The sequence below is a fragment of the Chenopodium quinoa genome, unplaced genomic scaffold (assembly GCF_001683475.1).
Source record: "Chenopodium quinoa cultivar QQ74 unplaced genomic scaffold, ASM168347v1, whole genome shotgun sequence".
Taxonomy (NCBI): domain Eukaryota; kingdom Viridiplantae; phylum Streptophyta; class Magnoliopsida; order Caryophyllales; family Amaranthaceae; genus Chenopodium; species Chenopodium quinoa.
The window spans coordinates 1,842,309-1,914,397 of NW_018745003.1; the positions used below are offsets into that span (position 1 = coordinate 1,842,309).

The 72,089-nt window shown below is 34.3% G+C and overlaps 5 protein-coding genes across 6 annotated transcripts in view; 4 read left to right on the top strand and 1 right to left on the bottom strand.

The window, feature by feature from the left end:
* LOC110707816 (leucine-rich repeat extensin-like protein 3) overlaps positions 1–93 on the top strand; it is a 3,103-nt gene extending 3,010 nt beyond the window's left edge. The window contains exon 1 of the mRNA XM_021885863.1: positions 1–93. This exon is cut by the window's left edge and continues 3,010 nt beyond it. The gene's annotated coding sequence lies outside the window, so the exon portion shown is untranslated.
* Positions 94–23,254: 23,161 nt separating this feature from the next.
* Positions 23,255–29,022, top strand: LOC110707817 (probable serine incorporator). Of its 2 annotated transcripts, none has more exons than XM_021885864.1 (13): positions 23,255–23,788; positions 24,736–25,085; positions 25,579–25,652; positions 25,762–25,921; positions 26,012–26,036; positions 26,129–26,218; positions 26,467–26,638; positions 26,735–26,808; positions 26,905–26,974; positions 27,087–27,158; positions 27,246–27,382; positions 27,859–27,932; positions 28,048–29,022. In XM_021885864.1, the coding sequence occupies exons 2-13, from the start codon at positions 24,827–24,829 to the stop codon at positions 28,104–28,106; spliced, it is 1,266 nt and encodes a 421-aa protein (XP_021741556.1). In that variant the 5' UTR covers positions 23,255–23,788; positions 24,736–24,826; the 3' UTR covers positions 28,107–29,022. The 2 variants fall into 2 exon arrangements, with proteins under 2 accessions (XP_021741556.1, XP_021741557.1); XM_021885865.1 differs by lacking the exon at positions 23,255–23,788 and adding an exon at positions 24,473–24,635.
* Positions 29,023–29,625: 603 nt separating this feature from the next.
* LOC110707818 (probable ADP-ribosylation factor GTPase-activating protein AGD14) lies at positions 29,626–38,936 on the bottom strand. The gene is made up of 14 exons (XM_021885867.1): positions 38,726–38,936; positions 38,379–38,492; positions 36,020–36,081; positions 35,791–35,878; positions 35,656–35,717; positions 34,536–34,632; positions 33,852–34,295; positions 33,076–33,705; positions 32,897–32,998; positions 32,702–32,815; positions 32,487–32,594; positions 30,740–30,926; positions 30,530–30,575; positions 29,626–30,282 (listed from the first exon to the last, which is right to left on the bottom strand). The coding sequence occupies exons 2-14, from the start codon at positions 38,472–38,474 to the stop codon at positions 30,177–30,179; spliced, it is 2,142 nt and encodes a 713-aa protein (XP_021741559.1). The 5' UTR covers positions 38,475–38,492; positions 38,726–38,936; the 3' UTR covers positions 29,626–30,176.
* A 10,277-nt stretch (positions 38,937–49,213) lies between these two features.
* On the top strand, positions 49,214–51,711 carry LOC110707819 (heavy metal-associated isoprenylated plant protein 35-like). Its single transcript, XM_021885868.1, has 3 exons — positions 49,214–50,414; positions 50,628–50,703; positions 51,455–51,711. Exons 1-3 carry the CDS (start codon positions 50,208–50,210, stop codon positions 51,580–51,582), a joined length of 411 nt encoding a protein of 136 aa, XP_021741560.1. The 5' UTR covers positions 49,214–50,207; the 3' UTR covers positions 51,583–51,711.
* A 9,953-nt stretch (positions 51,712–61,664) lies between these two features.
* LOC110707820 lies at positions 61,665–65,152 on the top strand. The gene is made up of 2 exons (XM_021885869.1): positions 61,665–62,192; positions 64,913–65,152. The coding sequence occupies exon 1, from the start codon at positions 61,702–61,704 to the stop codon at positions 62,176–62,178; it is 477 nt and encodes a 158-aa protein (XP_021741561.1). The 5' UTR covers positions 61,665–61,701; the 3' UTR covers positions 62,179–62,192; positions 64,913–65,152.
* The last annotated feature ends 6,937 nt before the right edge of the window (positions 65,153–72,089 follow it).

Below are 72,089 nucleotides of genomic sequence, written 5' to 3' on the forward strand. Positions count from 1 at the left end.
TTTAATTTCATTTTGATTCTCCATTTATAGTATAATTTTGGAACAATTTTTACTTTGTATCCATTTTTCAGAATTCATATCACTTTTGTCTCTCTTTTCTTTCATTTGTTAATTTGTGTTCTTCATATTTCTTGCAGTTTGTATAGTTCTTCTAAAATTGGATTATTTATGAAACGCGTATATATGTGATTGCTATGAAAGTATGAATACAGAAGCGATTTCGATATGGTTATTCATAAATGCATGATATTCTGCAGAATTTTGCAACTTTAGTTTATTGTTATAGTGCTACATTGTCAACCAGAAATTGAGCACAAAATTGGGTGCTCCATTTTTAGTCCAAGAACTAAAGTCTACATCAAATTTCCAAGATTGGGAATCCACATGGGGGTTGGTTATTTGGTGATCCAATTCTTTTCACAACTTGGATCAATCTATTTTGTTCTAGGATTAGGACATTTGAGTACATTACATACTCTGCTAGTTGTTTACAGCTCTTCGTGTTCGCGACTATAATTAGTGTATTTTTATTCAATTCATTCTCTCGAGTGAATGCGAAATGCGATATGATTTAGGTGAATGATTAAGGGGGAGTAACATAAAGGGTGTTAGTATAGAATTGTGATCTGGTGACCGAGGCGAGCGAGGGAAGAGAAATATAAGTAAGAAATGAAATACTAAATCTTGTAAACATATACAAGTACTAGTAGTTCTGTATTAGAGTCAGAGGTTTTTAGGTTAATTAATTAGATTAGTGTCACGAGATCCCACCATTATTTGTTCAAATTTCAAACTTGTAGTGAGTAGATAGTTGGCCTTAACACTCCTTGCTTCAACTATACACTTTAAACACCTCCTTGAATTTCGGGAAATTATGACCCCTAGAAAAGATACAGAGAACTATGGTGCACATTTTTAAAAGAAATCTTGGCATTTTTAATCTTTTTTTCAAAGGGTTAATTATTCTTTAAATCTTCTTTTTAAAATGGTTTATCTCTAAAAAGAAGTTACGCGTAGATATTACAATTATGAGTTGGGTTTGAAATTATTTACGAATTGAAACTTATTTTTACTTTTATGAGTAATTAACTTCTTATACTTTGCCAATAAGAATGCTATTGCTTTTGATTAATGTCAATACAAAGGGTTAATACTCTCCTAATTTTTATTAAACTGAAATTATTTTTACTTGTTTTTTTAGACAATTTTTTAACTTGATGTTACGAGTAGCTTCTTATACTTTGCCGATAAGAATACAAATGTTCTATAAAAAGTCCTCTAATTTTTTTCTTTTTTTTTTTTTTTTTGGTAAATAAAAAGTCCTTTAATTACTCAATGCCTTTGAGTTTTAATGAAAGTATGAATCTTGTTTTTATATGTGAAGATGTATTGATTATTAAAGTAGGAAATGAAATAACGTGAAAGAGTTCACAAGTGGAGTTGTAAAAAGTCATTGCTTTCATGTTTTGTTGTGCTCTTTAGGAGAGCATTATAAGGGATGGCTAGGTAGTGAAGGAGAAAAGCACAGTACAAAGAAATATAATAAAGCAAATGGTTTTCAACAATTTACCGACAAATGGGGATGGGAATTTGAGAACTTAATTTTTTTTTTTTTTTTTTTTTTTTTTGGTAGGCTGATTGACGTCTTCTATTTAACACTTGTCATCAATCAGTTATAGAATAACAAACTAGCTAAAATGTCCTTTAAAAATACACAAATTAAATTTTTAGGTAAAATAGTTGTACTACGTATATTATTCAATTCCCTAAATTTCGTGTGAAAAGCACTAAAAAAATTCGTTTTTATTTCGCAAATTTTAACTGACATAATGTTAGCAATGGTGATCTAATAATCATCACAACCTACTCACATTTAAAACAAAAACTGATGGTAAATTTTAATCAGACCTTAATCCTAACAGTTTTTAATTAATTAAAAGGTATCACTAACCACACCAAACCATAAATCCCTTATAATTGAGTAGCATCATAATAGACAATTCTAAGTATAGCATATAATGGTTAACAATATCCTAAAAAGTTACTTATAGCAACCGCACCAATTATCAAGAGAGAGAGAGTCTACTTCACAAGTCTAAAGAAGGTTCCATTCCAAAATCATATGACAATTGAAGAAGTAGTCTCTTAACCTTATAAAGTGTAACTCGCTTTTCTTTTCTCAATATGGAACACTTATATGTGTTGTTTGGGAAGTTTATAATTCAACAAGTTAATTACCTCTTATTTTTACTAAAACGATTAATCATACATTATACATATGTACCAATACAACAATAACAAGTTCTATGATTAAAATTTGAGAGTGTTAGTTAATATGGGAGTCTAACTAGCTAAGACACAGAATAAACATTGAAAAAAAAAAGGCCGTTAAAAATGGAGCGGGCAAACGACGCACCACCTTATCTCTCGTGCAACTGATGATCTCTTTGAATAAGTCACTGCTGTCCCCCCACTAATTAAGGGGCAGTTGGATTTGCCATTCACTATTTCTACTTCTACTATTTTGCATGTGACCTCTAAGTTAATTACTCCTTCAAATGTCTTTTTCTTTGCTACAAAATATTGAAGTATAAAGGTATAATAAACCATGATTATATCAAATTACGTTACATGGCTATGCAACCCTATCACAAGACAACCTCGGATTAATAAGAGAATTATTAAAAATTGAACCAAATAAAAATTAATTTTTAAATTGTTTAATTAGTTAACATATAACTGATTGCGATACGTATAATACACAACGGTTGTCACAAATATTATTTGCATTTCATTTTCCTAAATCTTTCTTACAAAGTTTTTGTAAAGTTGCGCTAATGGTTCTAAGCCGGCATTGGGCAGAAAATTTTGCCAAAAAAAACACAAAGAAAAAAACGTATTATTATCTGAATTAATTCTTTTTTGAAAGAAACACATTAGATAACTGAAACCACATGCATTTTTAATTTGCAGGTGTCGCTTTTTCACATAAAAGAATGATAAGATAATAGGCTTTTATTTTATTTTCCAAATGAGATTGAACATGACTTTGTTATCATTTCTAATCATTTGTCTATATTTGATGTTAACGATCTCCGATGTGAACCTTCCTTTGCTGCACAGGATGATACGATAGTCATCTTATAAGTTGGTAGAAAAAAATTCACAAAGTTTTATATGTGGTTGACCACATTGTCTGATTGAGGTTAATCGGTTAGAAATTATTTAGTAAAAAATTACTCGGTCGATTAGGGGTTACTTTGTCAAGGTTTACTCAATTGGTAAGGAGTTAATACTCGGTCGATAAAGATTTACTCGGTCAGGGGTTACTTGGTCATGGGTTACCCGATCAGTATTTTAATGTGTATCAGCTGACCACACAGAAAACGCGCTGATATCTCCGAAATATCCAAAACCCTACGAGTACGTATTTGCATATTTTTCCCACTTTCCACCTCTTAAATAAATAAATAAATAAATAAATAAATAAATCTTCCTTAGAGTTGACCGATATACCAATTGAATGTGAAGAACCGTACAATGAGTTTAAAGACGAAATGAAAGTTGACCGATATGAAGTAGCACATAATGTCCATGATGCAATTCAGTTGTTCTTGTACTTACTCAAGGTTAAATGCAACCTCTTTCAGTAAACGAATCCTAAGAGTTAATAAAAATATTCAATGATGATGGTTATGCTCACAAATAATTGATTCAAAAAAAAAAAAAAGGTACAACTTTTATTTTGCGTTATTACTCTATCTCGATTATCAACAAATCTTCATGTGATTTGCTAACTGATCAAACGTTGGTTAATTGTGAGTATTATATTTCACAAGTCCACGGTGAAAAATGAAGCAATAAATTTGTATGTAATTCAAAATGGCTACTTAATAATCGGTTTGAAGGTTAAAGCCGTTAAATAACATCACTTGTTATTTGATCTCTGATAATGGGGTCTTGTTATAATCTTAGGTTTCTCTCTATCTTCAAGATGTTATAAAATAAATGAAAACAATACAACATGTCATGTCTAATGAGAAAATAAGTTTATAATCGAATTTATGCTTACTTTACAATTAGAGCGAGTTTCCTCGGCTCACCATTAAATAGACCCCACACCATATACGGAAAAATTAACTCTATGATGTATTCGTTTGGATTAAGCTTATTGTTTTTGAGTTTTCTTTTCAAAATAGCTAATTTTTCATTATTAGTAGCCTCCCTCGAACATTTTCGCATAAACAAAAAAAATCCATCTGTCTAGTGAAGAAAAAACTAAACGAAAGAAAGGGGCCCTAAAAACATAGCTTACCACATGGGTTGTTAGATTATTTCTCCTTAAATTTTAATATCATAGAGTATATATGATGATGTTTGTATAATCATACAGTATATTGAATGATGCATATATTTATATATACAATATAGTTTATTTTTCGTATATTATAATTTGACTATTTTTTGTTCCAACGCATTCACATAAAAATTTATTACTACTACTGTATATCATTGATTCTGTGTATTCATGTAACGTAGCTACTTTCATACATTAAATTTGTAGGCTCATCTTACAGCCTGTGAGTGTGAGTTAGTTCGAATAATTTAATGCTCTCTTTTTGTAATTGGTGATGCTCATGCTATTGACGTCAACTTATGTTTGGTCATGTACTAACCACTTTATTCATCACTTTGCATTTACAATTTTCCATTTACTATTCATATTTTAGCTTAGAACCGTATCTATCTTTATCTATTTAACCCTATACCATACATCTACTACTGGTAATAATTGTTATGCTTTGAATTTGTTTTTTTGGGCATCATGCACCAAGGTGGTTTTTAGTCTCTGAAGAAGTAAATTAAAGCACCTGTGAATAATAAGTAAAGCATATGTGAGAACGTTACTTAGTTTACTACTTTGTATCGAATTTGTATGAACTTTTAATTTGAAAAGATATTTACCGTAGTCCTTATATGTTTCTTATTACGGAGTATAATGCGCGCATAATGAATAAATAATTGTGCGACAATATTAAAAAGGGTAGTGTTGTGCGACAGCGGAAGCAAAGGTCGTAAACAAACAAGAAAACAATAAAGAAATTCAATGCAAACAATAAGAACAACACCAAGAATTTACGTGGTTCACTATCGATGTGATAGCTACGTCCACGGGCACCGAGATCGAATGATTTCACTATAAACTGGCAAAGATTACAAAGATTACAATGAAGAACTTAATCACTCAAAGTATTCTCTCTCTTGTGTTTCTCTCTCCGTTACCCTAATAATGATAATAGGAAGTTTATATAGTAGTGATTCCTAATTAAGATATACTTAGGTTACAATATCACAATATGATAAATATTAAATTCGTAATCGCTGAAAAAACCCAGATCGCCCGGTCGGGCGAAGGCCCGCCCGATCGGGCGCGAGAACACGTCTTTTCCAACAACCGAAGTACTCCAAAAAACCCCTTCCGCCCGGTCAGACCGGGCAATGTCCGCCCGGTCGGGCGAAGGCTCGCCCGGTCGGGCGAAAGCTCGCCCGATCGGGCGCGCGAGAGCAGCTTCTTCAACGAATTTGCCAGGCACCTCTTCTTCTTCCGCCCGGTCAGACCGGGCAATGTCCGCCCGATCGGGCGGACAAAGCTACGAAGTACGAGTCACCTAATATACTTATCAACAATCTCCACCTTGACGAGAACTCGTAGTCAGCAAACGACCCCATCAAGACATAGTGAAAAAAACATCTCAAGCCAAACCCGATGCAGGACTCATGCATAAGCCATACATCCCGATAAGTCTTCAACCAAGACCCATCACATACTCGTCTCCAAGTATAACAACTCATAATGCTCCACCTGCATCACAAGCCCCGGGCAAGCTCCACCTTAATGCCAACACACCTACACCAGGAGCTCCCCAACTTCGCCCCTCAGGGCCTACTACATCACGTAGTAATCAATATTTAGCAAGTCTAAGCAATGTTTAAACTTGCTAAACGGAACAGGCTTAGTGAAGAAATCAGCCGGGTTGTCAGCAGTCCCAATCTTCTTCACCTTAATCCTCTTGTCAGTACGTAAGAAATGATACCTGACATCAATGTGCTTCGTCCGATCATGGTGTACTTGATCTTTAGCTAAGCAAATCGCACTTAGACTATCACAATACACTGTAGCAAAATCCTGTGCAATACCCAGTTCACCTACTAGGCCTTTGAGCCAAATAGACTCCTTAGCTGCAGAAGTTAGAGCCATATACTCAGCTTCAGTAGTTGACAACGTAACTGATGACTGCAATGTAGACTTCCAACTAACCACAGAACCACCCAAAGTGAACACATAACCAGTCACAGACCTCCTGGTATCCACATCAGCTGCATAATCAGAATCACTGTACCCAGTGACCAAGCATTCCTTACCATTCCCGTACACAAGACCAATATCAGCTGTCCCTCTCAGGTAGCGAAAAATCCTTTTCACCCCTTGCCAGTGTTCCCTCCCAGGTCGAGCCATAAACCTGCTTACAACACTAACAGCATGCGCAATATCCGGCCTAGTACAGACCATAGCATACATCAAACAACCAACCGCGTTTGCATATGGAACTCTAGACATATAAGACAACTCCTCCTCTGATTGAGGTGACATAGACAAAGACAACTTACAACTAACAGTAGTTGGCGTACTTATAGGCTTCGATTTTTCCATCCCAAAACGAGACAGAATCTTTTCAATGTAGCTTTTCTGAGTCAAGAAAAGCTTACCTCTAGCCCGATCCCTGTAGATCTCCATACCCAAAATCTTCCTAGCTGCACCCAAGTCTTTCATGTCAAACTCCGAGTTAAGCATCTCCTTTAATCTAGCAATATCAGATTTATTCTTTGTGGCAACCAACATGTCATCAACATATAACAAAAGATAAATCATGGAACCATTATCCAGCTTACTATGATACACACAGCAATCATATGAATTCCTGTCAAAACCTTGTGAAACCATAAAAGAATCAAACCTTTTGTACCACTGTCGGGGGGATTGCTTAAGTCCATACAATGACTTTAGCAATCTGCAGGCATAGTGTTCCTTTCCAGGAGCTTCGAATCCTTCGGGCTGCTTCATCAGAATCTCCTCCTCCAAATCGCCATGAAGGAAGGCCGTTTTAACATCCAACTGCTCCAGCTCAAGATCAAAATGTGCTACAATTGACAATAACACACGGATAGAAGTATGTCGAACCACAGGTGAGAATATCTCAACAAAGTCAACCCCTTCTACCTGACTGAACCCCTTAGCAACTAGCCTAGCCTTAAAACGTATTTGCTCAGTTTCCGACAACCCTTCTTTCTTCTTGTAAATCCATTTACAACCCACAAGCTTCCTCCCTTCCGGTACCTTTACCAGTTCCCACACTCTGTTCTTGTAAAGAGACTGCATCTCTTCACCCATTGCGGCAAGCCATTGCGCAGACTCACTACAACTAATTGCTTGTTTATATGTGGCAGGTTCAAATGACTCTACATCATCAGCTACACTCAATGCATAACCTGTCATCGCATCAACACAGCAATTTCTTCCCTCCATCTCTTCAATCAATCTAACAGGCTTCTTGATAACTCGTTTAGGCATCTCAAGAATGGTGTCAGGTTGACTAGATGACCCCTGATTAGATTGCTCCACCTCATCCCCAGAGTTAGAATGAGTAGGAGTAATCTCAGGTTCAGGAGTACCCGGCACTGGAACATCAGCATCATCATCAATATATTGTACCCGAGGTATATCAGCAATGGTAGACTGATGTACCTCAAGTACCCCATCTGTCTGTAATAAATTGTCTCCTTCCCTTCTCAAATCTGAAATCTCTGCATTTTTAATTGAATACATGGTGTTTTCATCGAAAGTAACATCCCTACTAAGAATGACCCGACCCTCCGAAGGTGAAAAAATTCTAAACCCCTTCACACCATCCCCGTACCCAACAAAACACCCCTTCTTGGCTCGTGGATCCAGCTTACCCTCAATAACATGATAATAAGCAACACAACCAAAAATCTTCAAATTCGAAAAATTAGGCAACTTACCACTCCAGATCTCAAACGGAATTTTGGAATCAATTCCAGAATGAGGACCCCTATTAATGACATAACAAGCTGTTAACACAGCTTCACTCCAGTACCTCCTCCCAAGCCCTGCATTAGAGAGCATGCATCGAACTCTCTCTAGCAGTGTCTGATTAACCCGTTCTGCTACACCGTTCTGCTGTGGTGTCTTCCTGACAGTATGATGCCGACCTATACCCTCATCTGCACAGAACTGATTAAACTTGTCTTTGCAAAACTCTAGCCCATTGTCCGTTCGTAGCTTCTTGATCTTCCTTCCTTGTCGATTTTCCACCAAAGCTTTCCATTGCTTGAAAACTTTGAAGGCCTCATCCTTTGACTTAAGCAACCTAAGCCATGTGTATCGGGACTTGTCATCAACAAATGACACAAAATAGTGGTAACCTCCCATACCTTCAACTCTAGATGGACCCCAGCAATCTGAATGGATGTAATCGAGCACTGCATCAGTAATGTGAGCACCCTTGCTGAACTTTGACCTGTGTTTCTTACCAAACACACAATGCTCACAAAATTCAAGGTTGGCAACCTTGACCCCGGATAGAAGACCCCTCTTGGACAATAGCTGCATCCCCTTCTCCCCCATATGACCAAGCCTCATGTGCCAAATCTTAGTCATCTCCTGGTGAGATACAGATGCGCAAACCGCAGAACTAGGCAGTGTAACACCCTCAAAAACATAGAGGGTGTTCCTTTTGATACCCTTAAGTACCAACTCAGAACCTCTGAAAATACACAACTCCCCATCTGAAAACACACCATTGTACCCCAAGTCATCCAGGGTACCCAATGAAATCAGATTCTTTCCTAAAGCAGGAACATGCCGTACATTAGTCAAAGTTAACCTCCGCCCATCAACAGTCCTCAACCTCATGGAACCAATACCTGTGACCTTACATGGAGCATTGTTACCGACTATAACCATACCCCCATTGCGAGGTTCATATGTATCAAACCAATCTCGACGTGGACACATATGGAACGAACACCCCGAATCTAGAACCCAGTTATCAGATAAATCATCAGACCTAGCAGAACTGACTAATGCTAAATCTTCCTCTGAATTATAGCTCTCATTCGGTTTCTCTTCAACTACAGCAGCCTGGGACTTGTTTTTCCTCACCGGACAATTATTCCTAAAGTGACCCGGTTCTTTACAGTAATAACATGTTTTAGTAGTAGTTTTACTAGATCCATCCTTGCCGTTTCCAGCACCCGACCCAGCATTGTTCCCCTTGTTAAACCCCTTATTCTTTTTAGACTTTCCGGACTTAACAAACAACCCACTACCATTATCCCCATTATCACTCGTAGCTTTCATTCTGAGTTCCCTAGTATGAAGTGCTGCCTTCACTTCTTCTAAGGTTATAGAATCCTTACCAACAACAAAAGACTCTACAAAATTCTCAAAGCTAGACGGTAGAGATACAAGTAAAATCAACGCAGCATCCTCATCATCAATTTTAACATCTAAATTACGTAAATCAAGCAAAATAGAGTTAAGTTTTTCTAGATGTTCCCGTAAGGAAGTACCTGACTGCATCCGGAGGCTAAACAACCGCTGTTTCAGTAATAATTTGTTGGTCAACGACTTAGTCATATACAATGACTCCAGCTTCAGCCACAATCCAGCCGCCGTTTCCTGATCAGCAACCTCCGTGATGATTTGATCATCAAGACTAAGTAATATGGTAGAGTGTGCCTTCTCTTCCATAACTTCTAACTGCGAGTCAGTCGGTCCGTCTCCTGACTCCGAAGTAGTACTCTTTGGAGCCAACGGACGCCATATCTGCTGTTGTTTTAACAGAGCCTTCATCTTAATTTGCCATAGCCCGAAACTATTTTTCCCGGTAAACTTCTCAATTCTTATTGTTGAATCTCCTGCCATTGTTATCTTCAAGAAACTCTCCAAGGATTGAACCTGAGCTCTTGATACCAATTGTTGTGCGACAGCGGAAGCAAAGGTCGTAAACAAACAAGAAAACAATAAAGAAATTCAATGCAAACAATAAGAACAACACCAAGAATTTACGTGGTTCACTATCGATGTGATAGCTACGTCCACGGGCACCGAGATCGAATGATTTCACTATAAACTGGCAAAGATTACAAAGATTACAATGAAGAACTTAATCACTCAAAGTATTCTCTCTCTTGTGTTTCTCTCTCCGTTACCCTAATAATGATAATAGGAAGTTTATATAGTAGTGATTCCTAATTAAGATATACTTAGGTTACAATATCACAATATGATAAATATTAAATTCGTAATCGCTGAAAAAACCCAGATCGCCCGGTCGGGCGAAGGCCCGCCCGATCGGGCGCGAGAACACGTCTTTTCCAACAACCGAAGTACTCCAAAAAACCCCTTCCGCCCGGTCAGACCGGGCAATGTCCGCCCGGTCGGGCGAAGGCTCGCCCGGTCGGGCGAAAGCTCGCCCGATCGGGCGCGCGAGAGCAGCTTCTTCAACGAATTTGCCAGGCACCTCTTCTTCTTCCGCCCGGTCAGACCGGGCAATGTCCGCCCGATCGGGCGGACAAAGCTACGAAGTACGAGTCACCTAATATACTTATCAACAGGTAGTGTACTATCTCTTTCTTGTAATAGATCAAATTGGAGATGTTTATGAGATCATAACCATCGTTTTTATGGTTAGTGAAATCTTGCGATGACTACAATCATGAATTTGAGCTTCATAATTATTCCATAATGGTCAAGGGTAGCCGAGGATGTAACACGGCTATAAAGGTAGGAAAATGATATAGATAACCTTATAAGAGCTTGTCATATATAAGAAACTAATAAAACTAGAAATTAACTAATATGTAACATTTACTACATCGATTTAAGCGTGATCATATATCATATAGCCCTAAACTATTACTGTACTTTGCAGAGATTACGTATATCATTACCCTAAGAAAATATTTCGTATAGCGCTATAGAATAACCTAATCAATATTCTTTATTTAGAAGATTAAAGAGCCATGAACTCGATGCATCAAATTAAGGAGTCCCACTAGTCGCATAGTCCCTACATGCATTTTTTACATATAGGAGGGCAAAAGTGGGAAAGAGCTGAGCTTTAATATTTAGAATGGTACTTTTTATCGTTACAGTGGTACATTTTTTGTACTATTATGCATGTATATTGTACTATTATGTCTTAGACTCTTAGTAGTACTATTATATCTCACAGTGGTATAATATTTTGATGTACTACTTACGTACTTATTTATACTATTAGCATAATATTTTTACCACTACAACATTATTTAATGGTACTATTTACCTATTAAATGGTACTTTATACTCCCACTATAACTTCAACTTTATTACTACATTGCCATCCTATATATACAATGTTTGCATATAGGAGCTGTGCAACATACCTTCTCCCAAATTAAGCATAAATATTTCTATAAGGTCAACTCATCCCATTGAGTACCACATCATTCTTCAATTTTGTTGCTAGAATTATGAAGACAATGTTGTCAACCGTAGAGTGTGCTTCTAGAAATGTGCAACTTATTTAGTAGCTAGACTAGTTCCATACTCCCATACCAAGGCTAGACGTTTAAATGCTTATCTACAAAGACTATATATATCATTTCCTAAAAAAATTACTTTGTATAGCTCTATAGAATAAGTTAATGAATATTCTTTAGAAGATTAAAGAGCCATGAACTCGAGGCATCAAATTAAGCATAAATATTTCTATAACGTCAACTTATCCCATTGAGTATAATTACCACATCATTCTTCATTTTTTTGTTGCTTGAATTATGAAGACAACGTTGTCAACCGTAGAGTGTGCTTCTAGAAATGCGCAACAACTTATTTAGTAGCTAGACTAGTTCCATACTTCCATACCAAGGCTAGAGTCATAGTTTCCACTTTCCTAAAATAGTCTATTGGTCTACTCTATACGACTAGACCCACCATATCTACCAAGTTGTTACGTATAGTATTATTGGTCCACATTCAAGTTTTAGCATAACTTAAAATATTATGTTATCAACCACCCATCCATATTTTTCGATCAAATCATATGAATTTTGCAAACTCCCAAACAACTACCTAAGTTAGCTAGCTTAGCTCACATGGACGACGAAAATTACCTAGAATTTAGCTCATTAATCTCCTAATTAGGGTGTTAAATAATGCTAATTAAACTGTTTGGACTTGTAGGAATGTCAATGGCCGGTTGTGAAAATTAGAGGCTAATGCATACATGCATTATACGTTATTGCATGCATAATTGCTACATAAGTACATGGAAATAGATTAATAATAGTAGCATCTATAATGTGAACAAAAATATATTAATTAATTGTCTAATTGAGTCCGAATAAATTTTATTAGTAATCAAGTATGCATGGGTTGGTTACTATAGTAGTTTAGACTTTAGAGGGATCACAAGTCAAAGAAGACTATTAGAGGACTTGAATTAAGGGGTGGATTGAAGCGAATATTCCAATGTCATTAAGTGATTGGTATTTTTGAGTTTTTGGATTTTCCCATTCAAAGAGAGTGACAAGCTAGAATTTTCGATGGTTAACTGGAATAAATTAATTTGTATATAAACTTTTAGAAAATTAGTGTTCATTCCTATGGTAATGCTAGTTCACCCTTTATCTATATTTTTCATGTCATCCATTTTTAATGACAGTGATATTGGGCGGAAATGGACATATATGGAGAAAAATACAAGTTTAATTTGGACATGAGATTGCATTGGTGTGATTTGCAGATGCTAGGATGTATTCTTCTTGTCAAATTACACTTATATATTATTGATTATTAAATGGAACGTATAGATGTAAAGGTTTTCAACTTTCCAATACCTTCCCCTCTTCAATGTAATTAAATTGAATTATATTCCATTTCCTCTACCACTATAAGAAAAACCTTATTTAACGCCTTTTTTTAGACCATCACTGTCCAAACAGTAACAATAATTAATAATAGAGGGAGTATTACTTACAGTAGCTTAATCATATTATTTTGATAGCAATTAGAAAGTAGATTTCAGAAAAGAAAGATTTATACATACACACGTCCTTCAAAACTTGTCTCAATTCTCTTAAAGGTATATATATGTATAGGGAAAAAAAATTAATTTTGTTAAAGTGAGAAATTGTTAATAATGGTCCTACATATAGAAGGCAATTCCGATAATGCTCCTCCAATGTTTAGTCAACTCTAAGGTGAGTTTCTAAGGTGTGATAAATTAGTGAAAGTTACCTAAATAAATGAAATGACTACCTATTTAATAAGGGTAATAATGTACTATACTATAGTGGATTCAAGGTCGTGACTGCACTATTGTATCCTATCTTAAAGTTTATATAATTTGAGCATCTTGCAATATTATTGGTTGGTAAAAGGTGAGATTAGCAAAATTTGCATTGCTTTGTTAAGTTGGATTAGTATTAATAATACGTAAAAGGTGCGGAGGTAAGGGCTTAATTTGCGGAGTCCACATGGCCCACCTTTTACTACTCCTTTTGGTCATCCTCAATTTTGTATTCGCCATTTCCGTGTATGCCTTAATTATTTTGCATGTAACGGTGTATGTGAAATGTGTACTATACGGGATTATAATGTGTGTATGCTTCTTTATTTTTATTTTTTTTTTCCTTCTTCTTTTTTGCTAAATTTATTTGAATTGAATTTATTAGGTGGTAGTCTGATTGAACCTAATTTCACTTTTACACCTTATTGAACTTAATTAATCATTATAACGATGATGATAATGCATTAATGCATCTTAATGTCATTTACCAATCACCTTGTTTTCACTTAATTTAAGTCTGATATGTTTAGAGAAGTCCAAATAAGATAAGTTTAGGAAAAATAAATTATGATAAGAGTTCGTTCACTTCATCATATTTTTGCTGAATTGAAATTATTTTTATTGAACTGAAAGTATTTTTGCTGAACTTAAATTATTTTTTACTGAACTTAAATTATTTTTACCGATTCTCATTTATATTTCTTTTTAAAAGTTACTAATTTTTATTGAACTAAAATTTATTTTTACTAAACTGAACTTATTTTTACTGAACTGAAATTATTTTTACTGAATATTATTATTTTAAGGTGAAGTGAATAGGACCTTATATATTCAAGCTCAAATTGTAGCTAAGAATGTGTTCTATTCACCTGATTAACACTTATCTAAACTTATCTTAATTATCTTATTTAAACTTAATTATTAGACCTTATTAAAACTTATTTTAGTTGTAATTTGAATTTGAATAAGTTAAAATCAAGTGAATATATTGCTAGAACATACTAAATTATCCAAAAGGGCCAAAGCTGCATGAATACTAACTTTATATTCTAGTATAAAAAATAATGTCTATATAAGTACTACTAATATAATTTTATATTGATCTAAACCTACCCTAGAAGAGGATAAAGTATTGCAGATTAAAATACACCACATATGAATTTTATACTTGTATTTGTTTGATTGTAATAGATATAATAGATTAAAATCATAAACATTCTATCTTAACACTTGAAGTATCTGAATTTATTGCAACTTCTAAAATCTTATTTATATGAAGTATGAATGATATAACCATATCATAAAATTCACACACGTATTGCTTAAAATATACTCCAAGTCTATGATTTATCGCAACTTCTTTGGAAAACAGCATAATTTGTTTAACATTCAGAGATTCATGACTCATTTGTTCGTTTACCTCTTGAACGGCCTTTAAAATTTGTCAAGAGGATGTGATGGCATTTCGGATCATATAATTGGCAAATTAAATTTTCACTATAGACACACGAGATTGTTACATATAAAAGCCTCTACGGCACATTTTCACTTGATTACATATAGTCTTAAACTATTAAAATATACAGTATGACAAATTCAATAACTGAATAACATATTAGTGATAATGTGATATTACTAAAAACCATAAAAATGTATGACACCAGTAAATTTTCTGTGTCTACAATTACACCAATCTATCCCTTCTTATATATTACTTCCTTTGTTCCACAAATATTGCAACAAGGATGAAATTACGCATCTCAAAGCACATTTTATATGCTAAATATCTATAATTATATAACAGTAAAAATTATAAAAAGTTGGTATTGTGAAAGTATTTTACGAGACGAATCTAACAAGAACCCACATGACTATATTTTACTTAACGTGTAAATCATAATATGTGGTCAAACAAGCGTGATGAACAATATAAAATTCCAGTTGTTGCAATATTACTAGAACGGAGAAAGTAGTAAAAAAATCTAATAAAAGTCGTGTATGTAAGTAGTATACAAAGTTGTTTGAAAAAAAAACAACAAAAAAAGTAGTATACAAAGTCAAAGTGAATTACAACTAATAAGAGTTGGACAAAGCTCAAGGGTCCGTTTGAATCTGCTACATTTTAGGCTTTTAGCAGCCTTGCTTTGGGCTGAAAATCAACGAAGCTAGAACAAATTTGCATAATGGGCCATAGATAATGAGCTGCTCTTTCTTCTATTCAGCCCAGATTTAAAAGAATGGCCTATTAAAAAGCAATTTATGACCCAAATTTTAAAAGCAGTTTTTGTTTGGGCCCAAAGATCTTTGTAAGTTCATTTTTCATGTTCTCCATTTTTGCAATATATGTTCCGATATTTCAATACTTACTTTTTTTTTTCTTCCTAATAAGAGTATTTTAATTTAACGTTCGAAGGATCTTCTTTAGGATTCATAGGATCGTGTTATTATATAAGAGCCAAGGTTTAGTGCATTTATTTAGATTTGTGTATTAGGAATTTAATACTCATTGGTCCATCGAGCAAAACTCTCCAAGATCTGCCGCCATTGGGTACATGTCAACCTCTTAGGCCGACCACCTACCTTAGACATAGGCTCAACCTAGTTACATAATTCATAAACCACCTTACCTTGATAAAATGTAACCTAATGGAAGCTGGTCGAACCCGTATAAGGTCCCTCTTCCTGGTTCTATAAGAGAGAATTAGTCCAATTGGACTAAACGTATTAAAAATTCACATGACTCGTGGAACTGAAAATCACTATATAATGAATAGCTAATCAAATATTTATAACTTAATGCCTTCATTAGATGTCTAATGGCAAGCAGATGACCATAAATAATAATACCTCAGTTTCTCAATACACGCAACAAACTCTATATAACATTTTACTACTACTAAATACTAATGTTAAAGCAATTTTTTCCATACAAGGAAATAACCTACCCCAACCCAAATAAGTAGGGAAGTTTGCATCTAGAGAAAACGAAGTTGGTGATGTTGCCCTAGCAATAAAATTTCATCCCAATAATATAGTACTCCTATATGCTTTTCATATGATTGTTGGATATGCTTTAATAATAGCTCCTAATAGTGCTTGTTATGGCCAACTTATCGTCACCAACAAATTTCCAAGTAGCCTACATTAGAATCACAATAGCTATTTGCCATGTATTATTTTTCCTTTTCCTATCTTAACCCCTTTTTTCGATCAAGATAATGAATAGCTACCGAACGCATTTTTTTCTCAAATAACGAAGTTGACTTGATCTTGATGCCCTTTTTAGTCCATAGCACATAAAGTCATGATGCATGCAAGATTAATCTCAACCAGTAGAATAACATATATACGTTTCATGTGTGCTAGCTAGGACTAGAGTAATACCACAATGGATTCGTATAAATACACGACTTTTCCTAGTCCCGAAACAATAATCTGTTGTAATAATTATAACCCATTTGTGAATTGAGAGTACTTTTTCGCATTAATTAAAAATAAAGAGGAAGCTAGGATGACAATATTATAAGTTTAATGGACTACTTCTTTGATAACAAATTATCTTAGCTAGAATGATAAATACATGTTGGTCTAGCTTGTAGAGACGTTCTGGCATGCAATGTGTTTAATTTAGCGCACCAAAGATTTATCATTACTGTTAAACGCGCCGATTTAACTCGATTTTCAAGAAGGGTGTAAAGTAGCTTAAAGCTTAGAACATAATCTAACAAAAATCAGTAACATAAATATTCATGTGTCTGTTTTCAGACACATACAAAACAAGATTATGTTACAGTAAATATATAATATATCGGGGAAATTACGTAATATTTTACTTTTTGTGTATTGTTATACGTATATATACTATGTACTTTACGATCAATCATTAAAAAACATGCACGTTAATTATTTAGGACTAGTAATAAAAAGGCAAATAGAATATATACGTCATTAGCAACTAGTTGCTGAATAGTAAACATCTATCTTCAATCCTCATCTATCCTTTCTTTAATTTAGTGCAAGGGAAACTATGCCGTTTAAGCTTTTCTTGTACACAATTATTGACTCAGCAAGTTACAATAAAAGAGATAGAGATACTTAGATACACGTATAATTTTTATGTTAATTTGTTTTGCGATTTTAGCTAGGAAGCTTAATTAATATCCTAAATTTCTAATTAACATAAGTAGGTTTGCCTCGCCACGCAAGAGTTTGTAAGCTTGTATAAATTAAATGTGCTTATGATATGATCAATAATAAGCTAAGCTTTACATAGCCACCTTAAACTACTTAATAATCTCGATTAATGTCATTAGTATGGCTTCGCCCTTAATTTCAATTAATTTTATAATAATGAATGAAAGTGAAGGTCAAGTTTTCTATATTGTGATTAATAATGATGTATTATCATAAACAATTCTTTAATTTAGAAGTTTTGATAACAAATAATGCTCCTTGGAACCCTTAATAATGATAACTCCATGATCTAGCTTAGCTAGTGGCCACCTGTACTATATCCATTTTGAGCAATATAATTAGGGTTTTTACTACTCTTAAGTATAACGTCTTAGTGATGAGTTGATGATGTAAATCATTTAACTTAGAAGTTAGAACACATTATAATTCCAAGTTATGGTATAACGTGTAACATTTCATCGAGGCTAGGAGAAAGAAGTTATCCATCTTTGTTTCCAATTATTCTAAATTAGTGAATAATTTTAGTTGTTGCTAGAATATGATGCTAGCTTGATATTTCATTTGTTCAATAATATCTTCCAATCCACAGTTTTGACCGTTATTTAAAAATATTTTAAATTTTGTCATAGAAATATTCATATTACTATTTTACCCCAACTTAATTAGCTCACTTTGTAGGGCTACTTTTTCTATAATGAACACTCGACCCACCTCTCTCAAAAAATAATTACATCCACATCCATTCCATAATAATGTTCTCGTTTAGAATCTTTTTGTGAGACAAATTTGATCAAAATAGAAATATCATTGTGGAACGAAGAGAGTAGTGTACTACGAGTACATAATAAGTTGTAATGTAATTTTTTCTAAAAAGTCTTTAGGAATAAGGGAAATTTTCTTATTTGCTGACAATTGATGCATGGGTACTGAAACTTAGCTATATAATCGAGTTGATTAACGTTAATATTGTATGGTTAATTGTTGAGCCCATAAGCAAACCTACACATGAGTGAAAGTGTTGTCCCACATTGTAAGAGTATGAAAGTGTTAGGAAATGTATCCCACATTGAATAAACAAGAAAGTTGTGTCCACTTTATAAGGTTAAGGGGCTACTCCCCTCATTGCCATATGGTTTTGAGGTGGAACCTCCTTAGACTTGTATAATGGACACTTGTAACGGGTGTAGCCCAGACCCATTTATCATTAATCTTCTTAAATTATACGCAGAATATGCTCTTTATAAATTTAGAATATATATACATAACATATTGTAATATACTTCGTATGTCGATCAACAAGATAGTTGCAATCTTAAGCTAGCTACGAGCTGCAACAACTAATTAGAGTCGACCTATATACGGGCTAAATATGGTCCTACCTTATGAACCATCTAGTGTGTACTTGTAACAAAAACCCTGAAGAACATTAATTAGCCTTTATCTATCTATATGCCAAAAAAACATGCACAGAAAGTCAAGCAAGCAGTATCCATCTATTTGGCATTGCATGCGTAGGTTATGGGCAATCATAAATTGCGTCTGATCTTTTGCAATGATAGCTTAGGTCGGAGTGTTTATAGCATAATTAGTATATGTATCACCTAATAATCATCTAATTTTGCAACACGTTATAAATTGGTGGTTTGACATTTATAAAGTTTACTTACTATTTTAGAAACAAATCATTATGTATGGCTCCTTGAAGAGAATGTGGAGTTAGTTGGTATCTTATTGAATGGAAAAAAAAAGGTCCTTTTGGAGAAATGGGATAGAACTTATATTAGCTTCTTCATGAGAATAAACATGGTATGATTGCTCCATGAAACCATGATTATGTAATGTTGTACTTATTTTGTATATATATATACTCGATTTGTCTAGCTTATACTAGCTCAATCGAGTTAACTGTTACAACACAACGAACAATAATATACTTGATCTTTCTATTCTATATTAACTGTCGCTTTAAGTTTTGAGATCAAATATCGAATATCAATTTCTCTATTGATAGAATCAATAATGATCAATGTGAATATATATTCAACGAAAATGTTAAGTGCATTTTCATGTAACGAGAGAATTACCGATTAATGTCAGATAGACTAGAGTAAAAGGGTCAAAGGGATAATAGATTTAGTTTGGAATTGAGGGAGTAAAAGATTTCCATGGTTGTAATTTGATTACTACGGAGTACTATACAATACTGCTAGCTGAACCTTAATAAAGTCAAAAGTTCTTGAAATCTTCGAAGCTTTGATCAGAAAGAAAAGAGACAAGCTTGCGACAAGCAACATCATCAGATATATCAATATATGGTAGATATGTGAAAACTATAAATTTCTTAAAATATACCCGATTTAATATACTACATGCAATGAATGTTAGAATTTAATTACAAATTTACGATAATAAGAAGTCTCTTTCAACCACTAGACCTAATACTGCTTGATACGGATTTATTCATATTATATGATAGCTAGATTTATCTAGTAAGTACTCTCGTGCACTAGTAATACGTTTACATTTCTAGCATTTCTTATATAATCGAATAGATATATTTATTTTTCTTTTTTCGCAAAAGATTAATAAATCGATGAAAAAATTGTTAAAAATAGCTCTTATTATACAACAACTAAACAAATTCCTTAAAAAGAGAGAAGAAAGAACTTTAATGATTATGAGTGAGTCCAACTAAATGACATCTCATCATTAACATCGTTAATAGGTGAACAATCAAGCGGAAAAAGTGGTAAAATAAAGATGCAAATCCCTGAACCAATTAATTAATTATATTTTGATCAATCTTTGATTAGTTTATTAAAGCAACGACATCTTGTCCTTTGTTTCTTCATTACTTTGGACCTAATTGTCCACTTACTTTACACTCGAACATGTTTATTTGTAATACTGTACTTATTCTACTTTTGTGTAACCATTTTAAGAGTATTATCTATGTCTCTCTTTATTATTTATCGATGGGGTCTTATTGATGGAGCGCCTTTATATATTAGTATAAGTTGTATAACTGTATATAAAATGATATTTAAAGCAAAAATAGTTTCTAAAAGAATTGAATAAAGAAGCATAATGATAATTAATTAGTACGGAGTATGTAATTATATGAAGTATTCTATATCATACGTACCGTAATGGTGCATGTCACCATGTATATTCAATACAAGTTTTATGTACCCGTATAATAAAAGAATATTGTGTAACTATATATAAGATATGATCGAGTATTTCTTAATAAGTTCAGATAAGATAAAAAGCAGGTGAATATAGAACACACCCTAACTTTAAATTTTGTGTTCGTAATTAAGACAATAATATACTTTCCTCCACGAAAACATTTAATTAATCCTATATGAAAATAACACAATCTAATGTTTTGCATGATTTAAGAAATTATGTACAGTACTACATTGAAAAATATCCCCTAAAATATTAAGTTTTAAAAAATGAAAACAAATTATACACACATGCAATCTGGATTTGGGATCCATAAAATCATGAATTATTGTGATTTTGAAAGCTTGTCATCAATAATACACCATATCATTATAATGTGTGTCTTTCAATTAATTGAATTATTGAAAGTTCAGCATCCTCGTCGGACTTACAGTGAAGTCATATGCCTTAGTGCTTTATCATTAAATACAGTTCAATTTCCAGGCAAATGCCAAATTTAGTACATCTTACAACTATAGTATAATTTTTAGAGGAGGTATTAGCACCATGCATTTGAATGGAGTAATAATTATTTATTCCTAGCTAAGGCATCAACCAAGTTATTGGTGCTAGCGAATTTAATTAAATTTTTTATGATACAGTTAGGTAAAATTGCTAACACCATTAGATTTTAAATTTTACATTCTTATGCACGGATTTGCATTAAGTCCATGCATCGTTGTTGGGTTAAGATATAGTGATATACCATATATATACCCAACATTAGGGTAAGAGTGCGTCGTATATATGGATCTGTTTATACTCTTTTTTGACATAATGTACATATACACAGAATTATAAGTACCAAGTACGGAGTAGTTATTTGTATAGAGCTAAAAGAATATACTTCGTATATATCCGTTCTCTTCTCCTTCTCAAGGGTTCAACATGCATCTAGAATTCCAGATCTGTATTAATTTTGTTAATGCACTTAGCTAGTGAGGGAACAAGAAAGAACACGTTGACTAATTAATTTGTTTAATCTAATTAGGCGGTTTCGTTTCTTTCACATAATCCTATCATTATGTCTGTAATCACCTTACATTTAATTGAATAGCAAGTTACTTTCTAGACATACATGGATACAAAGTAGTGAGAACAACATTCATTATTTTTATTAAGTGCTTAGTGCATCTACTCACAAACTATAAAATTCACAAAATTCTAAGGTTTTAGATATGTTTTTTTAAGCTTACTACTGTAGAATAATCTTAAGAGAAAAAAGGGTGGAATGTCGATGTAACACCCTAAATCAAACCCCTAAATTCTAGCTCATTAGTAGTTAAAGTGTATTCTTCTCAAAGTCCAGATGATATAAGCTTACATAATACTTTGTATAAGTTCAAGTAATAAACATATTAGATAAGTTAAACAACGTTGAAAAGACACACGAGCGATTAGGAAGAAAAAAATCTCCAATTTCTTGGAAGAAAATTTTTATGTTTTCACGTCATTGCTAGTGATCATACATATAGTTTCTATTACTTTGCCTAAATGCATTGCAAACTTATACAATATACATGGATGTTTTCAAATAGGAAAATATATACTAATTATAAATGAATTATAAAATATATTTTAGAATAAACAATTATATTTATAAGTGCATTGATACTTATTTCGTAAAATCTCATTATATTCCATATTTATCTCAATATAAGTGGATGCATGTTTTTTTTGTAAAAAAAAAACAATGTTAATATATGAACGCTATCGAACACATATATATGGTCAATGTACTCAATCCACCAACATACTATTCTCTCGATACATTCAACCGACTTGATCTATATACACATCAACCATTACAAATCAAAATTCCAATCCACAAATTAAAAAGCAAGTGCATCTCTCATCATCTTCTTATCTAGGGACCTCCACTTAAATAATTTGGTATGTGAAACTATTCCAACTTATCACAACTCTTCACCATATAATATAACATTATATAAAGGTGAAATAATAAGAGAAAAAAATTGGCCACAAGAGAACTCTAAAATGCCCTCTTTTATTTGGTACAATTGCATCTTCTTTTTAGTGGACTACTCTTTTGATTTAAAGACAAGTGCCCCAAAATTTGAATGGACTTTCGTCACTCCAACTTCAAATACGATGCCGTTTCGTACAATCACATTCAATTGCCTAAAAGGCTAAAATCTTTAGTTGATGTCTACAGCGGGAAAAAAAAAAAATTAATAAATATAAATATATTAAAATTCATAAATTCTTATACTACCAAATAATATGTAATAGAGGTAGTATGTGGCTAACTACATCGTGTGGCCATCAGCCATCATGGGGGTTACTTTGTTAGTGTTATAGGGGTTAGGAAATACTTTATAAAGTGTTATAAGGGTTACTCGGTCAGTTTTTTTTGTTGTTTAGAGAGCCACAAAGGCAAGTGATGAGAATCGATCCCAGGATTACCTGAAACCGAGAAGAGGGCTCTAACCACTTGAGGTATCCCTCACTCTCAGGGTTACTCGGACAGTGTTATAGCTTTATAGGGGTTACTCGATTAATGTTATAAGAAAACTTTGTTATTTTACAAGTAGTCATGGTATGACCAGCCATACACAAAACGTATTGATTAAATTATTTAAAAAAACATAAACATAAAAATAAAGTTAAAATAAAAGCTACTCAATTTATTAAAGCTAGCCTATATATAAAAAGAATTTGCAGAAACAAAATCATAGAAAAACAGAAACAGAGAAAACGTACTTATTATAACTTGATCTTTCTCACTTTCTCTCTCCTCATTTTATTTTTTACCCCAGATTACCAAATTGTCTTAATCGCCGAAAGTGAAAAAGAGATAAATAAATTGGAATGAGCTGAAAAAGGTTGATTCTTGAAGATACTTTTACAGAATTACTGCATAGATCTCTGTTTTCTGTATGGCTCATTCTCTCTCCTCCCATTGCAATTCCTGATTTCTGGTAATACCCAATTCTAATTTACTTCATTTATTAACAAATTCACTGAATTTTCATGTTAATTACCACATTTTAGCTTCTGGGTAGCTCAATTTTTTGTTTAATTTGCAATGTATGTTGTATTTATGAAGTTACTCTGTTTCTGGGTTTTCAAGTATTTATGATTATGATGTTTAATCTTGTTTTAAGTAAGAATTATGGTGCTATTTTGTGTTAATATGATCTGATACCTTTCTGGGTATTTTGGGTTTTACTGATTTTGGGGTAAAGTTTCAATGGCTTGCCATCTGTTTTTTTAGATTCTTTTTTTTTTTAAAAAAAAATAATAATAATTTTGATAGAAATGACAAAAAAAGAATCTAAATTATCTTTTGAAAAATAAAAATTGTTACAGTAGATTTTCTCTCCATGTAAATTGGGAAGAAATTTTACTGTTTTTGTGTTTTGTTATAGAAATGGCTAACATTTGTTAATGTAGTGAAATGTGATTTAAAGGGAATGATTTTTATCACACTAATAATGTTTGAAGATTATTTAGTAAACCCATGAAATTATTATTTTTAGAAGGTGTTCCTTGAAAGCATCTCACCCAATTTAGGGAAGTCATTGGAAGTGCCTTATAAAGTAAGCAACTACATGAAAATAGTGGTGTAGGATAAAAGCTTTATCAACTAGGAAACTATTATTGCATACCAAATGTATAGTTTGTTGTAAAATTTGTTATATAACAATGTTTTGTGTGAGTTATTTATGATCATGTTGCTGATATGCATGACATGCTCTTAGGTAGCTAAGGCTTAAGAGGATTGTTCAATGAATCTCGATTTTTGTCTCCTTGTACTAGTTTGATGTAATAATTTGTCATTAATTAGGCTCTTAATTGTGTATGTTTGTAAGGAAATTTTATGTTTTAGGTAACATTAATTATGAACCTCATTCGATTTTGCTAGATCAAGAGAAGGGGAGTTGTGGAGGAATATATTCGAGTCTTATTTCTTGCCTCGATGAAATATCAAATGTGAAGGAATTGTTGCAATTGCAATGGATATGGAGAGCGGTATGAGCACGAGCACTGCCACTGCCACCCCCACCCCCACCCCCACCCCCACCACCACCGCCATCATCACCGTGAAGGAAAAGTATCCGGGAGTAATCAAAGACGGGTCTTGGTTTGCCCAATTTCGTTATGGTTGTAATCCATGGATGGCTAGATATGTATATGGATTCATTTTCCTCATTACAAATTTTCTAGCATGGGCTATTCGGGATTATGGCAAAGGTGCAATGAAAGAGATGGCAAGTAAGTCATTCTTTTGATCCTTTTCTTTTTCATTTTTATTTGGGGAGTCAATTTGTGTCCAAGTTCAACTAGCTGCATAATTTGCCCCTTTTATTCATCTCAATCACTAATAGTATATCGATTTACATTAAGAATGATCAATAAAATCTAATGTACAACCATAAATTCGAGCTACAAACAATAATCTATTCATCTGAACGCGCAACCATGCTGGCTTGTATGAAAACTATTTATGACTTCATTCTATTCATCTGAATTTTATCCAAAATAATATTTTCTCTATATCAACTTTCTGACCCTTATTTGAGAATATTTTAGCTGTGTATATCGAACTTGGCTAGGCCTTATCTAAACATTTTGGCCCTTGTTTGAACTCACTTTTACATTCAGTTAGTTTTTCTGTAAAAATTACATGAAATAGCTGCAGACAATTGTGATCTTCAAATTTCATACCAAGAAATTTTCTAATCCTTTGACCTTTATATGTACACAGGATTGAGAGGATGCAAAGCTGGTACAGACTGTTTGGGCACTGAAGGAGTACTGCGCATAAGCATGGGATGTTTTGTATCCTAACCAACCTCCTTAGCTTCTCAAAATTATTTAGAATTTGAGAATGTTCATTCTTCTTGCTTTGAGATTGTCTAAAATATTGTTTTCGTTAACCACAAATTAGTTATTTTTCTTCGCGATGTTCCTTTCCACTGTCGGTACCTCAAAAGTGCATGATCAAAGAGATACTTGGCATTCAGGCTGGTGGTCTGCAAAATCTAGCATGTTTTTTGTGCTTATGATTATTCCATTTCTCCTTCCAACCCCAATCGTCGAGATGTATGGTCAGTGTTCTTAAATAACTTTTGAACTTGTTTTCACATCTATGCACTCTTTTGGCCAAAGAGCTTAACAATTTGTTTTTCTTTTTGCAGGAGAGATCGCTCACTTTGGTGCTGGGTATATATCTTGTGCCTGTAGAAGCAATTTGTGTTTGAAATATATATATTTTTTTTTATATTTTCCTTACAGTTTTCTTTATATTCTTACAGGATCTTTCTCTTAATCCAGCTTGTAAGTGTGATTAATTTCATTTTCTGGCTGAATGATTGTTGCCAGTCAGAGAAGTATGCAGATAGATGGTACGATTTTTGATCTTTTATCCTCAGATAACAATTAGGAGATCCATTATATTGTTCCTAATATGACTACAAAATCATAATTCGTATAAATCTGTGATCCTACACTGGGGGGAAATGACAAAGGGGAATGTTACTAATCTCCCTGGGAGGAACAAGAACGAAAATCCTGTCAATATAAAAAATGCACCCCTTAGCTTCCTGGTGGCATGAAAGAAATATTTCTTGACATATATGCTTTCCTTTTGCAGCCGTGTCCATATGATGTTTACTGCCACCACCGCGTATGTTCTGAGCATAGTTGGGATAATCTTGATGTACATCTGGTATGCACCAGAAACATCATGTCTCCAGAACATTTTTTTCATCACTTGGACTCTCGTACTTCTGCAGTTGATGACAAGCGTCTCCATGCAACCTAGAGTTAGTTTCTGTGATAAGAAGTTGCTTCCCAACTGCTTGGTATATGCAACAATATCTTATATATCTAACATCATTGCTTATTTTCACATTCTGCAGATCAGTGCTGGATACCTGACTCCTGGGTTAATGGGACTTTACATTGTGTATCTATGCTGGGGTGCAATCCGAAGGCAAGCCCGATATCTTACTATTTAGATTAGTTCTGATGACCAAACTTCTGCTTAAAACTCATGTTCTTACATTCAATCACATTGCTTTGTTCACAGTGAGCCTCCAGGAACGAAATGCAACAAGAGGTCGGAATCTTCAAATCAAACCGACTGGCTTACTATCATTGTAAGTTATCAGGACCTTCTTAACATCTCTGAATGACAATTTTAGAATTAAACGGCAAGTTATAAACACAAAATTGAAGGAATAAAAGACTAAGTGTTGTTTGTTCATGCAGAGCTTTGTTGTTGCACTACTCACCATAGTGATCGCAACCTTTTCAACAGGCATTGATTCCCAATGCTTTCAGGTCATTATTTTCTCTCATTTTCCCTTAATTAGCTGGAGTTAATAGCTATTAGTTTGAAAGTAACAAAACAATAATGAACATGTGCAGTTCAAGAAAAAAGAGAAACAACCAGACGACGATGGTATTCCATATGGTTATGGTTTCTTCCATTTTGTTTTTGCAACTGGAGCCATGTACTTTGCAATGCTACTCATCGGTTGGAATACACATCATGCAATGAAGAAGTAAGATTCTTTGGTTATTTTATTTTTAAAATGTAGTTTCTTTAATTTGTTTTCTTACAATAACTTGCAATCAACAATACTCTGATCTTAAATTGGAAACAAATAGTAAAAAGAGTTTGTAGTGACATTTCATTGACCTTAATGATATTACAAGTAAGCTTTATACATCTCAATCTTTACAAAACCTACCTTAGCAGGACAAACGATGGGTTCATCTTGTTGCGATATAATTCAAAACTGTAATGTTACAAGGGAGGTCTCACCGTAACATTTTGATAAAAGTAATTGGCCTTTGGGTAACTAGTTATGTTAGACAAGTTAGATTGATAAATCTTTTTTTGAAGGATATCTTTTCTAAAAAGATGACTTGTTTAATGGTTGAGTCATAACTTATTGCGCGTCTCACTTAAAAGAAAACAGGTTACAGATTCAAACAATTGTTCAAATTTCAAAAGAGACTAATGCTTGTTTTGCAGGTGGACAATTGATGTAGGTTGGACAAGCACTTGGGTCAGAGTAGTGAATGAATGGATAGCAGCTTGTGTATACAGTAAGTATCAGAACCCTTGACATTGTCTTAATTTTTGTGCTCTAAATAATTCTTTTTCCATAAAAATAAAATATTCTTACAAAATTTAAAAATTAAAAATCATGTTTTGACGCAGTATGGATGCTTGTAGCACCAGTAATACTAAAGAGCAGACAAGCAGATGAATTCCCCTGAAAAAAATAACAGCCTTATTTATTCTTTATCAAAATTTGCCCATCTAAAGCTGTCTTCATTGACATTGACAAGAGAAGAAAAGACAAATATCAGAATTCTGGAGAAATTTGGCTTTTTGTGTTGGCAATTGGTATACATACAACTCGTACTTTCGTAGGGGTGTTCAAATGTACCCGACCCGATTGACTCGGTATACATACAACTATACAATATCAGTAATTTGTACCGTCCTCGTGACTGATGAAATGACTAGTACAAACTACAATTCTACAGAAGGGTTTCCTGATGGTTTTTGTGATATCACAATATTCATTTGTATATAGGGTACTATATTTTTTCTTATTTAGAGATGAAGAAAAAAAATATATATTTAGTGTTAGGTGTTACCAAAACAATTTTGATCTCCCTTTCTTTTAGAAGCTTAGATTTTCTAGTATGGGATGAGAATACATGTAAGTCTGTGATTCAAGAAACCGAGGATGCGCATACCAAAATAAGCAATTATGATTTAAAGATGGTTAAGAGGTCAAGATCTCTCAAAGTCATCAAGCAAGCCGGGGAACAAACCAAAGATCAGTAGTGACAAATGAAATTTTTGAAAGACTTCAATAATGAGAAATATCAGCTGTTTTTCCCCTGCATACGGAAGGATGTGTGATTCTGAAGGGCGTAATGGAAGCAAAGGCAAGGAATATTGAGCAGATTTCGATTTTAACTGATTCAGAAAAGATCTGCAAGACTGCAACTTAGTTTAAGTCTAGAGCGTTGGGATCGCATGACATCTCCTCAGTGCAAAATGATGTTAGAACAATATGAAGCTTTTTCTCCTTTTGCTCGCTGATAATTGTTAGCGGAGGAAATATAGTGTTAGTCCATGATCTTGCAGGAAAGGCTGAAGTGGTTAATACTCTTTTTACTCCTTGTGTGTTTAAAAAAATAAAGATGGTTATATTCCTGCTATCATTTTACCAATTATATAAGTGAGCACAAATATGGATGTCAATTGTCAATGAGCAAAACCAAACCAAACCAAACTTTGATCGAGCTGTTCACAAAAACATTGGCTCATTGACATCCCTGAACACAAACAATATCTGAGGCGAATAACTCTTAAGGGTTCAACCGTCATTATGGTGCTGGTAGAGTATTTTATTCTACGGAGTATATAATAAAATTGTGAGCCTATAACAAAGGTCAGGGCTTGGGGTTGTATTGCAAGGAAACCCTCGGTCAGGTCAATGCCGACTGCAACCAGGCAACAACCCCTTCCCTTCCCATATAGTTTAAACCTTTGCCACTGGGTGGATGGCAAGAGTCTAACCAACTCAGGTAACCTTCAACTTCAACCAATAAAGACTATTCAAGTGAAGAATAGTTTATCTAGAGATACTACAAGTCGATATTCAATCAAATTTTAACACATCAAGAATAGAATAAAAAGAAAAATTTAGAAAAGGTGTGGCTAATATAAGTAAGAAATATGTGGTGCACGTAATATTCAATGTCAGATGCTTCAAAATGGAACACAACCAGAAAGTCTCATATAACAAGATATTTACTCAAACAAAGCATCTATATTCACATAGATAAATTGGGAAAAAAATAATATTAAAGGGATACAAAAAGAGTTCTAACAAGCCAACTAAAATATATTTTTCACAAATGAATGCTGCTTACCGGTATAAAAGCAGTAGACTCCAAACTAGGTTACAATAAGATTAAAAAAAAATTGTTACAACTTGAGAGTGCAGAAGCTTTAGAGCAATTGCCAAAGGATGATCCATCATCTAAATGAATGAGACTCCAAAAATGGAGCATATGACAATTCCGCAGTGTTTCAAGCTTCTTTTAAATCACAAGATTTACTCTTCGTCTCTTCATATTCTCTGGATGTATTCTACATACAGGTGCAAAATATCTTTACATGGGAACAAGGCAAATGAACCTACGCCTCAAGACCTCAAAACTTCCTATTTGAGGTGGAGTATCGATGTATCTACTCTACACAAGGACTTAACATTGCCACAAAAGAATTGTTTAAGGGGGTGCAGCAAGACGAGTTTTTGCTTTTCAGCCAAATGGGTTCCCACCAAGGGAAGGGTTTGGCATGGCAGCAGCCGGATTCAATGAGGCAAAAGCAGGCCCTTCGTTACCAAAGCTACCAAACCCCTGAGGCCTGCATAATTAACTCCAAGTTCAATAATGCAATTTGTTTTATAGGAAAGGAAATCGAAAATTGTAAAGGGATTCAAGCCACAATCTACACTAGATTTCATTTACTTCTAATAATTGTAGACAAACCATAAAGTGATGCTCAAAACTGAAACCTTGATGTCATTTTAATTTGCATAAATCTACTCATTCAGGAGATACGATATTGAGCACCAACAAACGTAATTCTAAGGTCTGATATAAGTATTCACCTGGATGATGCTATGTTAGGGGGTAATTGCTGGCCCATGTATGTTCCTGGCAATATTGGAGCAAATGTGAGAAACTAAAAAAAGCACATTGGGCCTCACTATGTCCACACCAACCCACTTTCTAAAGCAACAATAAAGTAACTCTATTCTGTTTGAAAAACAAAGACATTGAAGATAAAGGCTGAAAGACTGGAGGTTGCATTAAATTACCGCCTGGCATGACTGATCCGAGAGATGGTGCAGCTGGATGCACTGTTGACACCTGAGGAGGAATCAAATTAGCACCTGGCATGGCTGATCCATAAGGTATAGCAGTACCGAGGTTGGAAGGACGCGCTACGCCTCCTGGAGCCGCTGCATTGGGCAGAGCAGCATGCAAAGTTGACATAGAAGGGAACTGCATCAAAGCATTTGTTTAGGGTTTAAAATTTTCATTAAAAAACTACATCCTCCAGTTTAAAGCCACATGTAAAACTCAGATTAGACTTTTTCCTATCATGGGGTAAATAAAAGAATTTACAACAGTCTGCAATACATTCCACTATCCAGCACCTCTTCATGGCTACAGGTCAGGCACAAAGTGTGTTTAGTAACTTACCGCAACAACCAACCCAATTTGAACGATTTGATTGCACAAAAAGCCTACAAATAGTATTGAAAAACATAGCAGTGTCACAGGGGCCTAGTTTATATAAGAAAAGACTTGTCGTTCAAGAGACCTAAAACCTTAAAGGTGAGTCAACTTTAAAGACAGATCAGTCAATCGAAAAAGATTGACCGAGAGGCAACTAAATTGTCTAACCAGCAACAATTTGGTAATATCATCATGGGTATATAGGACCTTTGCTTGAGGCCCCACAACAAAAGAATTTTTTTAGGAATCATCAAGAATATTTTGAGTATTTAATAGTGCAACATAGTTACAAGTTAAATGCTAAACCGTCCCCACTTCCCACCCTAAGAGGGGAACTGAAAAAATTTAAATAGGATGACCGTACTTGTTAGAAGTGGGGAACCAGAAATCAACAACTCCACAATGTTAGTGGCCAGAAAGCTTTTGTGTATGCAAGGATGATTATTAACATAGTTAGTCCTTGATGCCCACATGTGAAAGCCATCTAAACTGGGTTGTGAGATTGCAGTGATTTCACAAGAACCGCAACTACAAGGGATACAAATCTCCATAGTTAACCTCTGATTAAAGCTCATCTGCTTCACCCAAAAAATTTCAAGTTTATCTAAATTCATCTGAACTTCTATATTAACTAATGCGAACTTTCCTGTACTTCTGAGAGTATTTTTATAAACAGTTTTGAACTTATGTGGAGTCTTAAAAAAAATTAAAAAAAAAAAAAAAAACATAGACGTATGGATAGTAAGGTCAAAAAAGGTTCATGACGGCATAAATCCCTCTCAAAATTATCACTTCCTTCGTTTGGACATTGATAATCACATCATTTCAGTCCCTTGTAATTAAGAACATAGCATGATTTCACTATAAACTCAATAAATGAGTAGAGACATTCCAATCCTCACCCTATCAATTATAGTATAGTTGGGAAAAATGAAAAATTCTGATCTAAAGCCTTACTAATTAAGAAAGGTGATAAACATCATACCATAGTATATGCGACTATTTTATAACATAGCATATAAAACGCACATGAAGTATCACTCAACAAAAGTCGGCTACTTTAGATGTTAAGATTTTCAGATAGTCATACTCAAGACTTGGATACTCAATCCATTTTGATGAATAATAATTGCCTTCTGTGACTGGAAAACAGAAGACAAAAACTACAGGTGACTATATCTACTTTTATTAATTTCCACCCTAAACCTGAATCTTTCCACAATTTCAGTTTACTTCCTCATTTATTTATTTTTAATTTTATTTCCACAGTTCGACCTAAATGCACACAAAGAATAGTTATTTCAAAGTAATTTAATGGCCTACCGCTGCAGGTTGCCCAGAAGATCCTTCAGCATCAAAAGGATTAGATGATTTGTTTGGCTGCAGAAATGTTTGCTGCGGAAATGTTGGCTGCGGAAATGTTGGCATAGACTGCAACATGCACGTACCAAATTAGCGTATTTGTAAGCACATGAAAGCATACATTTGTTTAGTAAAACCTATAAAAAGAGTAATTCAAATATATGGGTTTGACATACCATTGCAGGGTTATACTGCATCGGATATTGCATGCCAGGATACATACCACTGACACCAGGTCGCCAACCAGGAGCTTGATAAGGCGCAAACGAGTATGTAGCAGTAAAGAGATCCTGTAGAGAATTTAAGAAGGCATTATGACATAATCTACCTATTGAGCATTAAAAAGATCATAAAAGCAAGCACATCTATACCGCAGGAAGTTCTCTTCTATCATTGGGTTTAACTTCAAGTGTTTGTGACTGAAGAGTTGCAATAGCTTGAGATGGTTGTGCAGCAGGATTGCCAGCCACACCCTGAGTAATTAAGGCAAAACATCAACAGCATGACCTCAGCATCTTTACAGTGAAAAGGTTACGATTTTTGATGTTACCTGACTACTAAAACCATTAGGAAAACCTGAAGCCAATTGTGCAGCAGCAGGCTGACCACCAACATTATGGGTGAAAGCCTGTTGCTGATGCTGCATCCCATACTGCTGATAATTACCACCATTTGAGGGCAATGTTGGTGGCAAGTTAGAACCAGCCACAGCACCTCCAGATGGGAAAGATGACAAAGTGGTCAATGGTGAGGATGCAGGAGCAACCCCAGGGAGTGCATCTGTTGATGTACTACCCACAGAAGCAAAAAGCAAATCGCCACTAGTTGATGATGAGAACATGCCATTTGAAGGCATGGGAGCAGCATTGCTACTAGTGGATCCAGATGAAAGGCCAGGAACTGGAACTGACAACTCCGTAAGAGAGTCCAGTGGATTCGTACTTTGAGGTGCTTGAGACACCTTATCCACCGGAGCACTGTCGAAACAAGCCCAATCATTATCACTTTGAGTACTTGTTGGCTGGACAACCGATTGATCAGCAGTTGATTGCTGAGCTTGTGTTGCAGCAGCAGTCACGGGCAGTTCCGGCTCAGCATCAAAATCAATCAATGATGTTTCCTTTTTAGGTTCCATGGGATTGCCATTGCTGGATGCCAAACTACTAGAAGAGGCAGTTCTCTGCAAAACAGATTATTAAAAATGTTCAGAATACATTGGTCGCAGCAATACAATATGGTAGGTATAAAGATACAAAGTGAGCCGTTATTGGCTCTTGGAGGCTCACTAATCCGAAGAGGTACGACATTATTTCATAGTATCATCACCTGGGTAATTTTAGGGCCATCAATAACCCTGCCGCTATTGGCTCTTGGAGGCTCACTAATGCGAAGAGGTACAACATTATCCCCCAATATCTCCCCAACAGGCCGTACAGCAGGAAGGCTTGGGACAACAGAATCCTTTTGACTATCTGGCGACCTGATTTCAGGCTTCCCCTCCCCATCAGAACTATGACGATCATCAGATTTCCTCCCATTGGAAAATCTGTCTTCTCGTCGCCAATTATTGATAATCCCTGGACGGACAGGACTTCTCCCATAGTCACTGTGCCTCTGGTTGTCTTGATCATATCCCGGACTTCTTGCATCATAGCCAGGACTTGACCTGCCACTAGAACGGCGTTCATATCTATCATCGTACGGTGGGCTTCGAGAGCCACTCTGATATGCATCCGATCTCCTATTTTCATTTGGTTCTTCTTTGTCACCCTAAGAAGCATACAAACCAAGATTTAGACAATACATAAGGGAATGCAACAATATATTACAAAAATTATTGTTAGACTTCCTTCAAAGAAACACCACCTAACCTAAGCCAATCTTTTATCTTCAAAAACACCCCAGTGCATATCTCACCCGGCAAGACATCAAGATAGACAAAGTGCTAATCCTACCCCTGACCAGCCAAATTTACAAGAATATGTTAGTCAACATGTCAGAGCATCTAACCAGTTTTCCACGGGGAGGTCTGTCGCTGCCCCTTTCACCGGTATATCTCCTATCCACATACACATGCTTGATAAAGTCCCGAAGTCTGTCCACATTGCTGCAAGGGAGCAACATAGAATAAAAAATGATCAGGATACAGAATAGCATAGTAAAAATTTTGTCATTTTCAGCATGCAACACTCCTTTCATCCCAAAGATAATGTCCTAGTAGTAGGAGTTGAAGTTAATAGGATGTAGCCATTCATGTATCAGCATTATATAACTGGAGAAAGATGAAAGTGAGAATATGCATTTAAAAAAGAAAGAAGACAATAAGATTGGACAAACCAACATAGCAAGGAAAACATTAGAACTGCTCACAAGCTGAGACAAACTTCAGCATGACTCGGTTCTATTTTATTAATTTCACCAAAATTGGCCGAATCAAACTCATTTGAACTAAATGGACTAGCTTGAGCTTTGCTAGTAGAAAATTTTCAAGTTTTGCATCATCTCATTGAGTTTGAGCTTGGCAAGATAACAATGTTCAAATAATATAATAAATTAAGTGATTTTGTTTTTCTCCTCCCCTCTAGGGTAATGTTTGACCTGAGAAACTTGTGCTAAGAATTACCTTTTCTTTATAAGTTAAAGCTTTGGAGGTAATGGGGTATAGCCGTATAGGACATGAAACAAACTCACAAAATTTGGAAGATATGTATTATGTTTCTTATATTCACAAGCCCGCAAGCAGAATTCAAGTGATAGTGAGTTGAACTCATTTAGAACTCAAACTATCATATTCAATTTAAGCCTTGCTCATTCACAAAACCAGTCAAGACAAGTCAAACTTCTTTGCAATATGAGTCCAAACTGTTTGTCAGAGGCTCTATTCGTGGCCATCCCTAGAGGACTAGAGGCTAGAGGACACTATCAAAGAGAACAGAGGGAATATTTCTTTGTTTCCACTATGGTTCATAGATCATTAAAATAAAAGTGGCAGCTCTGTAAACATTGTGGAGACAATCGCCAACCCAGGGAGATAACATAACAAATGCTTCTTGCCCCCCACCCAAAAAAATGGCAATGATCACAAATAAGATTACACTTGCACAGTCCAGGATAACCAATAAGAACTCACCTGCTATCAGGAGCAGTTTGCCGCTGAGGGTCCCAATCTTTGAAGTGTATTTCCTTTGCCCGCTGTGATGATAATAGGTGGTATAAGGACCTCATGAGAAACCTCAAATGATCCATGAGAGAAGAAAAAAAATACCTCATTTCCTCCAGCTTGAAGAGCAGCAATTTCTTGCGGTGTAAATTTGGCCATTGATACTGACTTTACTCGGTGTGTGAATTCACGGCTGAAAAAATTGAACATTAGGCAGAATAAATAAAACACCCTCGTTGCACCTCTTGACTCAACAAGAGTAAAAATATATATATGGAGAAGCTAAACCAAGCATCACTGCTGAACAAAGATACAAAAACTTAGGAGCACTTACTGAATCCCACCACAAGTAGTGCAAACAAATGTCGAGAAAGTGATGCAAACATATTGGGGACCCTGGTGGAAAAATAAAAATCAGTACATTTACAAATGTTTGTTCCTTGGATGAAAGTCTTTATAGATACATAGAATTTACATAATAGAAAGAGCATGATTAAAATCACATTTCCAATACAGCCGATTGAAAATGAGAAACAAATCAAACTGAGCACACCTCCAATGGATAGAAACTTAAAGAGATAATCTCGAAGTCTGCTTTCTTTGGTATAAGAAGCATGTGAAGTATAAGAATAAATCTTACAGTATCTTGACTCAATGGTTAATATTGAATTCCAGCATGCAACAGAATATAATTCAACTCCAAAATCTTTGGAGAAGTAGCAACAAATCCAATGGTTATGCATGCCATAGATGATTGCCTAAATACACAATATAATGGATGGATAGAGTTTATTTTTAGCTAATACCAATGTATAAATATGCTCAAGGTGATAGCTATTTTCCTGCACCTCATTAAAGTGAGACGCACTTAATATGAAGTGGGAAAATAGCTTGGAAAAAAGCTGTTCGACTCACTAAGATCACCTAACCTAGACCCAAAAATAAAAAAATATATATACAAAAAAAAAGCCGCAAGGCATGCACCTAGGCACGCCTTTCATAAATATGGGTCATTTCTAATTTATGGTTACAATTAACTTTATCTGCTTTTCGACATTTGACATTTGACATTATGACCCACAATATTACATTACTTCTTTCTCCATTTTTCACAATACCTTATGCTATTATCTTTTACTTACAACACTATATTACAAAAACTTTTTCTTACAACAGTTCACTACGTAAATTACTTTATTTTTTTCTTACAACATTCAACTACTAACATTACTTTATTATCAACTTTTTTACAAAATGCTTCCACTTTTCCCTTTTACTTTCCAATCTTTTCCTTAGTTCTTATGAAATGTGTAAGCGTAACCATAACAATGAAACGGAAAGAGTATTACATAACAAGATGCGGATACAGAAGGTAGCTAGACAGCTCTACTGAATCACACAGCCAGATCCTAATTTATTCCTCACAAGCACACATAAATGTGAAAGTTGAGTAGGAAAACATGTCAAGTTGAGGCAGAAGTGCAGAACACACAAGCCAAAAATTACACTCCTGCCAACCATTTAGAGTTCAAACCATCACAATATTTGATTGCATGATAAAGCCCCCAAAGAATCATAATAGAAACTAAACTAATATAAGTACTCCTAAATATTACTTATAAGAAACTGGACATCCCCCCCCCCCCCCATATGGAAAAAAAGTCAAAAAAAAAAAAACATAATCACTCTTCATATAGAGAGACCTAAACATTCAAAGATGTACAAAGACAAGGACACATACTTGTGTTCTTTCCATAATGTAGAATTTAACATGTTATACATGAGGTCAGTTCACAACAGATCTAACATATGACCACAATGATAGTAATGACCCCAATAAAACTTAAATAATAAAGAGGTCGAGTATAAGGTAATAAGTTTCTACCTAAATAAACAAATATAATATTTTAAAGAGCGTACAGTCATGTACAAATGTTGGTTTGGCCTTAAGCATTTATCATCAGAAGTAGTATATTTTCTCACGTCAACTACTATTTTAAGGGCTGAAGCTGAATTATGGAGTTCAAAGGATAGTCCCTCTTCCCCTACTGCATATTCAAGTAGTTTTCTACAACAAATCAATATGTAATCTCATTCCCCATCCAAAGTGATTTTCCTAGTAACTTTCCAAGCATGTTGGGAATTGCATTTAATGAACTCGTTCCCTAAAGATTAGGCCAATAATCCCATATTGCAAAACTACCAAATAAAGAATATGATAGTTCATAGAAAACACAGTCACCTCCTATTTCCTCCACCCATTATCATCCATCCTCATAACCATCCTTTTATCACTACTCACCATAAATATACCAACGAAATAATCCACTTAGTTTCAAATACCAACACAATAAACCAATAATTTGCAAGTCCTTAATACATGTATGTAACCGTAAAAGGTGCCTAATAACTAAGTAAATACTTATTCTTGCCGCGTAGTGCTAATTGGAACACTCAGCATGCAAAATACAGCAATCTCTACACTAATTTCCTAAGAAAAATCGATACAAGTAGCAGATTCTCAATTCCCTAGCTAATCAGAACAATGCAAAATCCTAAACCTCTTCGGCTCGAACAACAAAACAATTGTTACAGAATTAACAATCGGCATTCATCCATATAAACACAGTTCCCAAACATATAACTATATCAATTCCAAGCAATTTCACTACTCAAATAACATCAAACATTACCAAAGTATTGCAATTAATACACTTGCGATTTCCAGGTTGCTTCAGAAGACCTCGTATAATCTTCTCATTTTTCTCATCTTCTTTCCGATTCGCCATCTCTCTCCAATTCAATCACTGCAACATAGTCAAACTCATAATCAAACTCACCACAAAAACAAACTAAAACTGAAATCAAACACAACAAGGTGATCAAACAAAAATTAAACTTCAAAAACAAGATCAAAAACCTCAACCTTAGATCTAAAAACGAAGTCAAATTCGATTCAAACAGAAGTCCAGTAAAATCACAAGAACCCTAAAAAAAATCAAGCAAACTATTAAAAAAAAAAAAAAAAAAAAAAACTGACCTGAATCGTTGAAGTGAAGGTTTGTATCAATGGAGGAGAGAGAAAGAGGAAGAGAAGCTGGTGAAGTTGATGCCGACAGTGATGATTAGTTGTCGAAGAAGAAGGGTGGAAAGTGAAATATATTTGATAATTTGGGAAAATTATTTGCAGAGGAGAGAGAAAAAAAGGGGAAATTTACTCAATAAGAAGATTCATAATCTAAAAATGAAGAATAAGAATTAATAATAAAGTTATTATATGTATTTAATACAAGTTGTTGAATTTTTTTAATTACAGTTTTGGGTTATCGAGTTTTTAATTCGACCATGACTACTAAAGCTAAACTTTAACTGCACTTTTTTTTTTTTTTTATTTAAGGTGAGTAAAACTCTGTTCACTTCACTTTAAAGAAAAAATTATGCGGCAAAAATAAGTTTAGTTTAGCAAAAATAAGTTCAGTTCAGCAAAAATAAGTTCAGTTCAGTAAGATTCAGTAACTTTAAAGAAGAAATATAACATAAAATTAGTAAAAATAATTTCAGTTCGGTAAAATTAATCATAATTCGGTAAAAATAATTTCAGTTCAGCAAAAATAAGGTGAAGTAAACGGGGCCTTAAATGAACTAAATATGGAGTATGAAGTATGAATAAAAACTTACGTTTTCCTCAAAAAAAAAAAAAAAAAAAAAAAAAAAAAAAAAAAAAACCCTTACGTAGTAGATCGTATATGAGTATTTCTAATGTGCGAGATATATAACAATTTATAAATAATACTCCGTAGGAGTTTATAAAGAAAAAAGTACGAGTACTAGGACAGTTTTAATAAATATTTGCGAAAACAAATCCTCTACTCTGTATTACGGAGTACTCGATGAAAATATTTACATACACACTGTTGTTGAGGTTAAATTTTGCTTATAAGATGATTAAATGAACAATAATTATCAAGATCATATTTTTCGATGCATTGTACACCCGAGTGTATAACTATCAAAATGAGCAAAGAGTTTTTTGATACACTATATTTTGTGATTCTGTATGGGATAAACTAAAATTTATTTTGCCAGTAAATAAAGGAAATGCAAAAAGTAGAAAAAGGAAAAAGATAATTCCCCAATTTAGGAGGAGGAGAGAATCTAGAGGTAGTAGTAGAGAACGATTATTTGGTGTCTAAAGTTGACGCAGTATTATTTTGACCATGCTATTGCTTGCATGCATGTTGGCTCTATTCTTGATCTTCTCAATCCCCGTTTTTTACTTCCTATGGAAAATGTGATTTGTGTGAAATTTCATTGGATTCTGCCTAGAGTGACTTATTTTTGATAATTTCTAAACAGAAATAAATAAATTGTTATAAGATTAATAATGTATAATATAACTTTATTTTCAAAACATGGCATTTTTCATAATTTGTATAAGAAAATTAATAAAAAAAACACAAAATACCTCTCTCTTTCTCACCTAAAATCTCCATAATACTCATAATTTTACCTGTAATTGCAAAATATGCCATCATTAACTATTCACATATAACTATCATTTTTATATAATTTCAATCTTTTTAGTTTTCGAAATTTGAAAGTTTGTCGCGTGCATGATATGATACTATAACTAGTTAACTATGTACGTTTATTTTTTCCATTTGAAATAAGGTGTTTTTTCAATCTATTTCTTTAAAAAGCGCAAACTTGGTGATATTCTTCCTAAGGAACCGTTTTTAAAAAATCGGTTTTGCCCTCTTCCTTTAGTGTTACGGTGTAATATCAGTGTATTGATGAAATTTCCTTTTAACATTTTTTTTCCTTTTCCATAGTATTAGAAAAAACAAATGGTATTGTTGATTTGTAGTTCTAACATTACTTTTAGTTCTTTTCAAGGGAAAAAAAATAAATAAATAAAAACTTTTCCTTGCAATCTCTTTGCTTCCTTGGCCATCCCTTTCCTTTTCTACAAATTAAAGTGCAACTTTTTAGCTTTTCCCTTGCTTAAAATTATTTCAATGTCCTACCTCCTACTAGTTCTACATAACCAACTTAGGTTGAGCTAATTTTTATTTGACTCATTTTCAAAGTGTTACCATTTTATATATGGTAAGATTATATTCTACATTTAAATGTTATACTTGTAGATTTTTCCTCCAATAGTTTTCACTTTTACATTTTTACTTCATACTATGCATTAGTTATCTCCTCTAACATACAAATATTTTATTTTTGAATATATCTAAACTATAATCCTCACTATGCTATATGCATTTTCTAACAATCTTAATTGTTCCAATTACCCCACTTGCATCTTATGATAATAATTACAAAGTATATGCATGCATGTCAATATTCTAAACTATGTACATGTCAATCAAAGTAATACTTTAAATTCCTAACTGAAGTATAAGATATGCTAGACTTGGCTAAGTTGGTTTGGTTTTTTTTTTTTTTTTTCTATTTTTTTCTTTTTATTTTTTTTTATTTTTAATAATTGCAAAATACATCTACATAATTAATTTGACCAGATTGACTTCAAACGAGCCTAAAGTTGGAAGAATACAACTACATCGAATTCTAGTCTTCTGTTGCCCAAAAGGATTTTGAATGGTTTTCAATTTCAACAATTGATATGTCATTGTAACTTTAGAATCTAAAACTGATAGCCGAATTATGTCATTGATTAGTTAAGAGTTATAAAAGTATTCTAGTCTTCAATAGCCTTCAAAGGGTTCAATAAGAAACATATCTGAGAGGATTGGCTAATACAAATACTACCTAGTAATTGCTAGTAAATAAAAAATAAATACAGTTTAAATGAAAGTAACATCAAATAAAAGTCCTTTGTTTCAACATGCCTCAAAAAATATAAGTTAAGATTACGTTTAATATGGTACTTTCATAATAGTAACTGTACGCAAAATAGTCTTTCCTTAAGACCGCAGTAGGATACATGATACAACGTCTCTAACTTTTTAAGGCTAGAACTCCTGCTCATACTTAAAATGATTCACATAGAGTCATTACAATTGTATAAGGCGAAAATTCTACCAACTATACACTATTGAACACATACACATGTTACACATGAAAACATCCATACGTAGTATTAAATATATGTGGCAAATATGACGATAACTATCTTTATCTAGAATAGAATATCAAATTTTAGTATAAATATTGTATCCTTTAAAGGCTGGTATTTTTGGATAATCAGATGGACAAGACTTTCACGGTTCATATTGTAATTTTGGGCCGGCCTTATATATTTGGGCACATTACTTGCATGTGCCATGTCTAATGCACATTTGTACATTTCTGCTAAAACTGCATCATTGATTTTAATTTTTAGGAATTGTTGGCCCAATTGTGGTCACTTGTAATCGAGTTCAGTCCCACCTTAGCAAATTAAATGTGGTTTTTTGATTTCATAACAAATCTTTATTTTTCTTAATACAGAGTAATGTTTATTAGGGATTTTGCTACGTGTGTCCAATGAATGTATCATTTACACAAGAGTTTTGAAAAACATAACATTAGCAACAAATTTCTAACAATCTAGTTGTTAGACATAATATTATGTAAATAATATTTACATTTACATAATATTATGTTTAACACTAGTGACTTATTGTTGGAACAAAATTGTTTTAAGTGTGAATTTGTGAAAATGGTAAAGTCCCACATTGGTGGGAAATAAAAGTGTTGCTTGGTTTATATAGGTGTGTGTCACCTAAAGGGGTGTGGCCCTTGGGCTACCCACATTTTGTGAAGAGGAAGGACTTACCTACTAAACCAATCTAACACACTCGCGCCGAACCGAACCGGGTTGGGTTCAGAAAAACAACTCACAAAAATATTTTCCAGAAAACGTTTTACATCGTTCTTATTTTACATAAAACGTTTTATAGAAATATTCGAGCATTATTATATTAGTGTTGGTGGTTCTGTGCAAATCCATCGGTATATCCTTTGTTACGAGAGACTGTTTTATCCTGGGGGACATCCGATTACTTTAGAGCTGCTTGCACAAATCAAAGGCAGTACCGTGAATGTTCTAAAGAGAGCGACATAGTCCGCGACTCAGTCTCATTCCCGGTAACTTCGTTCCTTCTTTATTTTAGCAGTTCTGTTTACAACACTTATATATCAACACGAATAACAAGCATCACCACTGTCCACTGACATGAATGAATCATTCGTCAGTAGCACTCCCACCCTCTAACGCGCGCACACACAACAACAACAACAACAACAACAACAACAACAAAAGTTAGCAAGAACCTTATTAGGGGTCTTTAGAATGTCCAGTACTATCCTAGACAAATCACAAATGTTGTATGGAAACACAATTTGAGCTTCTTATTAAAAAGTATATATAGTAATTATTTTATCCTGCTAAATACATGGATTCATATTTTATTTTTATTTTTTTGATCCAAATGAAGATGCATACATCCAAAGGAAGGAAAAAACTACGAAAAAGAAACTACAAGCATACGGAACTAGCAAAAATAAAACAAAGTACCTACGAAGGGATAAGACGTGGTAAAGCCACACCTCGAATTTCCTCCTCTAAAATACGACTGAGCTCCGCCCAAGCATTATTATTGAAGAAAACTAATCGAGAGTCCTGAACGACTCCACGGTTGGCCAACCAATCCGCCACTCTATTGCCTTCTCTGAAAATATGTGCGACCTTTACTTGCCATCGATCATCATTGAGTAGCTTGAGGCATTGCCCGTATGTCATGAGTGTTCTCACCATAGGCCACTTTCTGAGTTTGCAAGGCTGAACACAGGCCAAGTTATCGAGTTGGATTTCGAGTTTGTCAATTTGCAAATTCTTCGCTATCTCCAATCCTCTCACAAGAGCCAACACTTCAGCTCTAAAGGCTGTGCTGTACCCAAAGCTTGCGGCAAAGGCTGAAACAAGGTTCCCCGCATAATCTCTGATGAAAATAAAATCTGTAACCTTTTCTGTAATAATGTTTTATGATTGGATGTTTTGCATGACATCAAATTTTCAATTAGCTATTTCAATAAAAATCTAACACATTTATTGTACTACAATATTTAAATCCACTTCAATGCTAAAAACTTTTAGGCCATTATCCTATTTTTATTAGCTAAAATCATTATGTAATACACTCTTATTAGCCTTTGAGCATACCCGATTAAGCAATACAAACATTTAGAAGACTTGAAACAATTTTATCCTCATGATTGATATCACTCTCTATTAATTTATTGTATAAAAAATATTAAAAGAGCACATTATATATTATATTATATAAACATGATATGATCTTTATTTTATAAAAATGTTTATTAAAAAAATAACTTGGTAAAAAGTACATCAAACAATTATTAGAGACCAAACTAGCAGTCTTGAATTATTAAAAACAAGCCAAAAACATGAAACAAAAAAAACAAACATTTGAGGCTGGCAATTATTTGTCATGCACTCACGTAATTTCTGCAAATTCCACTACATATAATTTTGTCATACCCAATATTCTAGCTGTAACCAATCACAAATTAGGACAAAAAATAATATAAGCCTTATTTTCATGTTTTATACTTCGTAAGTTGTAACCCCCACAAATTTAAGGAAATTTAAGGCACCGTTGCCAAAAAGCAGAACATATGAAACCAATACTATTTTACAACCCAACTTATTTATGTTGTTAGTTCATCCTCAGAATTCTTGTGAATCACACGTGCTTTTCATTTTGCCCTTTTTCTTTTTTCTATTTTGTTTTTTGGTTTTTCAACCACCAATATTGTTAAAAACTAAAGATAATTCCATTTATGAAAATGTCCATTGATGTTAAAATTGATTTCATGTTGGATGGTTGCTATTTATTTGAGATATATATATTTCGGATTCATACTTTTGACAATGATGAAGATAATAATATTGTTGATATTGAAAGTAGGAAAATTGATTTAATGTACTCTAGGATATTTGTTCGGGTGCTTAATAATTAATTAATAATCTTAGTTAAAATTTTATTTAATATAATCTTGAAATTAAGGGATACCATGGAAAAGTAATTAATTTGTGTGTAGTGTGTTAGTAAGTATGGATGGCCTATGGGTCGGGGGAGAGCCAGGTTCAGGAATAGATTTTAAACACTTCATCCAATTTGCAAGAAACACAAAAGAAAATCACTTAAAGATGTACATTTCATTATGATCTTATCATCAACATTGGGAATGACAGATGTCGTAGTGAGGTGGTTGCTGAAAAGAGAGGTCAAAGGGAGAATTATGGGTAAGTGAATAGAGAGTGAATGTAGAGTAGTCATGAGTCCTAAGTCCTCAGAAGATAAAGAAAAGGGAAAAAGGGAGGCACAAAATTTAAATATGATTGACATAATTAAAATCAAGACGAGGTTTAAATTTAACAAGTGTTCATGAATTTGCTTCTATGAATTTATTTATGCAATTCAAATATTGAGGTACTTAATCTCCTACATGCCTAACCAGCTTAATTAGTTATTTTATTATAAATAATTTCTCAAATCAATCACAAATTGATGCTCACTACAACTCAACTCACTCCCATAATATTTTTTTTTAAAAATTATTTTAATTATTCAATTTAAGAAGGCACATGGACCAACCTGTAGAGAACAGACACGTAACCCATAAGCTCAATAAATAATTTACGTTCATCCAATAATTGAAGAGCATATGATATGAGCTCATACTTGAGGAGTTGAATTGAGGGCCTACTAAAATAATTCATGTATTGAAACTATTGAAAGTACTTTTATTAGGCACTCTGTTTACTACCACTATATACTTAAACAATTATATGCAAGAAGATGAAATGACAATGGCAGGTTCAACTAAAAATGAGCATGAAATAATGTGACAAGTTAAACTAATCATCAAATCTATCTACTTATACATATAACATTGCCATTGGTACATTTACTTTCCAACTTCATGCTTTGAACTTCAAATGAGTATTTCTTGTCGCACATGATATGTTGTTGAATTTCTAATAATTTATGGTTCTTTTATATTGCAATATAATGTTAAAACTTTTACGATATTTACACATTGTATTGGACCACTAAGTGTGATTTGTCTTGATATATACTTTCAAAATACGCAAGATTTGAATTATGCTCGAAAAGCATATTATCCATCATGCATGTTGCAATAGATTAGTAATGGATGAAGTAAAACTAAGCTTTCAATTTCTTAATACTATTTTTGTTGTTGCCTCACCATGCTACTAGGTCGTGTACAAGCTAGTGAGCTAAATATAACAACAAAAATTAGACGTTCGTTATCTGATCTATTGATAATTTAGGGTTAACATTTTGTAGTTTATAAATTATGAATAGTCTATAATGCGTGCATGACGCATGCAATCAAGATATATTTTATTTTTGTACCAAGAATAATTGGGTAGCTTAAATATAAACAAGTAGGACTACTATTAGTTGAACTTTGTGTACGTAATGGAATCTTAAAGTTAGATTATTTGCACTTGTTTTATCTCGTGAATTTTACAATTTGGTATGAAATTCTTAGAATTCAGTGTTGGAGATATTGTTGAATAATATTCTCCTTGGTTGCTTCAAAATAAAAGATCAAAGTCTCACATTGGTGAGGTAAAGAGGTTTTACCCTCTTTATATACTTCATTACTCATGTTTATACTTGAGTAACTTGCGTGGGCTAGATATGGGTATCCCCTCGTGTGCCGCCGCCCGGCCCTGGTTCGTGTTCGTGACACATGATTCTAATTTTTTATGTAAACTTTCGGATAACGGTCACAATATCATCGTTGATATTATAATCGTTATTACGCAGATTTAAGCCTTGATTTACTCCGTAAAATATGTCAATCAATTATTTTGACTGATTATCTTCTCCAAAATCTCCTCCATTTTTTAACCGTTATCTTTGACTAATTGCCGAGATTTTCTCTATTAATCTTTCGGCTCTTCTCCTTTAAATACGGTTGAATTTCAGTCCTTGAGGAACACAGAAAAACACGAGCTTCTTCACTGCTTTTCTCATCTCTCTCAAAAATTATTAAACACATTATTTGGGCATTGTATTACTGAGTTCTCGATTCATCCTTACGGAGTACACAGTTCGGATGAAGTCGTGTAACCCTGGGGGTCGATTGCCATGAGTCCGTGTGTACGAGTGTGGGACAAATTCGACTTTAGGGTAGTGATTTCTATCACGCCACGACTTTTTGCTTTCAGATAAGTTTTAATTTTGTTATTAGCCTTCTTTCTAACATTCAGCACCTTATATATAAATGTTAAGATAAGTTAGATAACCTTGTAACTAGATCATATTCTCAATATCTTAATTAAATAATTAGGTGTTGGACGTTGTAGATTGGGCACATTCATTTAGTAAAAACAAATTAAAATAAGATATGTTGTAGTTGATGTACTAGTTGTTTTCTTTTATAGAGATGTTGAAACAAAGTTAGCCAAAGTTGTGATTAATAAAACAATTGATTTTTTAAATCGGTAGTATTATATTATTGTTCAATAAAGTATCTATTGAGTATATAAACAAATAATAAAATTAAGCTACTCGAAAAGCCACTAAAAAGGTGATATTGACTGCACAAACTAGGACATATGCAGGTTGAAAACTTGCATGAAGGAAAACATATATACATGTACATAAGTCACTCCTAACATCAAATTTTGTGATTGAGTGTAATTAAGCATACATTGTCAATTTGTCATGTACATTGCGATCGATGCACTACTGAATTACTGATGCATGAAAGTTTTCATGCAAGTTTACTTATTCAAAACTACTACCGCAAACTACGTACATGTTAAAACCATTTGTTTGTAATAATCAGGTAATTAGATACTAAAGAATAAGTCTTGTTACTCCTTTTCAAGCTAAATATTAGAACACATGATTTACATACTGTGATGAAGGACAAAGTACCATATACAATTATACACTAGTCTCTTTCAAAAATGACCTAGCTACTTTCTCAACAAATTCAACTTTTTGAACCATGAAGACATTAGCCCATAACTCTCTAGAAATGTGGCTACTTTGCAGATAAATATCCACCAACTTTGAAAGTCTTCCAATTTTAGTGGATATTGATTAAATGTAGAAAATATTACTTTGTGACAAAGTATTCTATTTCTAGTAAAAAAAAAAATTCCACTTATCAAATAATCCCCAAGTATAAACTAAACAACTTTCTTCATCAGCTTAAAAGTACGTACATATCAAACTTCCCCTTGTACTTAATTAATTACAGTATTATATTCTCAACCAAATATATGCACGCTAAAGCTAAAATGATACTAGCTAGTACATAATATAAGATGTTAAGACAATGTGATAACAAATTCCGGTCCAATCCCTAAAAAACGGGTCCTAGACATATACTTCATGGGCTAGCTAGTAGTCTAGTACACAGCACTTGTGAATAAGATGCAATACGTGACATGTTTGACTAATGACAGAACAGAAATCTGAAGTATGCATGGCCCCTGAAGTTATATTTATGAGGTAGTAGTAGTACTTATCTTCAATCTTTGATCAATCCAAACTAAGCCAAAAATTGGTGGCATGACAAGACATTCTCTCTCCAATTTTATGCATATGCTGCATGCAATGTTGGAGGCCAAAGATTCCAAAAATAATAAACAAAAGATATGAATTAAGAGGAAGTTCTTTGTTTTCTTGACCTTTTATATGCCTTATTCCTCAACTAACCCATGTTCCTAAATTTATATACTAGCACTATTTTTTGCACCTCCTTAGTTGGTATTTCTGACCTTTGTTTCCTCTGCTTCTGACACTTGTAGCTCTACTCATGTAAATTTTTGCTAGGCTTACAATTTCTGTATGTACTACTCTGTCTAAATTCAAGTGTTCTATACTTCTATATATTCCCACATAATTTTTCTTTTATTTATAATATTGAACTATGACAACCCTGCTTTAAGTATACACTCATCCATAATGAATGTTAACTAATATAATTAGTCGTCTAATAAATTTTTTTTAAAAAAACTTGAAGTCGAATTATGTTTAAATACTCACTATATACCTTTATGACTAAACAATAATTAAGTTGTTTTAACATAGGATTAAATTTCATAAATTAAGCAGAGTTTACATAATACAAACAACAATTACATTATTCAATTCATAATATTATAAAAACGTATGTGTTTTCATAATCAAATCTAAACATAATTGAATTGAAAAATAAATCCAAATAACCAGGGCCTAAGCGTTCCCTCAATCATTGATGTGTAGGCTTTTGCATAAAGGCATTTTGTAATAAAAAAAAAACAAAAATTCATAATAATTATTACGTAGTATTTATTCAATTCTTATATATATGTATCATACATTTCAAAACATAATCTTGATAATACAAGTATATGGCTATAGAATACTCATATAACTAAAGAGAATTATAATACCTAGTAAGTTTATTATAAACTGAATTTCTTAATTTATTTAGCATGATAATATTTGAAAATGTCGTGATTAAAAATTAAAAAATAATCGCATTAATCAGAAACATATGGGTATAAAACTATAAATAGCTGTAGAATACTCATATAAATAAAGAGAATTATAATACATAGAAAGTTATTATAAACTGAATTCCTAAATTTATTTAGCATTATAATATTTAAAAATGCCATGATAAAAAATAAAAAATAAAAAATCGCATTAATCAGAAACAGAGGGGTATAAACTATGAATAGTAAACAATCAAAAGTGTGTCTCATATTAATGCATAAGGTAATGAAGGGTATCTTTGAAAAAAAGGGATAAATAGTCACATGAGAGTGAACTGTGAAGTGTGATGCTCATTCTTCCATTCCCACTGTTAGATCTGACATCAATAACACTCCCTTCTTTTCAAAGCTGCTCATCATCTTCTTCCTTTTTTTTCCAACTAAATATTTATATTGTCTATTCTTTCCTCCAATCTTTAGATAGAAGCTCACCTAATGACAAATATTACACTATAGTCAGTATATATGTATTATTAGTATCCTTTAAAATAAGATCATTTATTTCAAAGTGTATTATTAATTTCTTTATATCCTTACCTCTTGGATCTTTCTACCATATACAACCAATACCTTATAATATATAGTTTTATTGTTATTATTATTTTTATTATTAGCTCATCAAATTAGCTTCCTTTCTTCTTCATTAGTTTATTGGGTCTTGTGAAAGTTCATTTTTTTTTAGCTCCCCAATGTATTGACCTTAAGCTTTTAATCACTTCCACTTAGTTTAATTCACATTAAAGTATTGTTTAAGCTTTAGGTAATCTATAATATTAGCAAGTGAGATGAGCTAAGCTAGTATATTACATATATGTTCCTCTCCCATATACATACACATATATTAGGAAGGAGGAATAATATAGACCTTTTGGTTTTTTTTTTTGGTTAACCTCATTTTTTTGGTATAATTTTGAGGAATTTTGGAAATAAGTAAAGAAAATTGAAGAAGATGAAGTTAAGTAGGATGTTGGATTCACTATGTCTTGCTTTTGATTCAAAGACATGTTTTTGTATCAATTCTGTTGAAGCTCATGAAGATGATGAAGAGTTTGAACAAGAAAGGAAACCTCTCTTTGAAGGTCAAAAGAAACAAGTTTTAACTCTTAAAGATGCAATTTCTGGTTCTCAAAGCTTGGCTTTGCTCATGAAACCTAAGGTATGTCCATATACTAATATGCATATTCATTCATCTCTCTTTCTCGAGTCGTATATTGCAGAGCAACTACATGGTCGGATTTGGTAACAAAGTTCAATCTCGTCTATATCATTGTCCTTTATGATCAATTGATATCAATGATCATACACGTACTTATATCATCATAATAAGAACGAACGAATGTTGATGTATTATTTGTTTGTGTTTGTTTAGACAGTGGTACTGAAGGTGTCAATGCATTGCAATGGTTGTGCAAAGAAAGTGGAGAAACATATCTCAAAAATAGATGGTATGTTCTTTTTAATTTTCCTAAAATTTCTTATCTTTTTTTCATCTTCAATGTTAGATTGTAATCTGTTGTTGATCGAGGATTGTAATACCAAAGCAATTGTTCAGTGTTGATAGCCTAGAAATACGTCTAATTTCAAATATCAAGATAGGGACCATACATAGTTTAGTAGCTCCTAATTACAATAAGATTTGGTATCTTTAATTTAGTAAAAACAAGGCTAATCTAGAACTACTAGTAGTATAATTAGTATGTTAAGAGTGGGCTAATTAAATAGTTAATTAGTTAGGTACATACAAATTTATGTTTACCCTTTGAAAAAAAGGGTATTTTATTTATTTATTTATTTATTTATTTTATTTAATATGCTATTCACTATAGATATAAATTAAATTTGCATATTGAATTATTGATAAGTCTTAGCCCATATATTTATTTGGTAAGGTAGGGTCCATCTAGGGATTAAGGGAGGGAAACCATATACTGTATAATAATATGAATTTTTGCATTTTTTCTAAATGTTGGATGTCATGCATTATCAATCTCACAATCTCTTATCAGATTTTGTAAATCTTACAAGATTTTGAGAGGAAAAAAAAATGTGAAGAGAAACTATAAACTCAGGGACCATCTGATAGCTTCTTTTATATATCGAGTATATAAATCTCTTGATTGTACAACTTATAAGAATGGCTTATGATATATACTAACTTGTTGAACATTCTTTGTCTCCTCCAAACACCAAATTTAGGAGTGATGTCTTACAAAGTAGACTTGGAAAGCAAAATGGTGGTGGTAATTGGTGATATCCTCCCTTTTGAGGTATTGGAGAGTATTTCCAAGGTTAAAAATGCCCAACTTTGGACTTTTGGCATCTAATAATAACCACACAAGAGCAAGGATCACAAACAAGAGGAGAAGGATTATGAAGAAGATCAAAGTATATTGTACATTTAATATTTTTGTGACCCTTGATTAATTAAGCTATATTACTACTTAATTATGGCATATAATATGATTTGTGTTATAAACGGAACTGCGGGAACAAAAACAGTAAGAACAAAGTTACCGAAAAATAGACTGAGTCGCGGACTATGTCGCTTTCTTTAGAACATTCACGGCACTGCCCTGAAATGGTGCAAGCAGTTCGTACTAAACCGGATGTTCCCCAGGATAAAACAGCCTTTCTCTATTGAAATTATACCGGTGGAACTGCACAAAACCACCGGGCAACTAAACACCCAAAAAGAAAAGAAACTGCTCGAGGGTTTTGTTTTTGTGAGGAAAAATAGAGAGGAGAAGAAGATTGCTGTTCGTATATTTTTGTGTATCAAAAACAGGAAATCAACACGCCTTTTATAGGAAAAATTGCAACGTAACTGCTGCTGTTTAATTAGGCACTAATCACGCAATTAAAACGGTCATAAGTTGAACGTTCAAAACGGTTACAGAAGATTAATGCGTGGCAAAACGTTTAGCAAAAAATCAGTGAAAACGTTTGCATGATTAACGCTCCATTAATCAGTTTTGAATAAAAACGGTCAAATGCAATCAGTCAAAAACGTTTAGCAAAAATCAAGGAACTAATCACGCAATTAGCCTTGTCCAAAAAATAAGTTTATTTAATAAACCCGACCCGACCCGACCCGACCCAACCCAACCCGGCCCGGCTCGGCTCGGTTCGGTTCGGCGCGCGTGTGTGTGATAGATGGTTTACCATATAGGTCCTCCCTCTCCACAAAATGTGGGTAGCCCAAGGGCCACACCCCTTTAGCCCACTCTCTATATTATAAAGAGAGTAAAACTCTCATTTCCCACCAATGTGGGACTTTGAGTTTTTCACAAAATTCACACACTACACACTTGTTGTTCACAAAATTCACACACTACACACTTGTTGTTCCAACAATCCCCCACTTGAATTTTTTTGAAAACATTTTCGAGCAGAATCCATACATATATAGGTTGCGCATAAACAGAAGTGTTTTTCAACTTGAACTTCGACGTAGTGAGTACGATTCAGATTCAACAAGGGTGACTCGAAGTTTTGAACCCTATCTCTGACAACGTACCCCACACAACCTACTCTTGGTGTTGTTCTAGACCCGTGCTATTTCGGCCATGCACGTCTATCCCAGTGTAGTGAATGCTCTAGAAATGCTGCCACACATTTCATAGGAAGCGGCCTAACTTCCACATTCACATAGGTGAATCTATCAAGAGTACTCCTGTAGCTTGGTACTCCACTCCAAATTGGAGTATAGATTTCATTAAGAGTTCCTATTAACTCATCCTTGATCGCTTCAGGAAATTATGTCTTTTGAACATATTCAACTCATAACACACCATAACTTGTTATTACCCTTTGAACCTATTTCTTGGGATCTCCAGTTCATAGGTTGGGTTACCATTATGTGTGGTTCATTTCAATGGCAATAGTCCCATTTTCTTAGAAGAAAAATGGACTTTCTCCCTAGCTAATCCTTTCGTCAAAGGATCAGCCAAGTTATTCTCAGTGCGTACGTGATCCACTCTAACAGCTCCGATAGAGAGATATTCTCTCACAGTGCTGTGCTTACGACGTATTTGTCGTCTCTTACCGTTGTAATAACGGTTCTGAACTTTTGCAATAGCCGCGGTACTATCGCAATGGATCAAGACAGCCGGTAATGGCTTTTCCCATAGGGGAATTTCACCTAGCAGGCCTCTTAACCAACCTGCTTCTTCACTAGCCGTAGCTAGTGCTATCATTTCTGACTCCATGGTGGACTGAGCCAAAATAGTCTGTTTCTTAGACTTCCAAGATACAGCTCCACCGGCTATAGAAAAAATATATCCACTAGTAGCCTTAGAGTCATCTGATAAGGTGTTCCAGTCAGCATCACTATAGCCTTCTAGTACAGCTGGAAACCTTTCATAATGCAACCCTAGGTTCATGGTCCTCTTAAGGTATCTCATGACCCTTTCAATAGCATGCCAATGCTCATTACCAGGACAACTAGTAAACCTGCCTAACAATCCCACGACATAGGCAATGTCGGGTCTAGTACAATCAGTGGCATACCGAAGGCTGCCAATGATGCTCGCATAATCCGATTGCCTTACGGCATCACCAGTGTTCTTAAATAATTTAACACTGGAATCATAAGGTGTACTAGCAGGTTTACAGTCAAAGTAACTATATTTCTTTAGGATCTTCTCAATGTAATGAGATTGATCCAAAGAAACTCCATTTTCTGTCCTAGTAATCTTAATTCCAAGGATTACATTAGCCTCTCCTAGGTCTTTCATATCAAACTCAGCATTCAACAATAGCTTTACATCATTCACAGCATGAATGTTCGAGCCAAAAATTAACAAGTCATCCACATATAGACAAATTATAGTGCATATGTCATTCTCAAATTTTACATATATGCATTTGTCACTACCATTTATCTTAAAACCATGTGAGATGACTAAGTTATCAAATTTTTCATGCCATTGTTTAGGTGCTTGTTTGAGACCATAAAGAGATTTATCTAGCTTACATACCAGATGCTCTTTTCCTTGAACAACGAATCCTTCCGGTTGATCCATGTAGATTTCTTCTTCCAATTCACCGTTCAAGAATGCAGTCTTCACATCCATTTGATGTACTACAAGATTAAAAACAGAAGCAAGAGATATTAATACTCTAATAGATGTTACTCTAGTTACAGGTGAATAGGTATCAAAGAAATCAACATTCTCCCTTTGTCTGTAGCCTTTAGCTACTAAACGGGCTTTGAACTTATCAATGGTCCCATCAACTTTCAGCTTTCTTTTTAGGACCCATTTGCAACCAATTGACTTGCAACCTGGTGGCAACTCAGTTAGATGCCAAGTTCGATTAGACTCAAGTGAGTCCATTTCGTCGTTCACGGCTTCTTGCCATAAATCTGCATCCACTGAGGTTAGAGCTTCTTGGAGGGTAGAAGGATCCTCCTCTACATTCAGAACTACAAAGTCTGGGCCGAAGTCTTTTGCTACTCTAGCCCGCTTGCTCTTTCTTAGTTCGGGTTCAGCATCCAAGTCTTGTGAGTTAGACCTGTCTTTAGGAATAATAGAGGAGGACGTGCCCCCACTATTTCTAGATTTAAAAGGAAACCTGTCCTCATAAAAATCAACATCATTAGATTCAATAATTACACGAGCATTTAAATCAAAGAATCTATATGCCTTACTGTTAATAGCATATCCAATGAATACGCATTCATAAGCTCTACTAGCTAATTTGACTCTTTTAGGATCAGGAATCCTAACATATGCTAGACAACCCCAAGTTCTGAAATAAGAAATGTTAGGTCGTTTATTACGAAGTATTTCATAGGGAGAAACCTTACTCTTAGTCTTTGGAATACGATTTAAGACATAACAAACAGTTAGTAGAATTTCACCCCACCAATGATCAGCAGCACCAGAATATAAGGAAATAGCAACTACTAATTCTGTAAAGGTCCTATTTTTCCTTTCAGCCTTTCCATTCATTTCTGGGGAATAAGGAGCTGTCCTTTCATGTATGATACCATGTGAATTATAAAATTCTACAAAAGCATCAGTACCATACTCAGTTCCACGATCACTTCGTAATCTTTTTATTTTCTTGTTAAACTGATTCTCAAATTCTGTTATAAACAACTTAAACATTTCAAAAGCATCACTCTTATTTTTCATCAAATAAATACAAGTATAATCAGAACAATCATCAATAAAGGTGATAAAGTATCGTTGTCCATTTCTGGTCAACGTCCCATTTAGTTCACAAATATCCGAATGAATTAAGTCTAATGGTTCTGAATTTCTAATCACTGATTTATGAGGAGTTTTTGTAATCTTAGCCTGACTACAAGAATCACATTTGTCAAAGTCATTGAGAGAGATATTTGGAATAAGGCCTAAATTGCTCATATTTTTTATGAGTCTTTTGTTCACATGACAAAGTCTAGTATGCCAAACATTAATAGTAGAACACAACATATAAGCAGAATTAGAAATTTTATTAACTTCAACATTCAGTTTGAACATGCCATCAGTAGCATATCCTTTTCCTACAAATATTCCATTCTTAGTTAAAGTAAACAAATCAGAACCTATGGTTTGTATAAAACCAGCCTTATTAAGCAAAAAACCAGAAACTAAATTCTTCCTCATTTCCGGAGTGTGTAACACATCTTTCAGAATGAGAGTCCTGCCAGAAGTAAACTTCAACTCAACATTTCCAACACCAGCAATGTTAGTGGAATGGGAATCACCCAACAATACTTTCTTATCATCGGTCTTTTCAGTGTATGTTTTAAACATTCGACGATCATAACAGACATGGCGTGTGGCACCAGTGTCTATCCACCACCCATCTGATCCACCAGTAAGGTTGATCTCAGTAATCATAGCCACAAAAGGCTCTTCAATCATGCTAGCCTGCGCTGGCACAGGGTTAGGCATGTTCCTGCACTTTCGTGCCATATGGCCTGGTTTTCCACACCGATAGCACAGAAATTGACCAGTACCATTCTTAGGGGGTTGTGACTGTTGTCTTCCATTGTTCTTTTGAACATTCGGTTTATTGAAGTTATTCTTCCGGTTCTGAGGTTTGAAATTCTTACCAGCAGGTTTAAGTACTGCAGCAGATCGCCTAGGAGCATTATTAGCAGAGATTTGTAAAATCTCTTCCTTTAGATCCTGTTTTCTGGATTCTTCTTCTATACGTAGCCGAGTGATCAAACTCTCTAAGGAGAATTCCTTAGTCTTATGCCTGAGATTATTTTTGAAATCTTTCCAGGAAGGAGGCAACTTGTCAATAATAACAGCAATTTGAAATTGTTCATCAAGGGCCATACCTTCGGAAATTATCTCATGGGCAATTTTCTGAAGGTCGTGAGACTGCACTTCCACGGACTTATCATCAGTCATCTGGAATTTTAGGTACCTACTGACAGCATACTTTTTGGCACCTGCTTCTTCAGTATCATACTTTTTTTGTAGGGCATCCCACAAATCCTTAGCAGTATTTTCCATATTATAATAGTCATAGAGGTTATCAGACAGACCATTAAGTATATAGTTTTTGCACACGAAGTCAGTTTCATTCCAGGTTTCGATTTCACTATTCAAGTAAGCTAATTCATCTTCAGGAGCATTATCAGGAATAAATGGCCGAGGGGCTGTTAAGGCAGAATTAACTTTTTTGACAGTTAAGAAAAATTGCATTTTTTGTTTCCATCTTTTAAAGTGAGCTCCTTCAAAACGGAAGGGCTTGTTAAGGTCAGCAGACATAGTAATATCTTCGGTAGACATATGGTTCTTACAGGCAGAAAAAGAATGTTCTAAAATTGTTATAAACGGAACTGCGGGAACAAAAACAGTAAGAACAAAATTACCGAAAAATAGACTGAGTCGCGGACTATGTCGCTTTCTTTAGAACATTCACGGCACTGCCCTGAAATGGTGCAAGCAGTTCGTACTAAACCGGATGTTCCCCAGGATAAAACAGCCTTTCTCTATTGAAATTATACCGGTGGAACTGCACAAAACCACCGGGCAACTAAACACCCAAAAAGAAAAGAAACTGCTCGAGGGTTTTGTTTTTGTGAGGAAAAATAGAGAGGAGAAGAAGATTGCTGTTCGTATATTTTTGTGTATCAAAAACAGGAAATCAACACGCCTTTTATAGGAAAAATTGCAACGTAACTGCTGCTGTTTAATTAGGCACTAATCACGCAATTAAAACGGTCATAAGTTGAACGTTCAAAACGGTTACAGAAGATTAATGCGTGGCAAAACGTTTAGCAAAAAATCAGTGAAAACGTTTGCATGATTAACGCTCCATTAATCAGTTTTGAATAAAAACGGTCAAATGCAATCAGTCAAAAACGTTTAGCAAAAATCAAGGAACTAATCACGCAATTAGCCTTGTCCAAAAAATAAGTTTATTTAATAAACCCGACCCGACCCGACCCGACCCAACCCGGCTCGGTTCGGCGCGCGTGTGTGTGATAGATGGTTTACCATATAGGTCCTCCCTCTCCACAAAATGTGGGTAGCCCAAGGGCCACACCCCTTTAGCCCACTCTCTATATTATAAAGAGAGTAAAACTCTCATTTCCCACCAATGTGGGACTTTGAGTTTTTCACAAAATTCACACACTACACACTTGTTGTTCACAAAATTCACACACTACACACTTGTTGTTCCAACAATTTGTATATCGATCAATCGTATGCCAAAAATTAATGCATCCATCTTAATTTCTCGTGATGCTTAGTAGAGTGATTTGCAAGGGATATTGCATTTTGAAGAAACCTTGCAAATTTGTAGGAGGAAAAAAAAATATAATATATATTCCAATGTATCATTTTTATATGTATTGGTTATTAAATTAATATTATTAGACGACCAATTTTAAATTTCTTTGACTCTTTGCGATCTTTGCACGTCTATTTAATATTATGGATCTATCTTAATTGTAAGCTTATATTAGTACATATTAATTAATTAGTATGAACTCATAACAATGGCATACATGATCCTTAAACTACGTATATGGGAGTATATATGCTTTAACGCACCGGCCAGTAATATAATTGCCTGTTTTTTTTCGTTGCTTAAATAATTAGAGAGATTGAGGAAGGTGGAGGTGGCGGTGGAGTTGCATGCAAAAGCTACAAAAGTTTTGTTTGTTGTACTTTAAACTAGTGAATTGCCATATTTTAGTGGTATATTAAGTATGGGAAAAAAAAATGCATGTTACCTACATGTTTAATATGAAACAGGTAGATCCATCATGTCAAATTATATATGATATAAATAAGAATGTGTTGGAGAATAGTATAATCAGATTAATCATACATACAGGTCTCAACAATATAGTCGTTTTATTATAGCAGGTTAAAGTTAATTAAGATTATTTTTCGAAGTAATCCACGCACTAATCTTATCAATTTTTAGTAGTGGTGCGTCAAATATGGTGTCATAAAGTGTGATCGATCTTATCATTGATATTAATTATAAGGTACACAATTGATACCACAATTAGAGTCCAACATTATAAGGTACAAAGTACAAGCAAGTGACAAATAGAGCATAAAGGGTTGCAATGAGCACATTAGGGAAATCTTAGCACATGAATGCAATTTCTTGTATAAAGCTTCAATTATTAGCTTTTGACAACCCTTTCCGTTCTTCACAAGGGATAATAAATAATAAATGAGTCACCTTGAATATAATTAGAAGCTAGATGATGTGAAATTTGATAAATATATTTTGTATCAAGAAAAAAGATAATAATAAGGTATTATGTTAATTAGATCACGGTTGCGCGCGTGAGTTAATCATTAACTTAAAGTCAAACTTACCCATCATACGCATGCATAGTGTACAAGACTTTTCTATGTATAGAGGTATTCATGCTCAATCTTCCATGCGAAAAAAAGGAAGTTTTGGTTTCAAGCAACAATATCATATCACACCAACATCAAAAGGCTATCTAAGCTAGATGCTAGATAGTAGATCGAGCAAGAATAGTCGGCATTGTTCCATTAAAATTTAGGTCACACCTAATTATTATTCTTAATTAGTGGTATACACAATAGCGATAATCATAGCTCCGACCTCATATGAAAAAAAATCTTTAATCTATATCATATGATAAGATATAGGCCATATAACAATATCATTGAATTTAAGTGCTAGTTGGTAATGTGAGAACCATAAACCATCATTTGTCACCTAAATCTGGCTATATGTTTATGGATCATTATGATAAAATTAGTCATGTGCCAAACTTTATTTTAACTTGACCCTTTTATAATTATAATAATATTATTATATGGGTCCGATGCCACTTGATTTATTAAGGCTAAGGAAGCTTATTTAATTAGTGGCCTAGATTAGGATACTCACTTTGTTTTCAAATAAATAAGCGTGTCACATGTTTATGCACTAAGCTTTAGACCAACAAATAAAAGTAAGTATTCTATTATGTAAGCGAGTCAAATTGAATTACTGAATATATATAATACTTCGCACGTCAATAAAAGATAAGTGAGATCATGTTTATTCACATCTAATGATGCATTATTTATGAAATGATGCACTTATTCTAAAACGACTTAATAAAACAAGTGATGATCTACTTATTCAAGAATAGAGGGAGTATTATACAATTGTTTTAGGCTTTCAAATCTTACTCGTTTCCCTCTACTCCTAAATCAATTGCATAATACTCCCTCTATTGGACTATTAGTCTATTAGTACTAAGGAAGTGTTCCACCACTTCAGCCACATACATGATGATGAATTATAAATTAATAGGGCCTATAATCCTGAGGCCGCCCCAATTACTCAACATTAGAAACAAAATTTGTTTCTCAAGAGGTTAATTTTGTAAAATTATAGGTAAAAAAATGTGTTTTTATTTACATCTTTGCCATTTGAGAAACATAGTTTATTTCTCATGTTGAGAAACTTGGAATATCTATATAATCCTTAGACACTTCATTGTGGTGCTTTGGTGTCACATTCAAAGGGACGGAAAAATTATCAAAGGAAGCTTCATTAGGAAACTATACTCCATGTTAGACGCGTGACAAAACTATTTACCAAATTGAGCTTGAGGGTAAAACGCCATCCAGGATAGTGTTTTACCCTTTGGCAATTTTTTTTTTATAAACATTTCAGTTAGGGGTAAAGCGCTAACCTGGATGGCATTTTACCTCTAACTGAAGAACAATGAAATAAACTGAAGTGAAGTAGCAGTTTTCACCCGATGCAAAAACTCCAGCATGGTTGGCGTTTTACCCCTATGCAAAAACTCCAGCGTGTTTGGAGTTTTATGAAGAAGACAAAAACACCCTCCACGTTGGCGTTTTACCCTTTGAAAACTTTTTTTTTACATTTGAGTTAGGGGTAAAACGCCATCCAGGGTAGCGTTTTACCCCTAACTGAAATGTTTTAAAAAAAATTTTGCCAGGGGTAAAACGCTACCCTGGATGGCGTTTTACCCTCAGGCTTACTTTGGTAGATAGTTTTGCCACGCGTCTAATATGAAACATTGTTTGATAATTAAGCTTAGATTGGTAATTTTTTCCATTCAAAGTTTCTGGAGCTTCTCAATCAAGATTTTTGGTTTTGGTTTTAATTTTACTTGTGGGTTAGGAGCCTCAAATTCATCACACCATGATGAAAATCGACTTGACCTACTTATATATATATATCTATATATAAAATACTTGTAATATGTATAGTTTAAATCATACATTAAAAATTTTCAACAAAAGAAATAAAAAAAGGTTGAGATCTTTATTAAACATCAAAACACATATGATAATCCTACGACTAATATATTGAATTACAATATAATAAGACCTCAATAACTCTTGCTTTTTAATCCTTATTTTAAGGATGCATGGGCATGACATGTATCGACATGTACATATCACGATATCAACATATCACACGCATCCACATTTGGACTACAACAATTGTTATGCACATATATAGGAAATTGTAGTTTATCATTTATCAACATATCAAATTACATAGTCTAAGCTGTACTATCTAGTCTCTATAACACCAACTAAGATTCTGAGAGTCTATAAAAAAAAAAAAAAAAAAAAAAAAAAAAAAAAAATTACAAAATACACTCCATGTCTCCTAAGAATTTGACTTGTTTGTGCTGACTTATTCGAACTTTGACATAGTTTGACTTAAATTCATAAAAGCCTGAATTATCTTTTTCTAAAAAATAAAAAAATCTTAGAAATCGTGTTGCCCTGATTGAAAGTCGTAAGCTAATCCAATACTGCAATCTCTAACCAACAATCTGCAAACAATAACGACGTCGTTTCAATCGCAACATCAATATCACTAATTCAATCCCTAATAAAAATTGAAAAACTCAACTTACTTTAACATTCCACGTTCGTGAAGAAGAAGGAAGACAAACCTCTGAATTTCGAAACCTCCAAATTCAATCAACAATGGCGAAACGTTTCTTTCTCCTCCCACTATCTCTCTTCCTCCTTCTCCTTTCTCTCTCCTCCGCAAACCCTAACCCTAACCTTAACCCTAAACCTAATTCTCTGTTAGCAGCACACACAGAACTCACAGGCTACGGTTTTCCCGTCGGACTTCTCCCCTCGAACGTCGCCGACTACTCAATCAACCGAACTTCCGGCGACTTTTCCGTCAAACTCAGTGATCAATGCAAGCTTACTCTTCCGCCGGACAACTACCTCGCGTCGTATTCGAAGATCGTCAGGGGTAAAATCGTCAAGAATAAGATTGCTCAGCTTGATGGAATTAGGGTTAGGGCTATGTTTCAGTGGTGGTCGATTACTGGGATTCGATCTAGTGGTGATGATTTGGTTTTCGAGGTTGGGTTGTTGAGTGCTAAGTATCCCGCCAAAAACTTCAAGGAGAGTCCTCCTTGTGAGGGTCTTAAGGCCGATTCTTGAGTTCCGATTTCGAGGTTTGAATTTGATTTATTTGAGCTTAATTGGTAGTTTTATTTTGGGAATTTTAATTGTGTAGTTGTTTGATTGAATTTTGATGTTATGATTGTTATCTAGGATTTATGTTAATTGATTGTTTTTGCTGTCTGATTTGGTTGGGCTGTGGTTTTGTGTGTGCTAATTTTTGTTTTTGATGTTGCTTTACGCTTTAGTTTTGTTTTGATTATTGAATTTCTGGTAATTAAAGTGATTGTGACTTTGTGAGGTTTTAGTGGTTATGACTGACTGTTGTTGGAGGGATGATTAGTTTATCTCGGAGATATGGGCGTTGTCGCTTTACTTTTTAGGTATATGCTGATGTTGTAAGTAGGTAAAGAAACTTTTATAGTGATGAAGGGATGAAGATATCAAGTGAAAGATGAAAAGGTTGATCTTTTTGGAGATTGGGAATTCCATGTGGTCGTGAGGGACATGAAATTTTCTAAACGAAAACTTGGAGGATACTATGCCCATTGCAGGCAGTTCTTGGAATCTTAATTACGATTGTGATGCATTTTAGATGCTGAGGGGTGGTTGGTGCGCCGTCGCCACCTTGTCTTGATTAATAGCAGGTCTGAGGAAAGAAGACTTTACAAGCTGTTATCACCAGCTATATGAATTGACGTTTTAGAATATTTGTTATATAATGCTATGGTGCATCTTCTAATTGGTGGAATATTGAGAATTTTTTTGTGGGATCCAGAGAGAATCTGGGAGACTTATCGGAATGGAAGTATGCAAAATCTTTGGAGAACAGAGTTGAGGGTTGAAATTCAGCACTTTTTATGAGGGATGCCCTGGTGAGCACTTGAATGCATGTGAGTTAAGATGGTCTATATTTCCTGTCCTGCTGTCCCCTTGCTCGAGTTTTGCTGATTGTTCAAATACTCTTAATCTCCTATAGTTCTATGTAGTCATGAGATGCCTAATTAGTTAGGTTAATGGATCAATTAGCAATTTATTGAAAGTGAGCGATGAAGCAAATAGAAACTGAAGAATATGGGACAAAACATTCCTGATTTTTGGGCAAAGTTCAAAAGGCTTTTGAGAACCAATCCTGTGTTATACATATCCAAATGGGGAGAGTACTTTTATTGGTTCCCTCGAAGTTAATTCCAGCTGAGATTTTACAGTTTAAGTAACTGAACAGATTTGCAATTGCTATTATATCATAATGATAAGAGAGTAATGTTGGGCTTGTTAGCTTAGTATGAGTGAACTCTATTGATTTAATAAATAGTATAGCTGAAGTTCCTGATCATTATAGAGAATTGATGGTGAGGCTAGTATTGCAACAGAGATATGGTTGTCTCCATATACAACAAAAAGGAAAGCTATAGTGGGAAAATAGGGAAGAGGAATTCTTAGAAATCATGGGAGAGAGTCTTTTTGAAGGTAAGAGCATTAATGGAGGAATAAGAAAGAAAAGAGAGATAAAGAAGGGAAGTGCTGCAAGTGCATGATGTGGTTTTGGAAGAGAGTATATTATCTACACTTAATTCAGAAATTATACCTAATTATTTTGTATTTTATATTCTATAGATTGGGCCTTGGGGATAAGATTGATAAAATGGCTTCAAACTTTGTGAAGTTATTGGAAGAGCAAGTAGGACTATTAGCACTTTGCCCTAACTAATAGAGAGAGAGAGTGCCAAAATTGATTACAAAATTTGATGACACATCTGAACTATAAGACACTTTCTGAAATGTATTTTTGGAATGGTTTTTGAGTGAACTGTACTGGAGTGGAGAGGGATTAAACCATTGTCACAACACCATATTACTACTATACATTGGGTGGAAATGCATCTTTAATCCCCACAGATCTTGTGCTTTTGACTTATGAGATAATTTGCAAGCTATCAAATGACCTATTTTAATTTTGAAATTTTCAATTTTTATGGTAAGTTTTCCATATATTCAACATATATTACTGCTCAAATTGCTAGAGTAGCCAAACAAGGGTTTTTATCTTTTGGTGACTAATTCTGGTTTCTGATAATTTTGTTCCATGCATTGTGTAGTTTACATGTTAAGTTTTTGGTGGGTTACATGTTAGACCAAACTAGCAGATATGATATTATCTTGTCCAAATGTGGCATTTTTCAATAGTTTACTTGAATTCAACTTGGTAATGAGGTTTTGCTAGTACTGCCCTGTATGCCAATTAATAAAAGATTTACCAGAAAATGCTTAGATGTGCAAGCTTGATGATTTTGAAATTTGAATGAGGGTAGTAAGCATAATCAAAAGGAATTGTTCTCTTGAAGGGCAGGGTATAAATGAGTATGAAGTATTAAGAGATCGATTAGAACTTTGTTTCAAAAAAAATTAATTTTGGATCATATTCCCCCTGTTCCTAAATAATTGCAATAGTTTGGCTTTGACACTATTCATATACTAACTTTGACTACATTGTGTAGTTTATATAAAAATCAAAAGTAGTTATTTTTATTTATTTATTTATTTATTTTTTTTTTAATGCACACATCCTATATTTGAAATAATCTACAGTAACACAATATAGTAACAAATCTAAACCAGTTACCTAAAGCTCCATGCGGGTCAAAAAGTTGCATTAAAAAAAAAAGGGAGGGAGTATGTAATTGCATGTATTAAAGGTCAAACTTATGCATTGGCTTGTTAGTATTCAGGGATAGATGGGTAGTATAAACTATAACTCTGTTCTTGAATGCAGGGTTGCACTTATCTTCATTTCAGTTTCACAAGTGTACATGCTTGCTCTCAAGTACCATGCCCTGGGAGCATCTACCTCTATTTTATTGCTTTCCTTATGTTATGTGTATAAATGCTGTAATCGTGTTATAATATAGACCTTCAGTTGCTTTCCTTATGTTATGTGTATAAATGCTGTAATCGTGTTATAATATAGACTTTCAGTGGAATAAAATGCTACTGGTAGTATCTAAGCTTTGTCTGTAATTTCATTAACTTTTAATGTTCTATATATATACTGCAAACTGCTGCTGTTATTTTTACCATGAAGCTGTTGGCATCACACTTGAAACTAGCACTGATTCAGGGTGTGTTTGGCCAAGCTTTTGGAAAACTATTTCTGTTTCTTAGAAGTAGTTTTCCAGAAACTATTTCTAGAGAAACACTTGCAAGAAACAGAATTGTTTGGCCTAATAAATTTAGAAGTGATTCTTAGAAATAGAAACTATTTTACCCTATTTGGCCTGTAGTGGTTTTTTTTTATATTTTTGAAACAAAGCAAGCTAGTGGTTTATTTTTTATTTGAGGGTTATAAAATTAGTTTCTTATACATTATTGTTTATAATATAAAAATTCAATTTAAAATTTTGAACAATTCTAAATACTTATATATACAAACTTAAGTACTTCCATTAATAAAAACTTGTATAATTATTACAGATTCATAAATTTTGTTTACAAAAATCAAAAGTACAGCAACAATCATTTCACCAGCTCAATATAACAGAATAAGAACAGAATAGCAGCGGTGTCAAGCACGCAGTGGTAGCTACATCAACAGCGGCAGCACGAACAGAAGTAGCATGAACAGCAACAACACAAGCAGAATGAACAGCCGAAGCACAACATCTAAAAGGCATCAAGCAGGTAGTGACAACAACATTAACTAGCAGCACGAACAACAGCAGCACACGCAGAATTAGCAGGAACTAAGTAGCTACATATCATGTCCATAAAACAATGGCTCCTTACGAAATATCTGCACAAGAAACACATTTCAATTCAAGAACACCTGATTTGGCTATATTCCACCCTACTATCGTTCTCCCTTTTCAAGGGGCAAGGCAGGAGAGCCTTAGGAAAAAAGCAAGATATCAAATGCAGGCAAAGTAAGAGCATCACAACCAAGACTACATTATAAGATACTTTTGAGATTATTTGGCAGAGCAAGCAACACCATTCTGAAGTTAATATCAAAGTAAAGATTAGGAAGATACATCACACTTGCCTAAACAACATGCTTATTCACCAAGTCGACTTCATGGTAGAAACCATGGCAAAATCATTAGGTTCAGGCTGATTCAGCGTGTGATATCACCCTAAACGAGGGATACTAATATCGACCGTCGTCATCAATTCAGGTCCATCGAAATCAAATGAAGTAACAAGTGCTCTATGACCTTCCAATTTAGTTCTGTGAGAAAAATGACTTACAACAACACAACAAAATTCTCAAATTATAATTTCTACAAAATCAATAATTGTAATACACAAATTTAGCATAAATTCAAGGCTAACAACAATGAGTGCTTATCAGCGCATAGCACCTATGTGCTTAGAGAGTATATAGGAGGGTAGTATTGTAATTTAGCAGGGAAAAAATATTCAAAGGTAAAGGCTGACCTTTGGCATCCTGTTATATTTTGAATTGTAACGGTGGGTCCTTTTGCTGAATATGAAAAGGCTATTTTCAAATACTTAATTTAACACTTCTGTCATTTGGTCAAAATAGCATTCTCTCTCCTCATTTTCTTTTTTTATTTCCTCTGAAGAGACAACGACGGTCGTTCCTGCCGGAGCAACAGCAGAAGCTTGGTGCGGTGGAAATTTGAGCACACACTACAAGAAAACAGCTAGATTCTGACGGAATTTTCCCGTCGGAAGTAGTCTGTCGGAGCACCCCTTGTCGGAAATTCGGCCTTTTCCGGCGAAAATTCCGTCGGAAGAGGTGATTCCAACGGATCTAATTCTGTTGGCGCCGATTTTGACTTAAATTGAAATTCCGTCGCAATTTTCCGACGAAAAATTCCATCGGAGGTGTATTAGCTTTCGACGGAATATTCCGTCGGAAGAGTCAATTAAAAAAAAAAAAAAAAAAACAGCCCCCCCACCCTGCCCAGACCACCCCTCACCCAGCCCAGACTAGCCCCCCACCCTGCCCAGACCACCCCCTTACCCCACACCCACACCCAGCGCCACCCCCTTCCCACCCACACCACCACCAGACCACCCCACCCCTACCCCCTACCCCCCCGACTTCCCACCCACGCCACCACCAGCCCACCCCACCCCCTACCCACCCACGCCACCACCAGCCCACCCCACCCCTTCCCCCCACTGACTACCCCCCTACCCACCCACGCTATACCTACGCCCCCTACCCACCCACAACCCACACTTAATCCACCCACCCAAACCCGAAATCATCCAAAAAAAACCGAAACTACCCAAAAAAACCCACCACCTTCAAAAAAACACCTAGCTATACCACCCAAACTCACGAAACCACCAAAAACACCCACCACCTTCAAAAATCGCCACCCACACATCACACACGCACACACAACAACGTTACACCCAAAAATCTAAAAAAAAAAACAAAGAAAAAAAAACCGAAATCGACAAAAATAATAATAAAACATACCTTATTCGGCCATGAAATCGACGAAAACGGGTTAACAAGGCCAAATTCGGCCATTAAAAGTCTAGATCTAGGCTTTTAATGGTCGAATTTGGCCTAAAAAACCTTAAAAATAAACAAAACACACCCCATGGTGGCTAGTAGAGGCGGTTGCGCAAGTAAGAAGGTTCGGCGATGGTGGTGGTCCGGTTGCACTAGGAGACGAGCGAAAGGAGACATGACAGGGAGAAGATACGAGAAAAGAGGAGAAGGGAGGAGAAGGAAGGAGAAGGAGAAGAGAGAGAAAGAGAGGGCGGAAGAGAGAGAAGGGGGAGAGAAGAGAAGAGGAATTCAGAGGAAGAGGAAAGAGAAGAGAAGAGGAAAGGAGAGAGAAGGAGAAAGGGGAAGTGGCGGTGGAAGGCTTTTATTAGGGTTTAGTTGTTAATTTTTTTTTCAAAATAAGATTCCGACGGAATATTCCGTCGAAAACTTATTGTTCCGACGGAATATTCCGTCGGAAATTTTCGACGGATTTTAATTCTGTCGGAAAGTTAGCGTTTCGACGGAATATTCCGTCGGAATATTAAGTTTCCGACGAAATATTCCGTCGGAAAGCCTATAATTTCAGACGGATTTTTATTCTGTAGGAAATCCGTCGGAAATTTCCGACGGAATATAAATCCGCCGGAATATACAGGATTTCCGACGGAATTTTGTGTCCGTCGGAAAACGTTCGTCAGAATCTGGCCTTTTTCTTGTAGTGACAGTTGAGAAAATTGTAGGTCGCTGCGAGGTTGTGCTTCGTTTGAGTCAAGGTATGGGAGCGAAACACTTGTAGTATTATGTTTAATATGAACTTCTTGTTAGTTAAGAAATTTATATGTACTTGTTGTATTTGCGAATGTTGGATGTTTTTTTGATGTATTTGGTTATGTAATTTAGGGTTATCCGCAGAATTTAGCGAATTAGGGTTTCGTTTTAGTTCATGATATTTAATTATTGTTAGTTAAGAAACTTATGTGTACTTGTTGAATTTGTGAATAGGATGTTTTTTTATGTATTTGGTTATGTAATTTAGGGTTATCCACTGAATTTAGCGAATTAGGGTTTCGTTTGTAGTTCATGATGTTTAATTGGAAAGAGTTTGATTGCTGTCCGTAAAAGCCGTAAATTGGTAAAATGTATGGCGAAGGGTCGAGTTGTTGCATGTCAATTGTGAAAATTTTAAAATGTTTGGTTTGTGTTGGTCGAAGTTTTGTTGTTTCTTATGATTTAAGCTCTAATTTTAATGGTTATAGGGTTTTTAGGTTTGAATATTATTTTTACAGTGTTTTAAGCTATAATTTCAATGAAATTGTTGAATTTTGCTGCTATTTTTGTTGTTTCTTGTTGAATTGCTTCCAAAAATACAGGTTATAGGGGATGTATTGAAAAGGTACTAAGAGAAGTTTCAAGAGGGTGTTACTGTAGGGACATGGCAGTTGAGGGAGTCGATGAATGCATACCTCTGCTTCAAATCCTATGACTGCTCATTTAGTTTCACTTGGAGTCTTGGACTGTAAATTAATATTTCTTAAAACTTTTTCTTTCCTCTGGCTGGCTGCTAATACCTTTCCCTCACCCTGCCTGCTGCGCTGATGAACTTTCCCCCTTTACTGGCTGCTGCTGCCCTTTCCCCCTTTACTGGCTGCTGCTGCCCTTTCCCCTTCCCTGCTTGCTACCTATGGTCTTCCACCTTGCCTAAAAATTAGAACTATAATAAGTGTTGAAATACTCTAAAGTTTGTGTACTTAATTTATAAGGAGTTTGTTGGGATAAGAGTATACCAATAATTTTGCCTAAAAATTACCATATGAAACAGTAATTCACATGCTCATATAACTTCTTCATTATTTATTTTTGTATTTTTTGGCCGATTTGTCCTTGCATGTTATGGACACTAGTTGAAAGTATCATATTTTTAACTGTTTACTCTTGCTTCTTTTTTTATGTTTTTTTTTTATAGTCTTCAAGTGTGGAAGCAAGTAGATTAGTCAATGATTTTGTGCTTGGTCACGAGCTACAGTTGGCCTAACTTGGATTTCATCTGAAAGACTGGTATACTTGTGTGTGTTGTTTTTTTTTTTTTTTTTTTTGAATCTAAATCTGAAGCTTAGTTACATTGAACATGTACACCAGGATTATACTGCAGAATAGGTACAAAAGAAGGCAAATTTGTAGATCAAAATGATTGTCACTACTTATCTTTTGTTATTGCATTGTAGTATTGAATTTTAAATCTTCAAATCGCTTGATATCCTAGAGATTACTTTTAGATTTGAATTTTCCATGACATATTTCATTTGTCCGTCATAGGTATACTCATGTTGTTCCTTGGTAGCCATTCATGAGTTCAATACATGATCAACTAAAAGTGGAAAATTTTTTGAGGCTGGCTTGTGCTCATGTCTATGTTAGCTGTTAGCTGTTAGAATAATCTGAAAACTACATCTATATTTATGTCTTAAAGCTAAATTCACTATTGTCAATGAAATTTTATATCATGTGAGTTTTCTCTAAAGCATCATATTGCAGGTTATGACTCCTATCTCACGCATTGCTCAGCTTGCTGGGCAATATGTTGCAGTTTATTCATTGCTACTTCAATCTTTGATGCTGCTGCAACTTCTGTGTTGTTGTTGTTCTTCCTATGTGGTGCCCTAAGTCGGTTTTGAACGTCCAGTGCCTATTTGCCTTTTTCTACTGGTGAGATGATCGAGCATGCTTCTGTTTGTATTCGATCAAACTGTGCAAAGTCCATATGTTGTTGTCCAAAGTTGATGTTATTGCTCTTTTCATTTGTTGAATAGGCTGCTAGCCTTATTTGTAAAGTTTTCTTATTTGTAAAAAGTTTACATTATATAAGTAAGATAAAGTCTACGAGCTTCCAGGAGGTTAAATTTCTGATGGAGAGTTGTAAACTGATCGACAAAGGAGGGCCTTGTGCACCCTCGAGCAACATTTGGTAATTGCTCCTAAAGTACTTCACCAAGTTTATGTTAATTTCATTTGAGTCCCTTTCATTTTTTTTTAAAGTACAATAAGGGTTACTCTGGGTGGGGTAAAATGAGCTGAATAGAGGTTGAAGGTTGGGTTAGTTGGAACATGGAGTTTGTTTTCTTTGCAGCCATTGTTCGGATTTGGGGGGATGTTTCTTTGAGGGAGTTGAAATCTAGGAGGGGGACTCTACAATCTTATTGTTTGAGGGAGATAGTTAAAAGAAAAGGAGGGAAAAATGTAATTTTGAACAATTTTTTGGAGTGTTTTACCGAGTTACCACAGTCAATAACTGGATCCATAGCAGTTTAGGGTACCTACCCTCCATATGTGTGCAAAAGTAGGCTAAAGACTTGTCTTGTCAATAAAAGCAAAAAATCATCTCTATAGGATTAATTTGTACTATTTCACCTGCACAGTTGAGCAAAAAAACTCCCACTGGATTCTTACTTTACCCTTGAATTAAATGTGGTTACTTAAACCACAATCGTATGTTGTATCCAGTTTTTAGTACTACTGGTGTTTTAGTGGTACATTGTAGTCTTTGTTAAGTACGCTGGGTATAGATAGTTTATATAATCTAGTAATCCATAATTATAAGATTTATAAGGACACGAAATTGGTCTTTTAATTGAATCGTAGCATAAATTACACTGGTTGCAAAAATTGCTACAATTTCTAATAGTAATTCGGATCCCCCCCCCCACTACCCATATACACTAACAACAAGGCGGACCATGAACTAATTCACATTTGAAATACAACAAGATGGCTAAAATTAAAATTGTGAGGCCAAATTTCACGATGTTCACATTTTGATGCTCTAACGCCTCCACCCTATCAACTACTCCACCGATGTTGTTCGGTGGTCTATCCTTCACGAGGTCCGAGTCAACATCCCATTCCAAAAACCCGCATTGGCGGCATTTATAATACGGCCTCTTCGGATTGAGCTCGAACATGGAGATGGTATTAATTAAGTATAGGTAGATAGTATTTGTGTGCATGCAAAAACACTTTAAACATATCGGTACCCTATATTTGGCAAATGAGTTCAATCAACTATGTATTAAATAAGGAAACATACACAATTTTATCATCTAGGGAATTGCAATGGTACCCTAACCCAACACCATGGAACCCTTTGTATTACCAAAATGTACCACCTCTAGGCAATAGCGGGATTTTCACTGCATAATATTGTACCACTATTATTGCAGATAGTACAAATTGACAAATACCACTCTATCTAGCTCTACCGTTTTCAGGTATACCCTTCATATGATCAAATATTCCATAACCTATTCAGTGGTACCCTTGTTATTATCATGCCATCAACTCATCTATGGTTTCCAGTCATACCAATGATATGGTCACATGTACCGTTAATATTACAGGGGTACATTACATATGACCAAAAATACTACTTTGTCACAAATGTTCCATTTTATGCACAAATTGATGTTTATGGAATAAAGTAGGA

Excerpts from the sequence above, each read along its gene's own strand:
- LOC110707820 (XM_021885869.1), top strand. The coding sequence starts at position 61,702 with ATGGCGAAACGTTTCTTTCTCCTCCCACTATCTCTCTTCCTCCTTCTC.
- LOC110707819 (XM_021885868.1), top strand. The coding sequence starts at position 50,208 with ATGAAGTTAAGTAGGATGTTGGATTCACTATGTCTTGCTTTTGATTCA. Across the intron at positions 50,415-50,627 it reads CTTTGCTCATGAAACCTAAG|ACAGTGGTACTGAAGGTGTC; the intron begins GTATGTCCATAT and ends GTGTTTGTTTAG. Across the intron at positions 50,704-51,454 it reads ACATATCTCAAAAATAGATG|GAGTGATGTCTTACAAAGTA; the intron begins GTATGTTCTTTT and ends CACCAAATTTAG.
- LOC110707817 (XM_021885864.1), top strand. The coding sequence starts at position 24,827 with ATGGATATGGAGAGCGGTATGAGCACGAGCACTGCCACTGCCACCCCC. Across the intron at positions 25,653-25,761 it reads GCATAAGCATGGGATGTTTT|TTATTTTTCTTCGCGATGTT; the intron begins GTATCCTAACCA and ends ACCACAAATTAG. Across the intron at positions 26,219-26,466 it reads GAGAAGTATGCAGATAGATG|CCGTGTCCATATGATGTTTA; the intron begins GTACGATTTTTG and ends TTCCTTTTGCAG.
- LOC110707818 (XM_021885867.1), bottom strand. The coding sequence starts at position 38,474 with ATGGCGAATCGGAAAGAAGATGAGAAAAATGAGAAGATTATACGAGGT. Across the intron at positions 36,082-38,378 it reads GTATTAATTGCAATACTTTG|GGTCCCCAATATGTTTGCAT; the intron begins GTAATGTTTGAT and ends TTTTTCCACCAG. Across the intron at positions 34,296-34,535 it reads GACCTCCCCGTGGAAAACTG|GGTGACAAAGAAGAACCAAA; the intron begins GTTAGATGCTCT and ends TATGCTTCTTAG.